This window comes from Triticum urartu, chromosome 6 (genome assembly GCF_003073215.2).
Source record: "Triticum urartu cultivar G1812 chromosome 6, Tu2.1, whole genome shotgun sequence".
NCBI classification, from domain to species: domain Eukaryota; kingdom Viridiplantae; phylum Streptophyta; class Magnoliopsida; order Poales; family Poaceae; genus Triticum; species Triticum urartu.
The window spans coordinates 540,995,326-541,067,414 of record NC_053027.1 but is presented as its reverse complement, the minus strand read 5'-3'; the positions used below and the strand labels follow the sequence as shown (position 1 = coordinate 541,067,414).

At 45.5% G+C, this 72,089-nt stretch overlaps 1 protein-coding gene and 2 pseudogenes across 1 annotated transcript; 1 reads left to right on the top strand and 2 right to left on the bottom strand.

Moving 5' to 3' along the window:
* LOC125516945 overlaps nucleotides 1-71 on the bottom strand; it is a 4,906-nt pseudogene extending 4,835 nt beyond the window's left edge.
* A 1,275-nt stretch (nucleotides 72-1,346) lies between these two features.
* On the bottom strand, nucleotides 1,347-2,490 carry LOC125512792 (annotated as a pseudogene).
* A 39,228-nt stretch (nucleotides 2,491-41,718) lies between these two features.
* LOC125512791 (protein PELOTA 1-like) lies at nucleotides 41,719-42,861 on the top strand. The gene has a single exon (XM_048677874.1). It carries the CDS (start codon nucleotides 41,719-41,721, stop codon nucleotides 42,859-42,861), a length of 1,143 nt encoding a protein of 380 aa, XP_048533831.1.
* Nucleotides 42,862-72,089: the final 29,228 nt, after the last annotated feature.

Below are 72,089 nucleotides of genomic sequence, written 5' to 3'. Positions count from 1 at the left end.
AGAACAACAGTAGGAAATCATACCAACAAAGAAAACAGAAAGGTCTTCGTCTCCCTGCATCCATCGCCCATCTGAGGACCCAAACGGCCAGTGCAGATGGACCTCCAGCCACCATAGCCCGCGACCTCGACGAGGTCCGAGGATCCCCAACCCTGCTGGCTCCTAGACGAAGGCAAAAGCCTCGCCTGACCGCGAACGGAACCCGGAGAAACTTATTTTGACGCGACACCACCGCAACGGCCGCGGCAGCGTCTCCCTCAACCCTAACCCTACCACACACCCACCTAGCGAACAGACCCGAGGTTTCCCCTCCCTCCCGCCGCCGGAGCGGTCGACGGAGAGAGAGGGAACCGACGACGTCACCGGCGGCGCGCAAGGGAACCCTCGCCGCCTCCCTTAATCGTCTGGAGCGATCCTACTTTTCCGCCAGATGTGGAGGTTTGTTGTTGGAGGCAGGAACCGGTCTTGACTTGAACGCTGCATGCAACAAACTCTCTCAGCAAGGACCAAGTATAAGCCGTGGTCGCACACACCACGTCAAGCTACTCGATGCCGTGCTACCCCACTAATTGCATGGCCAAGGGAGCACCGATGTGCGGGCACCACTTCATCATCTTGCTCTCCTCTACTCACGACGAGAGCACGGACTCCTCGGCATGAGGCGTACTGCCGACGCGCGGCCCGGGTCCTGGCATGGACTGGAGCAGCGCACGACGTTGTTTGCAACGGTGGGCACGAGGCGCACGGCACCGGCACAGACGCGTCTGTGTTGATTTCAGGAGAGAGAGAGAGAGAGAGAGAGAGAGAGAGAGGGGCACTAGGGAGAGAGGATGGATTGGCACGTGGGTTAACGATGTAAGTAAGGATAGACTCTGATCCTGGGCGGGATGGAATGTTTCCCGGTGTGCCAAACAGTTTCGGGGTCGGGATCAAACTAGGATCATGAGTACATGTACAAACTTCAGGGATTTTAAGGTAAGGGTTCATTTCAAACAGGCTCTACAACTTCAAGGTTTAAAATAGATTTCACTCCGTCATGCAACGATACTCACACTTTCAACCGGGCCCCATCATTACCTTATAAAAACCACAAGCCACCACGTGCTAGCAATTCCACGGAGCTTAGTAACTTAGATTTTCGCATTGATATTTTCAATGAAAAAGACATCTCCACAATGTATAAACTTTGCTTGGTTACATAAATAACACATCGTATATTTGAAATAAATGATCAAAGTTGTGTATTCGAGACATCTAAAACCATAGTTCAAGTAAAAGTGAAACAGAGAGCGTAGTACACCCTAGTAGTAGTAGAAGAAAAATATAAGCATAGCCCTTAATTATCATCACATCTCGATGTCGTCGAGATCAGGCATGGGAAAACGAAGAACTGCGGCTATCCCCGTGAGCTGCTCGAGCTGATTGCCGGAGACATGCATGGACGAAAAGACGCACACCTTGCCACCGACCTTCTTCACGGATTCGGCCAAATCGACGCACTTGCGCCTAGCAACAACGTCAGGGTTGCGGAACCAAGTGTCCGTGAGCAGGAGTGTCTGGATGGCGAGACGTTCATGCGCGACCTCGACGTGCTTGGGCCCGTAGCAAGCCCTCGCCGAGTCCTTGGCGATCATGGCATAGAACTCCTGCAGCGCCGGCACCTCCAGCGCGGCCCTCGTGTCCTTTATCAGCGACAGGACGCTCGGGGCGGCCAGGACGTCCTTGAGGCTGTGCGGGTAGCCCGAGGGCGCGGGTGCGAGCACGATGCGCGCCTTGTGCTCCGTGATGGCGCGCAGCTCCCCTCGCCGGGCGGCCTCCAGGAGCATGTGGTCGCGGAACTGGTCCTTGGTGAAGCCGGGGCTGGCGATCACCACGCACTGGACGAGGTCGAAGTCGACGTGGTGCACGAAGGCGGCCAGGACGCGCTGGAAGAAGTCCTTGAGGGCGGTGTCGTAGGCGGCGACGGCGCCGGCGCTGGAGCCGTGCTTCCTGGGGATGGGCACCTCGACGCGCGCCCTGGTGGCCGTGACGCTCCGGCCGACGAGGAAGAGGTGGGCGAGGCCTTCCTGCATGAGGAGCACGGCGAGGTCGGCGTTGGCGGCGGTCTCGTCGCAGGATTTGCGGATGGTGTCGAGCGCCGGCCAGTCCCAGGCCTCCTTGCGGAGGACGAAGGGCCTCCGTAGCTCGATCTCCAGAGTGTGGTACTGGCCGATCTGGACGTGCTCGTTCTTGGTGAGGTTCTTGCCGCGGACGCGCAGGACGGAGCCGTCCTTGTCGTAGTCCGTGGACTCCACCGCGACCTCTAGCGTCAGCTTGATGCGCTCCGCGTCGCGGCCTCCGGACCTCGTGATCTTCCGGACAGGTGACGGCCTCGACGGCGTCGCCGGCGGCGATGAGGTTGTAGGCGTCCCACAGGTCGTCATCCACCTCCGGCAATAGCTTGACGGAGCCGGGCCCGTCGCGGGCGAGGCTTTTTCCGACGAGCTTCATCGTTCAGGATCAAAGTGCGCGGCGGTCTCGTTGTTGTCGAGAGAGACGGGAGACCTGTCTTGACGGTGTCGACGGCGGTGAGCGATGGATGCGAAAGCGGCGACCGGAGCATATACCAATCTGAGCTTGCGGTTGTTTTCGTGAGTTGCGAGCGGAGCGAACGTGTTGGATCAATGGACAGACGGAGGGTGGTGGCTATTTATAACGTTGGTTTCGATCAGCGGAGGCCCGATCGACTCCGAGTTCAGATCGAGCAGGGAAGATAGAGTTGGTTTCCCTAACCGACATGCGCACGTAATTAGCGGCGACCCAGCTGCACACGGATGCACGACGCCCATAGCAATTTTCTTTCTTTTCTTTTTGAGGGAAGGTGTCCATAACAATTTGCCTCTACTACAAGTCCGTCTACAACATTTAAATTGTGCCCGGCCACGACAGAGAGGCCCACGATGAGGTCTAGCAGAAATTCATAGCAGTAGTACGTTGACGAGCATGATACACATACAATACTTAAAGTATGGTTTTTGTACAACCATTCTGATATCAATAAAAGGGTTATAGTAAATGTGTTTTAGGCCATCTCTAAACAAATTGTCTACGCCTAAGCGAAACGACCCTAGTTCATAGCAATTTCTTTTCATTTCTTTTTTGCGGGAAGGTGTCCATGGCAATTTGCCTCCACTACAAGTCCGTCTATAAATCAACGAAGAATCTAATATAACTTTAGCTTGCACTTCCTTCTTTATCATTTTTGTTTTATTTTTGGGAAACACTTCAGATATTTTATTTTCTTTACCTTTTCCCCTATAATATATATTTATTTTTTCAAAAAGTATTAAATTCTCAAAAGTTAAACTTATAAAATGTTAATCGTGTGATTAAAAAAAGAGCAGTGCATATTTCAAAAAACTTCATCACATAGTTAAAAAGAAGTTCAGCATATATTTTAGAATCTATCAGCTTGTATTACAATCATTTTGATAATATTAAAAAATGTTCACCATGTATTTTTTATAAAACTTTTATACAAACTAGTTGAATACCCGTGCGTTGCTACGGGTCTTAAAAATGTATACACCGGTCATTGTTCTAATTCAAAAGTGTATGTCAAACATGATGGATATTCATCCATATAACGGCAACTTCCAATTCTTTCTCCCACTTCTTTCTCTATCATGTCTCTTTTTTAACGTGAAATAGTAGGGGAGACCCCTAATGTATATTTTACAAAATTAGAAGTGTCCTTAACTCCCTATGTCATCGTCTCTTTCAGTACCTTCCCTGCATCTAGAAAAAGCGGTTTTCTCCCCGTCGTTCCTCCTTCCACATCCATGGAATTCATCCATCTTTGCTCTATCATTGTCGTCAATTTAAATGTTGGTCATTTTACCCTAACTATCACTTGGCCACTTCTTCAAAACATTAGAAGATCTATGAAATAGTGCATACGTATCGACAGAAATAATGAGTAGGGACGATGACGTACCGACAAAGGGACATACAATCACCAACTCCCCTAGTATATCTCGTATGGGGTAGTCAATATGAAAATACCATGTCTAGTGTTGGACATTTACACGGAAATTTTGTAGGGATATCCATTCTAATAAAATTTGACTTAGATCACTGACTACCAGTTACATGAAAGCCAATGCATGCCCTTTTAAATTACTCACCGCCAACTCCTAAGCAGCAATGGAGTTTCTTCCTTCCAACCAAAGAAGTGATTTATGATCTGAAAAATAGAACCGGAAAACAGTTAGTAAAGATTAACCTAATTTGGAAGAATACAGATTTTTGTCCTTTTTAGTAAAGTATGATTACTAAAGTAGTAGCGCATGGCAAGAGCATACAGGTCCAGGTCTCTCCTTTTTCCTTCAATTTATCTTACCTCTTTTGATCTTCATTCAACATCTGAGATCTATTGGAACAAAATACATTGCCGGATTGTGTTTGTCTCCAATATAGTTACAGTGAAATAATTGGAAGCACTCATCTGATGGGAAATAAGCTAAGCTTGCAAGGCATGAGACGTATTTATAATGAATATAAATAAAATAATAATGAAGTAGCACTAAGACCTTTGTGCTAGTATTTTACATCTTGGGAAAAGCTTATCTGAACACAAGGCACATCTGATACTTGCAAGTGGCACTACCTCATTGTAAAATGCAACAATTAGGCATACACCAATCGGCATGGACAAAAAGTACTTAGTGTTATTGGATTCAACACATATACTTTTTAGAACCCTTAAAATACTCTCTAGGCAATTTTACGATCAACTACATTTATGAAGATCATTCTGAAATACACTTACAATTTTCCAGAACTAACTTTTAATATAAATTTGAGAGCAACATCTTCCAGATGGAATTAACAATAAGGCACGTACTACATCCAGCATCATCTTAATTAAGTAGCAACACACAGATATTTAGCTAGTCTAACTGTTAGGTAGGTGTGTATAGAAAGCTCTCGACTGCAGCATTTTAGTACATCATAGTGGCTAATTTCAGGATATATGAATAGTCAGAAGACGTAAACAGAGCAAAGAAAGGGTCACCAAAAGGTTCAGCGACGTGGAGCTTACAAAGTCTTCCACCTTAGTTTATCCTACATTGCCACAGCCTACATGTATTGCTACAGCCTACATGTATTTACTTGCAAGAGTCCTAACCTTGGTATTGAATTGTTGTTACAGCAAAAAAATATGGATATAGAAGAAAAACGAAAAGCAAGTTGCATTCTCTGCAAAACCCCGGCAATATGACCTGTCGTAGGAATATTTTCAGCAACAACTATGATGTACTACCACTCCTAATTTCAGTAAACAAATAAGATAGATGCAGCACTAACACGATGTGGGATACTAAGCAAAAGCAAAACCATTGTCAGCGAGAAATAGGAAGTTAACTCTGATGTGCTGCTACAGCCGTCCGTGTGACCTCGTCGTTCTCCACCCCATCCGACCCGGTCTCCTCCGATGGCAGCCCCCGCGCATATCCATCAGAACAGGACTATTCCACATTCAGAATAGCGTAATAAACACAACAAGACTATCAAAGTTCAGTTACAAATCAAGCAAAACTCTCACAGGGTTTACAGAACTAAAAAGTATAATTTCTCCTAGACTACATCTCAGCAATGACAGATTTACTTTCTTTTTTTGAGAAAGTGTCAAAAGATTTCAAACATATACAGCAATATTAGAAGTCCATGCTCATACCTCTTCTTTATCCTGGAACTATTATGCCATCTCCATTAGAAGTTGCTGGAAGAATCTCACCAAAAATAATAGTGCATGTCATAGCCAAGAAATCAAGATCAAGCACAAGTTTTCTATTAGGAATCAGACTAAGAAGAGAACCGTATAAATTTTGAGAGAATATGCATCTGTACTATTAGTGCAGATCATAACTAAGAAACCAAGATGAATATTTTTACTCGAGTTCTCTTTTAGGAATCACACCTTTTCGCTCAGAATATCCATGCAAGAGAGCATTGTGAGCTGGCTAGTGGGCCCTGAGACCATCTGTAACTGTGTGTGCGTGCCGTGTAGGAGGAGTATATGCGACGGTTAGTCTCTGAATTCTCTGTCTCGTTCTCTGAACCTCACAAACTCTCCTGTATGGCTTCCTCCTCGTATGAGTCGTATCTTCAATTCGCCGTCCCCAAACTCTCCTGTATGGCTGATGAAATAGATGATTCAGGACATTACAAAAATTTAAGAGAGAAGGAAGAGAAACTTATTGGGTGGTTGTACGTCTTTTATCCAGATCAGGTCAAAGCAGGCGGGGCTGTGGACTCAGTCGCAGAAGGCCTCCAGGGCAAGCGGGAAATCTCGAGGTCGGTGTTGAGCAATGGCAGGGTGGAGATGTTGCCGTGCTCCATGCGCAGTCGCCGGACGAACTCCTCGAACACATCCGCTGCAGCGTGTTGCCGCTCGAAGTTGTCGTAGGTAGGAGGAGGTCAGCGACGGCGATAGAGCCACGAGATCGAGAGCAATTTTTTTTTTGAGCTAAAGATCGAGAGCAATTGAATTGGGGGGAAGGGGCGCGTGGGCCTTGGAGGTGGGACTACATGCATAGGTGGGCTGTTTTATTTTATTTTTTATTTTTCTTTCGTGCGAGGAGTTTCTTTTTTTCATGTACGAGAGGGAGGGGTATCGAACCAGGTGAGGGTATCGAACGAGGTCAAACCATCACGACGTTCGATCCTCCTTTAATAGTAGAGATTCCAAAACGATGATCATCATTTAAAAACGTGTTTATCATATATTTAGAAAAAAATTCTTCTTATATTTAAAAAAATATTCATCGGGTATTTACATAAAGTTTGCAGGTGACTTACATGATGTTCATGTACAATATGAAAAGAAAAAGGAAAACATGCTATACAAATCCGATAAAGTGTTCACGTATTTTTAAAGAAACTAGCAAACATGCCTGTGTGTTGCAACGAGAGAAAAAATCACACCTCATACACGCACTCGACGACATCAGCAAATTCATTGAAAACCGTTGACGATGCCACACAACCAACAACATGATAAGTGGTGTTGCGTGTGTACTTAAGGTGTTTCCAAATATCTTTATGGGCGCTATTATGAAAAACATAAGGTTAAAAGTGATGTAAAATGGACTCATCAATTGTCATATACTATTTGGTGCCATGAGCGCCTTGGCATCCACTCAAATGGCAGGTCACGAGCAGCACAGTGGTGGCTCATGGGTTCGTTCAGACGATCCTAACATCCGAGAAGTCTCTCTGGAAGTTCTCATTTGTGAGGTGTACATTCCTTTTTCATGAAAGAATGGGTGTGTTGTAGGGTGGAACCCTAGTTCATGATATTTTCACACTTGGAGGGGGAAAGGGAAGAACAACAAGAACACAAAGAGGAAATCACTCAAACAAACTCATGTCACACGTCCACTAGAATAGCATACATGAGATCCATAAGCATAACATGAAGAATCAAGGGGAAAAACACAAATGTAAGATTCTTCTCAAATCCAAAGGAGATAAGGTCTTGACGATAGTCTTCTCCACAAAGGAGGTCTTGATCTCCAAGAAGAGTGGTAGATGAGAAAAGCCCTCTAGATAATCTCAATATATTTTGCTAACCCTAGCTAGGAGGAGGAGGGGTCATACATATAGAGTTTCACGGAATAAGTGAGGAGGAGATGGGATACATGGGCCTCTGGTCCGGTTAGGCACACGCAGGTGCCCTGGGGCTGGATGTCCTGGGCTTCCCATGACACCAGATGTAGTCCGGGGCTGGTGCCGGATGTCCGGCCTGGGACTGGTCCCTGTTTCTGTAGGCCTTGGGTGTCGTAGGGCTGGATTTTCGGGGCGCGACCGGATGTCCTGCTCCTAGAGCTCTTCCAGTGTTGTTCTGCAATGGTTGCTGCTGGACTGGGCGCCAGACATCCGGTCAGGGGCCAGATGTCCGGCCACTGTGGACTTTGCAAGATGCCCTTGTCGTGATCCTTCGTCTGTATCCATGCTAGCTTGATGTTCATTCCGATCATCTCTGAGGTGGTCTTATTCGTACCTAAGCACACATAGCATTCCCAGTTGAGGTTGTAGTCACGTCTCACGTGGTTCATTTGGAAGCTCATTAAGGAGAGAGGTTACTTTGGTCTCGGTAGCTCTTGCACATGCTCTTGTCATCGGTCCACTTGGCATTTGGGAAGACGAAGGTAGATCCATGGCGATAACCGTAGGATGCTCCGCATAAGGGTGTCTGAGGCACGTATGATATTCGAACATTCTATCCACCAACTGGTCTGAAGGTCAGCGACGAAGGAAGCAGAGGGGTGAGATTATCAAGGATGGCCAAGGAGTACTAACCAACATAGACAGTCATTCTTGCGTCCAGTTTTGTTCCCTTGGTGGAGTTGTTTGCAAAGGTTTTGCAACGTTTAGTGTACTTGTTTTCAACGAGAAAACATGTAAGGCACTCGACAAAGGGTATGTTTGGACGGTGATCAAAACCAACCATATCAACCTTTTGGTCATAGCCAAAATTTTGAATCTTGTTTGGATGGTTACCAATATTTTGGCATGCCCATGCATTTTAGCTAACTCTAATTCACTTTTCTTCCAGCATTGGCCAAAATGTAGACAGCCAAAGGGTATGTTTGGATTGTGGCAGAGTGTACCCTACCAAAATTCATGATAAAAAAGTTGATCTTTGTTTGGATAGTTCCCAACTTTTGGCATGTCAATGCACTCTAGCCTACTCTAGCTCATTTTTTCTTGCTGATGTTGGTCAAATCACAATGAATAGCGTAAAACTACCACTTTTCGGGTTAGGATTCCAAAAAACTATAAGATTTTTTTGTCACTAACACCTACCAAAAGTGTGGCCGGCTGTTTCAGAAAACCCAAATGTCTGAGTGCTTTACAATTGATCACGACTATGACATTTGGGGCCCGCACATAAGAAAACCCTTTGTTTGACCGTTCTTTTGACCGTTAGTAGACAAGTGGGGCCAACATGCCAGTCTCTCTTCCATAGTTCTTTCGACTCCCTTGCCGGGACGTATTCGTCGACTCCCTTGCCGGGAGTTGGCCGACTCGGTCCTGGGCCTCGGAAAGGCCCACGACTTTCTTCCTTACGGACTATATAAGAAGGCTCTGGCCAGTGAAGTAACCTAGTTCGGTTCACTCACTCCCTCTCACGTGACCTAGTCGTCATCTACTATTCCTCACTCTGTGCTGCCTCCATCGATCCCATCCCGACGACCGCATGCACGGCTGCTCGGGAGAGCAGGTGCCTCCGGAACCCTGTCGTTCGAGATCCTACCCGGGAGAACGGCAATAAGGTTTTTGGGGAGCGTCTCGATGCGACTGCTCCCGATCCGTCCCCAACTCTGTTCGCCTCTGCTTCCACTACTTCCCCTGCATCGACACCATGGCCGACGACGCCGCCTCCAAGATGAAGGCCACGGACGACGCCGAGGCTGCTGCTGCAGCCGCCGCGTTGGCCTGGCCAACCGGAGGGTATGATATGTTCATCCCTCGTTTACTCGTACTTATGCTAGCCGTATATGTGCTGCCCATAGAAGGTTCGGTTCTATGTTCTGCACGCGCTAGTATGCTTAGGTATCGCTATGAAATGCATACCTTTTATGCCATGCTTACTGTTTACTCGTGGAAGTCTAATCGGAAAAGTGCTAATATTTCCAACAATCCAAAAACCTTATTTTAGGCACTTTTCGATTCAAGGCTTTGCTGCTACTCTGAAACCGGAAAAGTTTACCGGGACGCATTTTAAGCGTTGGCAGACTAGGACCACCTTGTGGCTCACAGCGATGAACATGTTCTGGGTTGGTGGTGTGTTCCTCACAGAAACGATTGCTCCTGAACAGGAGAAGGCGTTTAGGGAGGCAACCACAATATTTCTGGGAGCAGTTCTGAGTGTGATTGGAGACAAGTTGGTTGACGCCTATATTCATATGGGTGTTGCCAAAAACTTGTGGGATGCGCTCGAAGTCAAATTCGGCGCAACTGATGCTGGTAGTGAGTTGTATGCCAGGGAGCAGTTCCATGATTACAGGATGGTTGATAACCGTTCTGTATTGGACCAGGCTCATGAGATACAGTGCGTTGCTAAGGAGCTAGAGCTCCTGGAGTGTGAGTTACCGGACAAGTTTGTTGCGGGTTGCATTATTGCAAAACTCCCTCCTACTTGGAGGAACTTTGCTACTTCTCTCAAGCACTTGAGACGTGAATTCTCTGTTGAGGATGTCATTGGTCATCTCGGTGTTGAGCAAAACTCGAGAGCAAAGGACTCGCACATGAAAGGGGCAGAGGGTTCTTCTAGCGCCAATGTGGTGCAGAAGAACTTCCACAAGTTCAAGGGAAAGAACTCTGTCCAGCAGAATACTACCTTTAAGAAGAAGGGTAAGAAGAAAGACAAAAAGAGAGATGGTTGCTTTACTTGTGGTTCAGATGAACATTGGGAAAACAAGTGCCCAAACAAGTATAAGAAGCCAGCACAGGACTCCAAGTCTGTGAATGTCACTCTGAGAAACCATGATGCGGCATCTGGGTATGGTAATCTGTTTACCATACTTTCAGTCTGTCAGTCCACCGATTGGTGGATTGACACTGGGGCCAATATTCATGTGTGTGCTGATGTGTCTTTGTTTTCTTCATACCAGGTCGCACGAGATTGTTCCGTGCTGATGGGGAATGGCTCGCATGCTTCTGTTCATGGTGTTGACATGGTAGATCTGAAGTTTACTTCGGGAAAGATCATGCAACTGAAGAACGTGCAGCATGTCCCCGCCATAAAGAAGAATCTCGTTAGTGGCTCCCTTCTATGTAAAGAAGGGTTTAAGTTAGTATTTGAGTCTAACAAAGTAGTCATATCTCGGTATGGACTATTTGTTGGAAAAGGATATGATTGTGGTGGTTTGTTCCGCCTTTCCCTGGAGGATTTCTGTAATAAAGTTGTGAACCAAATTTATTCTAATGTGAACGAATCTGAGGTTTGGCATTCACATCTTTGTCACATAAATTTCGGTTGTATGACGCGGCTAGCTAAGATGGATTTAATCCTGAGTTTCACTTTAGCCAAAGGCTCTAAGTGCCATGCATGTGTGCAAGCTAAGCAACCTCGTAAGCCTCACAAGCCTGCGAAGGAGAGACACCTGGCACCTCTAGAGCTCATACATTCAGATCTCTGTGAGATGAATGGTGTGTTGACTAAAGGTGGAAAGAAATACTTCATAACTCTGATTGATGATTCCACTAGATTCTGCTATGTGTATTTGTTAAATACTAAGGATGAGGCTCTACACTACTTCAAAGTCTATAAGGCTGAAGTTGAGAACCAACTTGAGAAGAAAATAAAATGAGTCCGGTCTGATCGTGGTGGAGAGTACTTTTCTAATGAGTTCGATTTATTCTGTGCGGAACATGGTATTATTCATGAGAGGACGCCTCCCTACTCGCCCCACTCAAACGGGGTTGCCGAACGGAAAAACCATACTCTAACTGATTTGGTTAACGACATGTTAGATACATCGGGTTTATCCAAGGCATGGTGGGGGGAGGCTGTATTGACATCTTGTCATGTCCTGAATAAAGTTCCCACAAAGGATAATGAGACTACTCCCTATGAGCAATGGGAAAAGAAAAGAACTACACTCTCTTACTTGTGCACTTGGCGCTGTTTGGCGAAAGTCAATGTGCCGATAATCAAAAAGCGCAAGTTGGGACCAAAGACCATGGACTGTGTTTTTCTTGGCTATGCCAAGCATAGCGTTGTCTATAGATTTCTAGTGGTGAAATCTGAGGTACCTGACCAGAAGGTCGGTACAATTATAGAGTCTAGGGATGCTACATTCTTTGAGGATATTTTCCCCATGAGAGATATGCAAAGCAATTCTAGACTGGAATCTGATGGACTCCTGAACCTGCTATTCCGATGGAATATTATGAACATAAAAGTGATAAGAGTTCCACGGAGGATGACGAGGAAGCTCCTATTAGGAGCAAGAGACAGAGGACTGCAAAGTCCTTTGGTGATGATTTCCTCGTGTACCTCATGGATGATGATACTCCCAGCTCCATTTCAGAAGCTTATGCATCTCCGGATGCTGACTACTGGAAGGATGCGGTCCGTAGTGAGATGGATTCCATTTTGGCTGACGGGGCATGGGAGATCACTGATCTTCCTTATGGTTGTCGACCATTAGGATGTAAGTGGGTGTTCAAAAGGAAGCTTAGGCCTGATGGTACTGTTGAGAAGTACAAGGCTAGGCTTGTGGCCAAGGGTTATACCCAGAAAGAAGAAGAGGATTTCTTTGATACTTATTCACCTGTGGCTAGACTGACAACCATTCGAGTGTTACTCGCTTTGGCTGCCTCGCATGGTCTTCTCGTTCATCAGATGGACGTTAAGACGACTTTCCTTAACGGAGAGCTAGACGAGGAAATTTACATGCAACAGCCGGATGGCTTTGTAGTAAATGGTCAGGAAGGAAAGGTGTGTAAGCTAGTGAAATCTTTGTATGGCCTGAAACAAGCACCTAAGCAATGGCATGAGAAGTTCAACACTACTCTGACATCTGCTGGCTTTGTTGTGAACGAAGCTGACAAATATGTATACTATCGCTATGGTGGGGGCGAAGGAGTTATACTGTGTCTGTATGTCGATGACATACTGATATTTGGGACCCACCTCAAGGTCATTGAGGAGGTCAAGTCTTTTCTATCTCACAACTTTGAGATGAAGGACCTGGGTGTGGCTGATGTTATCCTGAACATCAAGCTACTGAGAAATTCTGAGGGTGGAATTACACTTTTGCAATCCCACTATGTTGAGAAGATTTTGAGCCGTTTTGGATATTCGGACTGCAAACCTTTTGCAAAACCATATGATCCTAGCGTGCGGATTTGAAAGTTCGAAAGCACAGCTGTAGATCAATTGAGATATTCTCAAGTGGTTGGTTCACTGATGTACCTAGCATGTGCTACTCGTCCTGACATCTCATTTTCTGTGTGCAAACTGAGCCGGTTTGTTTCCAATCCGGGAGATGTGCACTGGCATGCTGTTGAGCGAGTGATGCGTTATTTGCAAGGTACTGCGAACTATGGAATTCACTATTCTAGGTACCCGGCGGTACTTGAGGGGTATAGTGATTCGAATTGGATATCTGATGCTGATGAGATGAAAGCCACAAGTGGACATGTCTTCACACTTGGTGGTGGTGCTGTTTTCTGGAAGTCTTGCAAGCAGATGATCTTAACCAGATCGACTATGGAAGCAGAACTCACAGCATTAGACACATCATGCGTCGAAGCAGAATGGCTTCGAGAGCTTTTGATGGATTTGCCGGTGGTTGATAAACCAGTGCCGACTGTCCTTATGAATTGTGACAATCAAACAGTGATTGCCAAGGCTAAGAGTTCAAAGGACAACATGAAATCCACAAAGCACATAAGAAGAAGATTGAAATCTGTCAGAAAATCAAGAAACTCTGGAGTAATAGTGTTGGATTATATCTAGACGGCTAAGAATCTGGCAGACCCTTTTACGAAAGGTCTATCACGGATTGTGATAGAAAATGAATCGAGGGAGATGGGTATGAGACCCACGTAAGTTGCCATGGGGGTAACCCAACCTATGTGATCGGAGATCCCATGAATTATGATGTAACGCCCTGAGACCGATGTGCCAGGTGTCCTCTAGTTATTCGATGTTGTTTGCCTTGTCTTTGCTTGCGTGTCATGCATTGCATGTCATGTCATCACGTGCATTTCATTTGGATACGTGATCGTCTCATGCATCCGAGCATTTTCCCCGTTGTCCGTTTTGCATTCCGGCGCTCCGTTCTCCTCCGGTGGTCATTTCTACCTTTCTCTCGTGTGTGGGGATTAAACATTTCTGGACTGGACCGAGACTTGCCAAGCGGTCTTGGTTTACTACCGGTAGACCGCCTGTCAAGTTTCGTACCATTTGGACTTTGTTTGATGCTCCAACGGTTAACCGAGGGATCGAAAAGGCCTCGTGTGTGTTGCAGCCCAACACCCTTCCAAAGTGGCTCCAAACCCACATAAATCTCCTCCGTCATCTCGGTCGTTCGATCACGATCGCGTGGCCGAAAACCGCACCTCATTTGGACTCTCCTAGCTCCCTCTACCTATATATATGTGGCCATCCCTGAAATTTTCGCGGATGAACCCTAGCCCCGCTCCTCTCGCATCGCCGGACATGTCCGCGCCGCCGCCACCTCACCCGGGCCAATCGGGAGCCGCCACCTCAGCACCGCCGCCTCCCTCCTCCACTCGCGCGCCGCCATGTGTCGCAGCCTCCCTCCTCCACCGCGCGGCCCGCGGAGCCCATCGCGGGCCCGTGCGAGCCCGACCGCGTCCGCCGCTGCGCCCTGCGGGCCTGAGCGCTCCGCCGGCGCCGCTCGGGTTCCCCGCCACCGTTTGCCGCCGGCGAGCTCCACCGCCGCCTCCATGGCAGCGCCATCCCTCACGTCGCCACCTACCACGCGCCAAGACGACGCCGGGTTCGCCCCGCAGCTCCCCGTCGCCCTCTCTCATGGATCCGCTCCGCCACCGCTCGTCCTCGACTGCCGGAGCCGCTGTCAACCTCCGTCGCCGCCGCGTCCAAGCTCTGTCGTCGCCGGCGTCGCCATGGACCGCCTCCACCAGGGACCGAAGCCCTCCGCCCGGATCTGGCTTGTCCCCGCTCGGATCCGGTCTCCCTCGTCCTTCCCCGCTGCCCACGGCCCGGTCCAACGCCTTCACAACCTCTCCGGCCAACTCCGGTGGGATTCCGGCGAGATCCACCGCCCGCGTTGACTTTCTGCGAAGGTCCATTTCTGCCAAGTCCTCGAAATTCCCAGATCCACATGCCCATGTTCATTGCGTCGTAACTTTGCATCTGTAGATCCGATTTGCGCATATAGCATATCAAAGTGTTCGTCTCAGAGAGCACATCATTTCATCTCATTGCATCATTTTCATTTGAGTTCATGTTGATGCCTGAAATGCTGTTGGAAGAGTGCTACTTGAGATATTTGTCAGATCTGCTGCTCCATTTAGATATTTGTCATTTTTGCCATGATTATTGTGTGCATGATATGCCCATGAGCTCGACATATGTTTTGTTAAGGGTTTTGCCATCTTTCCAGAGGTGCAACCCATGTATTTTTGTGATGTGCGTGGTGACTAGCACAAGCTTGCAAAGTGAGGCACTTGGTAATGCTGATTTCAGGGACTTAGCAATTCCACTAAGTCCTTGACCTGTTTATCTCATATTGCCATACGTTCATGTTGTTTCCTAGTGATCCGAGCCTCTTTTGAGGATGTTTAGTAAGGATGTTTTGTTAATATTGTAGTGCTCTATCCATCTATGTCTTTGTTTGCAATTATGGAGCACCCTAGCTTGAGTCAATCGAGCTCTACTTTTGCTACTTCGTGAATCCGGGCAGATTGTCTACTTGTTAGCGATTTTGCCGAGGATGTTGTAGTTGATCCGTGCATCCTATGTTATTGTTCTTGCCATGTCTAGTTTGTATTTTGTGTATTCTTGATGGGTGTATGCTTAGATTATCATGACTTGCTCTATAATGAGTGCATCGAGCTCGTAAACATGCCTACTTGATATCTGATTTGCATGCTCCAGTTTTTCTCTAAGTCTGTGATCTGATTATGTTTTTGCCATGTTCACATGCTTGCAATTGTATTTTCTGATCCCTTTTGGCTCAAGGTCACTAAGGGACTTTTGTTAAGCTCTTTGAGTAGTTCCATGCCATGCTTTACTTTGCCATGTTCAGGTCCTATAGTATATAGTTTTCATGCTCTGAAGTGTGCTACCTGATCTGAAATTCCAGAGAAGTGTTAATTTCACTAAGTCTGAAATCTGTTTACCAAATGCATTTTTGCCATGCTTGTTTGAACCTGTTAATGGATGAATTGGCCGTAGCTCAGTGTTCATATTTTGTTAAGCATCTTGAGTGGATCCCTGCCATGTATTTTGTTGCCATGTTTGAGTGCTGTAGCATGTTCATCTTGTTGCATTTAGTTGGCTACTTGCTGTAAATCGCAGACCGGTGCCATATTTGAATTGCTCGCCATTTCCAAACCGTAACTCCAATTCCGGTGATCTTTATATCGTTTTCAAGCGATTTCACCTCACCTTTCCAGTGGCACACTTGGGTTTCCAAGTTGAGGCCAGGTTCAATCATTCCTTGTCAAATCATGCATATGCATCGCATACCGCATCTCGCATATCATACCATGTTCTTGTGTTGGTTGTTTACTATGTTGTGTGCTTCTTTCCGGTGTTTGCTTCTTCGGGTTGGTTCCGGTAACGGCGTTGTGAGGACCCGTTCGTCTACGTCCATTTGTATTCTTCATGGACTCGCTCTTCTTCCTTGCGGGATTTCAGGCAGATGATCATACCCTCGAAATCACTTCTATCTTTGCTTGCTAGATGCTCGCTCTTTTGCTATGTCTATGCTGCGATACCTACCACTTGCTTATCATGCCACCCATATTGTTGAACCAAGCCTCTAACCCACCTTGTCCTAGCAAACCGTTGTTTGGCTATGTTACCGCTTTGCTCAGCCCCTCTTATAGCGTTGTTAGTTGCAGGTGAAGATCGAAGTTTTGTTCCTTGTTGGAACATGGCAATGTTGTTCCTTGTTGGAACATGGTTACTTGTTGGGATATCACAATATATCTTATTTAATTAATGCATCTATATACTTGGTAAAGGGTGGAAGGCTCGGCCTTATGCCTGGTGTTTTATTCCACTCTTGCCGCCCTAGTTTCCGTCATATTAGTGTTATGTTCCCGGATTTTGCGTTCCTTACGCGGTTGGGTTATAATGGGAACCCCTTGACAGTTCGCTTTGAATAAAACTCCTCCAGTAAGGCCCAACCTTGGTTTTACCATTCGCCACCTAGCCTTTTTTCCCTTGGGAGTCGCGCATCCTGAGGGTCATCTTATTTTAACCCCCCCGGGCCAGTGCTTGTCTAAGTGTTGGTCCGAACTAGAGTCCTTTGCAGCGCCACCTCGGGGAAACTTGAGGGCTGGTTTTAGTTGTACGGAGCGCTCATCCGGTGTTGCCCTGAGAACGAGATATGTGCAGCTCCTATCAGGATGTCGGCGCATCGGGCGGTCTTGCTGGACTTGTTTTACCATTGTCGAGGATGTCTTGAAGAACCGGGATACCGAGTCTGATCGGAATGTCTCGGGAGGAGGTCTATTCCTTCGTTGACCGTGAGAGCTTGTCATGGGCTAAGTTGGGACACCCCTGCAGGGATTTGAACTTTCGAAAGCCGTGCCCGCGGTTATGGGAAGATGGGAATTTGTTAACGTCCGGTTGTAGAAAACCTGAAGTCGACCTTAATTAAAATGAATCAACAGCGTGTGTTACCATGATGGTCTCTTTCCGGCGGAGTCCGGGAAGTGAACACGGTGTTGGAGTTATGCTTGACGTAGGTTGTTCTAGGATCACTTCTTGATCATAGTTTCTCGATCGTGCTTTGCTTTCTCTTCTCGCTCTCATTTGCGTATGTTAGCCACCATATATGCTAGTCGCTTGCTGCAGCTCCACCTCATACCTTTACCTTACCCATAAGCTTAAATAGTCTTGATCGCGAGGGTGCGAGATTGCTGATTCCCCGTGGCTCACAAATACGTCCAAAACCAGCTTGCAGGTGCCGATGAGTCCGTGCAGATGACGCAACCAAGATCAGGAGGAGCTCGATGAAGATCTTGTCCTTTGTGTCATTTCGTTCTAGTTGATCAGTAGTGGAGCCCAGTTGGGGTCGATTGGGGCCTTTGTCGCATTTGGGGTTCTTCTTTTATTTTGGTTCCGTAGTCGGACCTTGATTGTATCTGGTTGATGTAATGCTTTATTCATGTATTTGTGTGAAGTGGCGATTGTAAGCCAACTATGTATCTCTTTCCCTTAAGTATTACATGGGTTGTGTGAAGATTACCTCACTTGCGACATTGCTTTCAATGCGGTTATGCCTCTAAGTCGTGCTTCGACACGTGGGAGATATAGCCGCATCGAGGGCGTTACATAGGACCTGGAAAAACAATCCAGCGGTCAACTGAGGAGAGTATCCTTAATTAACCCACTCCGTTGGAGATGCACAATACTCTCAATTCTGTAAGGCAAGCTGACTTTTGTCTTAATGTGTTCCAAAGCTTGTGTAAGCAAGATGCTAACCTACAGAGCATTCTTTGGAGGAACACACCTCTGTGAGCCCGACTGCTGGTCACAGTCTATGAGATTGGGCAATCTCTAGTAAGCTCATGAGAAGGTACGGAGTATGACTAATAGGCTCCACCCGTGGGGTTTAGCCTTCGGCAGCCACGTATCAGCTGACAATAGGCAAAACTTCTGCACGCCAAACTGATAATTCAAGGCATAGTCCATTGTTCAGTTGTGAAGAAGTCTAATCATGTTGCTCTAGGTGGAAGTTCAACTTAACAGTCTTCACTGAAAATTCTGGTATATCAAACATTGTTTGGAACAGTTGACAAACTTATGTGCCTCGAGATCTGGTGGGGGATTGTTGGATTATGGATGGGCTTAGGCCCATATAAGACACTAATCCCTGGTTAATCTTGAGGCCCATGTATGAGATGGCAGGTGGTGGCAAGTTTAGTCACACCTTGCTAGTTGAGGAGAGTTGAGACCCCTTTATAAGGGCTGCTCTACCACTTGCCATTGAGAGCTTGGGAAGAGGAGTGATACATGCGCGCTCCTCCTCCTCCGCTGGTCGCCTCGCCATGCCTCGCCTTGCCTTGTCACGACGCGCGTGCGCCGTGGGTTGCGGGTTGCGGGAATGAGCCGAGCCGAAGCTTATTTTTGCCGCTCAGGAATGAATTAATTAATCAGGTATTAATTAACGATTCGCTAACATGTGGGCCATTGTCCAAGACATTGGACTGTGAGCTGACTTGTGTTGCCGGGATTCGTCGACTCCCTTGCCCGGACGTATTCGTCGACTCCCTTGCCGGGAACAACGACTCCCTTGCCGGGAGTGGGCCGACTCGGTCGTGGGCCTCGGAAAGGCCCACGACTTTCTTCCTTACGGACTATATAAGAAGGCTCTAGCCAGTGAAGTAACCTAGTTCGGTTCACTCACTCCCTCTCGTGTGACCTAGCCGTCATCTACTGTTCCTCACTCTGTGCTGCCTCCGGCGATCCCATCCCGACGACCGCGTGCACGGCTGGTTGGGAGAGCAGGTGCCTCTGGTGTTGGAAATATGCCCTAGAGGCAATAATAAAAGTATTATTATTATATTTCTTTGTTCATGATAATTGTCTTTATTCATGCTATAACTGTATTATCCGGAAATCGTAATACACGTGTGAATACATAGACCATAATATGTCCCTAGTAAGCCTCTAGTTGACTAGCTCGTTGATCAACAGATAGTCATGGTTTCCTGGCTATGGACATTGGATGTCATTGATAACGGGATCACATCATTAGGAGAATGATGTGATGGACAAGACCCAATCCTAAGCATAGCACAAAGATCGTGTAGTTCGTTTGCTAGAGCTTTTCCAATGTCAAGTATCTTTTCCTTTGACCATGAGATCGTGTAACTCCCGGATACCGTAGGAGTGCTTTGGGTGTATCAAACGTCACAACATAACTGGGTGACTATAAAGGTGCATTACAGGTATCTCCAAAAGTGTCTGTTGGGTTGACACGGATCGAGACTGGGATTTGTCACTCCATATAACGGAGAGGTATCACTAGGCCCACTCGGTAATGCATCATCATTATGAGCTCAAGGTGACCAAGTGGTTGGTCACGGGATCATGCGTTACGGTACGAGTAAAGTGACTTGCCGGTAACGAGATTGAACAAGGTATTGGGATACCGACGATCGAGTCTCGGGCAAGTAACATACCGATTGACAAAGGGAATTGTATACGGGGTTGATTAATCCTCGACATCGTGGTTCATCCGATGAGATCATCGTGGAGCATGTGGGAGCCATCATGGGTATCCAGATCCCGCTGTTGGTTATTGACCGGAGAGTCGTCTCGGTCATGTCTGCTTGTCTCCCGAACCCGTAGGGTCTACACACTTAAGGTTCGGTGACGCTAGGGTTATGAAGATATGTATATGCAGTAATCCGAATGTTGTTCGGAGTCCCGGATGAGATCCCGGACGTCATGAGGAGTTCCGGAATGGTCCGGAGGTAAAGAATTATATATAGGAAGTGCTGTTTCGGCCATCGGGACAAGTTTCGGGGTTATCGGTATTGTACCGGGACCACCGGAGGGGTCCCGGGGGCCCACCGGGTGGGGCCACCTGTCCCGGGGGGCCACATGGGCTGTAGGGGGTGCGCCTTGGCTTTCATGGGCCAAGGGCACCAGCCCTACTAGGCCCATGCGCCTAGGGTTTCCACCACGGAGGAGTCCAAGTGGTGGAAGGCACCCCGAGGTGCCTTGGGGGGGAGGGAAACCCTCCCCTAGCCGCCGCACCTAGGAGATCAGATCTCCTAGGCTGCGCACCACCCCCCTTGGCCCTCCTATATATAGTGGGGGAGAGGAGGGATTTCATACCTCAGCCTTTGGTGCTTCCTCTCTCCCCGTTACGTCTCTCTCTCGTAGTATAGGCGAAGCCCTGCTACTGTGACGCCCTGCATCCACCACCACGCCGTCGTGCTGCTGGATCTTCATCAACCTGTCTTCCCCCCTTGCTGGATCAAGAAAGGAGGAGACGTCATCCGTTCCGTACGTGTGTTGAACGCGGAGGCACCGTCCGTTCGGTGCTAAGATCATCGGTGATTTGAATCACGTCGTGTTCGACTACATCATCCCCGTTCTTTGAACGCTTCCGCTCGCGATCTACAAGGTACGTAGATGCATCTAATCACTCGTTGCTAGATGAACTCCTAGATGGATCTTGGTGAAACGAGTAGGAAAATTTTTGTTTTCTGCAACGTTCCCCAACATCTGGAACCCTGTCGTTCGAGATCCTGTCCGGGAGAACGGCAATAAGGTTTTTGGGGAGCGTCTCGACGCGACTGCTCCCGATCCGTCCCCAACTCTGTTCGCCTCTGGTTCCACTACTTCCCCTGCATCGACACCATGGCCGACACCGCCGCCTCCAAAAAAAGGCCACGGACGACGCCGAGGCTGCTGCTACAGCCGCCGCGTTGGCCTGGCCAACCGGAGGGTATGATCTGTTCATCCCTCATTTACTCGTACTTATGCTAGCCGTATATGTGCTGCTCATAGAAGGTTCGGTTCTATGTTCTGCACGCGCTAGTATGCTTAGGTATCACTATGAAATTCATACCTTTTATGCCATGCTTATTGTTTACTCGTGAATAAGTCTAATCGGAAAAGTGCTAATATTTCCAACATTCGGTAACAACAAACCAAAGAACCGGTAGGTACGAAGGACAAACAAATTTTTGTTACTTTTTTGGAACCCTAGCCTGAAAAATGGTAGTTTTATATGCTATTCACTTGTCAAACCACGGGCAACCAAAAAACAGAAAAGCTCAACCAAAATTTTGCCTTACCAATGCTTTGGTGGGGGCAACCTCGTGCATAAACCAAACATACCCAAAACCTTGACCAAATTCGCACAGCAAACCAAATTTTGGTAGGACTGGCTTGTGTACAAACCAAACACAACCAAAGGGTCATCCCTAACCATGAGAAACACGCTACCTTATGATTTTTCACGTTTTGTGAACTATTGGAGTTAAACACGCCATGAGTCCTTGAGCCCTACGTGTGCATCCAATACATATACATGTAGTATTGCTCTAGCTCACCCGCAAAAAAAGTATTGCTCTAGCTAAGGTATATCTTGTGCGACATGCCCATGTGGCGATCCAATAGTTTTGCATCCGTGCGTGTTGAAGCTTTGCACGTTATTATATCGATCAAAAAGGAACATATATCGTGCCAGTTTGGGGCCGGGCAGAAACCGTGTCAGCTTCGTCGTCGTTCAATCAACTAGGGAAAATCTCCGGCGACCGGCCGCCAGATCATGGCCAAACCATCTACCGTCGAGGGTCTCAACGGATCCGACCGCTGGTCATCCATGGAGCCGGAAGACGACCGAGAGGATCGGCTGAGCAGCCTGCCCGACGACGTGCTGCTCAACGTGGTGGAGCGGCTCGGCATCGCCGGCGCCACAAGAACCGGCATCCTCTCCGGCCGATGGAGGCGGATCCCCGCGATGATCTCCAGGCTCCGTCTGGCGGTCGGCTCGTCTGACCCCGAGCGTGACAGGTCGAAGCTAAGCTGCGTCGATGATGTGGTTCGGGCTAACGCCACCATAGCTGAAGCAGTTAGGAGCATGATGGAAAGCAGGAGCACAGGTCCATATGCGGTCCGCCTCCTGTGCCTGCAGTTCTTCCTAGGACATGAAAACATTGGCGTTGGCCAGGCCGTCGCCGACACCATGGCAACGGAAAACATTGGGCTGGCCGAGCTGACTCTATTGACAAGGAAGGACGGCCGGCGGTGCACCGATCAAGATTTGGTCAACTACGGCGGGTAGATGAGGTTGTTCCTCTACGCGTGCCCAAACACATTGTTCACCGGCCTCGCACGGCTCAAGCTAGAGAATTTGAGGCTGCCCGAATCCGAATCCGATTTCCCCAAGATTCTAGGTATATGTGAGCGCCTGGAGTTCCTCCGCCTCTACAACTGCGACGCCGGGATCAAGTCGTCGCTGCAGGTGGAGCACCAGAAGCTCCGCGAGCTTGAGATCATCAGGAGTGGTTTCGAGAGGGTTGATCTGAACTGGCTCCTAGAGCTCAGGACGCTCAATTTTTCCTCTTGGAAGTCTCATCATGATGATCCCATGGCATTCCGTCACGTCCCGCTGCTCCACACCGTAACCATGAGTAATACGGCCGCTTCATGTCACAAGATGCTAAGCTTGAGCGAGTTTCTCGGCACGGCCACCATAAACAACCTGCATTTAAACTTTGAAAGCGAAAAGGTTAGTCAAGGTTACACTCTTGTTTGTTGATGATGCACGTAATTTTTCCATGGCTATGTCACTAGTTGTGAGGTTTTTGTAACGCCCCGAGACTTATATGCCAGGTGTCCTCCAGTTATTCGTTGTTGTTACCTTATCATTGCTTGTGTGTCATGCATTACATATCATGTCATCATGTGCATTTCATTTGCATACATGTTCGTCTCATGCATCCGAACTTTTTCTTTGTTGTCCGTTTTGCAATCCGGCGCTTCTATGTCATCCGGTGTCCCTTTCTACCTCTTTTCATGTGCGCATGTTAAACGTTTTCGGATTGGACCGAGACTTGTCATGCGACCTTGGTTTACTACCGGTAGACCGCCTGTCAAGTTTCGTGCCATTTTGACTTCGTTCGATACTCCAACGTTTAACCGAGGGACCGAAAAGGTCTCGTGTGTGTTGCAGCCCAACACCCCTCCAAAGTGGCCCAAAATCCACCTAAACCTCCTCCATCATTTCGGTCGTTCGATCATGATCGCGTGGCCAAAAACCACACCTCATTTGAACTCTCCTAGCTCCCTCTATCAATAAATATGTGCACCTCGTTCATTTTCACGGACGAAACCCTAGTCTACCACCTCCCCGCGCCGCCGGACACGTCCACCGACGGCCGAACATGTCCACCGCCAGCAGCCACGCGTTCCGGCCAATGAGAGGCCGACACGTCGTCACCGCCGCCTCCCCCGTCCAATCCTGCGCCGCCACGTCACCGCCGCCATCTCCTCTCTCCTCTGGCCCGACAAGCCAGCGGGAGGCCCTCCCGGGCCCGAGGCGGCCGCCGCCTACCTCCGCCCGGGCCCGCGCGTGAGGAGCCGCTTCTCCGCCCGCGCCGGCTTGTCTCACCGCCCAGCGCCGCCGCGTCGCCATCGCCGCGCCTCTCGCCGGGAGCCGGCCGCGCCGTCGCGCTTCTCCGGCGTTGGGAGCCCGCCGCGCCCTTCTCCACCCGCGGCGACTGCGCCTCGCTCCGGCCATCGCGTCTTCAGCTCTGGCGACGACTTCCGGACATCCTCGTTTTGCGTGCCACTACAGTACCGGATCTGGATCCAGATCCAGATCGGGTTGACTTCCCCTCCAAACCCTAATTATTTTGACATCTTCATCGCATCATAACTTCATCACCGTTGCTCCGATTCGTGCGTGTAGCATATCAAAATGTTCGTCTCGACGAGTACATCATTTCATCTCATTGCATCATTTTGATTTAAGCTCATCTTGGTGCCCGAAATGCTGTTGGAAGAGGGCTATGTGATGATTATGTCGGATCTGTTTCAGCAAATGGCTTGTTGTCATTTTTGCCATGATTAATGTGTGCATGATATAATCCTGAGCTCTACATGTGTTTTGTTGAATGCCATGCCATCTTTACAGGGGTGTATGCCATGTATTTTTGTGATATTGGTGGTGACTAGCACAAGCATGCAAATTAGCTTACTCAATGATGTTGATTTCAGGGACTTAGGATTATTCTAAGTCCTTGTCCTGTTTTCGTCTTTATGCCATATGTTCATGTTGTTTCCTAGTGATCCGTGCCTCTTTTGAGGATGACCAGTAAGGATGTTTTGTTAATATTGTGGTGCTCTATCCATCCATGTCTTTGTTTGCATTTATGGAGCACCCTAACTTGAGTCAATCGAGCTCTACTTTTGCTATAAAATGATCCTGGCAGATTGTTGACATGTTCAGCGATTTTGCCGAGCTTATTGTTGTTGATCCGTGCATGCTATGATGTTGTTCTTGCCATGTCTAGCTTCTATGACATGTCTACTTGATGGGTGTATGCTTAGTTTGTAATGCCATACTTTGTGGTGAGTGCATCGAGCTCGTAAACATGCCTACTTGTTAACAGTTTTGCCATGCTCCGGTTTTTCACTAAGTCTGAATCTGTTTATATTTTTGCAATGTTCACATGCTTGCAATTGTATTTTCTGATCCCTTTTGTCTCATGGTCACTAAGGGACTTTTGTTATATGCTTAGAGTAGCTTCATGCCATGCCTTTCCTTGCCATGATATGTTCCTGTAGCATGTAGTTTTCATGCTCTAAAGATTACTTCCTGATGATAAATTCCTGACATGCTGTTAATTCCACTAAGTCTAAAACCTGTTATCTTTTGCACTTTTGCAATGCTTGTTTGAACCTGTTAATGAGTGAATTAGCCGTACCTCAGTGTTCATCTTTTGTCAAGCTTCATGAGTGGATCCCTTCCGTGTATTTTGTTGCCATGTTTGAGTGCTGTAGTATATTTATCTTGATGCATTTAGATGGCTACTTGCTGTTTATCGCTGACCGATGCCATATTTGCTTTGCTTGTCATTTCCAAACCGTGCATCCGATTCCGGTGATCTTTATATCGATCTCAACCGAAATCATCTCACCTTTCGAGAGGCACTCTTGGATTTCCAAGTTGAGGCCAGGTTTATGAAGGAAATATGACCTAGAGGCAATAATAAAGTTATTATTTATTTCCTTATATCATGATAAATGTTTATTATTCATGCTAGAATTGTATTAACCGGAAACATAATACATGTGTGAATACATAGACAAACAGAGTGTCACTAGTATGCCTCTACTTGACTAGCTCGTTGATAAAAAATGGTTATGTTTCCTAACCATAGATATGAGTTGTCATTTGATTAACGGGATCACATCATTAGGAGAATGACGTGATTGACTTGACCCATTTCGTTAGCATAACACTTGATCGTTTAGTTTGTTGCTATTGCTTTCTTCATGACTTATACCTGTTCCGATGACTATGAGATTATGCAACTCCCGTTTACCAGAGGAACACTTTGTGTGCTTCCAAACGTCACAACGTAACTGGGTGATTATAAAGGTGCTCTACAGGTGTCTCCAAAGGTACTTGTTGGGTTGGCGTATTTCGAGATTAGGATTTGTCACTCCGATTGTCCGAGAGGTATCTCTGGACCCACTCGGTAATGCACATCACTATAAGCCTTGCAAGCATTGCAACTAATGAGTTAGTTGCGGGATGATGTATTACGGAACGAGTAAAGAGACTTGCCGGTAACAAGATTGAACTAGGTATTGAGATACCGACGATCGAATCTCGGGCAAGTAACATACCGATGACAAAGAGAACAACGTATGTTGTTATGCGGTTTGACCGATAAAGATCTTCGTAGAATATGTAGGAGCCAATATGAGCATCCAGGTTCCGCTATTGGTTATTGACCGGAGACGTGTCTCGGTCATGTCTACATAGTTCTCGAACCCGTAGGGTCCGCACGCTTAAAGTTCGATGACAGTTATATTATGAGTTTATGTGTTTTGATGTACCGAAGGAGTTCTGAGTCCCGGATGAGATCGCGGACATTATGAGGAGTCTCGAAATAGTCAAAACGTAAAGATCGATATATTGGACGACTATATTCGGACATCGGAAAGGTTTCGAATGATTCGGGTATTATCGGGAGTACCGGGGAGTTACGGGAATTCGTATTGGGTCTTAATGGGCCATACGGGAAAGGAGAGAAAGGCCTCAAAGGGTGGCCGCACCCCTCCCCATGGGCTGGTCCGAATTGGACTAGGGAGGGGGGGCGCCCCCTTCCTTCCTTCTCCTTTTCCCTTCCCTTTCCATCCCTCCTACTCCTCCTACTTGGAAGGGTTCCTAGTTCTACTAGGAAAGGGGGAATCCTACTCCCGGTGGGAGTAGGACTCCCCTAGGGCGCGCCATAGAGAGGGCCGGCCCTCCCCCTCCTCCACTCCTTTATATACGGGGGAAGGGGGCACCCCAAAGACACAACAATTGATCTCTTGATATCTTAGCCGTGTGCGGTGCCCCCTTTCACCATAATCCACCTCGATCATATCGTAGTGGTGCTTAGGCAAAGCCCTGTGTCGGTAGAACATCATCATCGTCACCACGCCGTCGTGCTGACGAAACTCTCCCTCAACACTCAGCTGGATCGGAGTTCGAGGGACGTCATCGAGTTGAACGTGTGCAGAAATCGGAGGTGTCGTGCGTTCAGTACTTGATCAGTCGGATCGTGAAGACGTACGACTACATCAACCGCGTTGTGCTAATGCTTCCGCTTTCGGTCTACGAGGGTACGTGGACAACACTCTCCCCTCTCGTTGCTACGCATCACCATGATCTTGCGTGTGCGTAGGAAATTTTTGAAATTACTATGTTCCCCAACAGTTCAATCATTCCTTTCCAAATCATGCATATGCACTGCATACCGCATCCCGCATATCATGCCATGTTCATGTGTTGGTTGTTTACTATGTTGTGTGATTCTTTCCGGTGTTGCTTCTTCGGGTTGGTTCCGATAACTTCGCGTTTGTGAGGATCCGTTGGCTACATCCGTTTGTCTTCTTCATGGACTCGTTCTTCTTCCTTGCGGGATCCGAGACAAGATGACCATACCCTCGAAATCACTTCTATCTTTGTTTGCTAGTTGCTCGCTCTTTTGCTATGCCTATGTTGCGATACCTACCACTTGCTTATCATGCCTTCCATATTGTTAAGCCAAGCCTCTAACCCACCTTGTCCTAGCAAACCGTTGTTTGGCTATGTTACCGCTTTGCTCAGCCCCTCTTATAGCGTTGTTAGTTGCAGGTGAAGATTGGAGTTTGTTCCTTGTTGGAACATGGATATTTTGTTGGGATATCACAATATCTTTATTTAATTAATGCATCTATATATTTGGTAAAGGGTCGAAGGTTCGGCCTTATGCCTGGTGTTTTGTTCCACTCTTGCCGCCCTAGTTTCCGTCATATCGGTGTTATGTTCCCGGATTTTGCGTTCCTTACACTGTTGGGTTATAATGGGAACCCCTTGACAGTTCGCCTTGAATAAAATGAAGGAAATATGCCCTAGAGGCAATAATAAAGTTATTATTTATTTCCTTATATCATGATAAATGTTTATTATTCATGCTAGAATTGTATTAACCGGAAACATAATACATGTGTGAATACATAGACAAACAAAGTGTCACTAGTATGCCTCTACTTGACTAGCTCGTTAATCAAAGATGGTTATGTTTCCTAACCATGAACAAAGAGTTGTTATTTGATTAACGGGATCACATCATTAGTTGAATGATCTGATTGACATGACCCATTCCATTAGCTTAGCACCCGATCGTTTAGTATGTTGCTATTGCTTTCTTCATGACTTATACATGTTCCAATGACTATGAGATTATGCAACTCCCGTTTGCCGGAGGAACACTTTGTGTGCTACCAAACGTCACAACGTAACTGGGTGATTATAAAGGTGCTCTACAGGTGTCTCCAAAGGTACATGTTGGGTTGGCGTATTTCGAGATTAGAATTTGTCACTCTAATTGTCGGAGAGGTATCTCTGGGCCCTCTCGGTAATGCACATCACATAAGCCTTGCAAGCATTGCAACTAATGAGTTAGTTGTGAGATGATGTATTACGGAACGAGTAAAGAGACTTGCCGGTGACGAGATTGAACTAGGTATTGAGATACCGACGATCGAATCTCGGGCAAGTAACATACCGATGAAAAAGGGAACAACATATGTTGTTATGCGGTCTCACCGATAAAGATCTTCGTAGAATATGTAGGAACCAATATGAGCATCCAGGTTCTGCTATTGGTTATTGACCAGAGACGTGTCTCGGTCATGTCTACATTGTTCTCGAACCGTAGGGTCCGCACGCTTAACGTTACGATGACAGTTTCATTATGAGTTTATGTATTTTGATGTACCGAAGGTTGTTCGGAGTCCCGGATGTGATCACGGACATGACGAGGAGTCTCGAAATGGTCGAGACATAAAGATCGATATATTGGACGACTATATTCAGACACCGGAAGTGTTCTGGGTGATTTCGGAGAAAACCGGAGTGCCGGAGGGGTTACCGGAACCCCCCGGGGAAGTATTGGGCCTTAGTGGGCCTGAGGGGAGAGAGAGGGCAGCAGCCCAGGAGGTGGCGCCCTCCCCCCATGGGGAGTCCGAATTGGACTAGGGAGGGGGGGCGCGGCCCCTCTTTCCCTCTCACTCTCCCTCTCTTTCCTTCCCCCTCTTTCTTCCTAGTTGGACTAGGAAAGGGGAGTCCTACTCCCACTAGGAGGAGGACTCCCCCCTCCCTTTGGCGCGCCCCATAGGGCCGGCCGGCCTCCCCCCTTGCTCCTTTATATACGGGGGCAGGGGGGCACCCTAGGACACACAAGTTGATCTTCGTGATCGTTCCTTAGCCGTGTGCGGTGCCCCCCTCCACGATATTACACCTCGATCATATTGTAGCGGTGCTTAGGCGAAGCCCTGCGATGGTTGAACATCAAGATCGTCACCACGCCGTCGTGCTGACGAAACTCCTCCCCGAAGCTTTGCTGGATCGGAGCCCGGGGAGCGTCATCGAGCTGAACGTGTGCCAAGAACTCGGAGGTGCCGGAGTAACGGTGCTTGGATCGGTTGAACCGGGAAGACGTACGACTACTTCCTCTACGTTGTGTCAACGCTTCCGCTTCGGTCTACGAGGGTACGTAGACAACACTCTCCCATCTCGTTGCTATGCATCACCATGATCTTGCGTGTGCGTAGGAATTTTTTTGAAATTACTACGTTCCCCAACAGTGGCATCCGAGCCTAGGTTTTATGGTTTGATGTTATATGCACGAGTAGAACACAAGTGAGTTGTGGGCGATATAAGTCATACTGCTTACCAGCATGCCATACTTTGGTTCGGCGGTATTGTTGGATGAAGCGGCCCGGACCGACATTACGCGTACGCTTACGCGAGACTGGTTCTACCGCCGTGCTTTGCACACAAGTGGCTGGCGGGTGTCAGTTTCTCCAACTTTAGTTGAACCGAGTGTGGCTACGCCCGGTCCTTGCGAAGGTTAAAACAGCACCAACTTGACAAATTATCGTTGTGGTTTTGATGCGTAGGTAAGGTTGGTTCTTGCTTAAGCCCGTAGCAGCCACGTAAAACTTGCAACAACAAAGTAGAGGACGTCTAACTTGTTTTTGCAGGGCATCATGTGATGTGATATGGTCAAGACATGATGCTAAATTTTATTGTATGAGATGATCATGTTTTGTAACCGAGTTATCGGCAACTGGCAGGAGCCATATGGTTGTCGCTTTATTGTATGCAATGCAATCGCGCTGTAATGCTTTACTTTATCACTAAGCGGTAGCGATAGTCGTGGAAGCATAAGATTGGCGAGACGACAACGATGCTACGATGGAGATCAAGGTGTCGCGCCGGTGACGATGGTGATCACGACGGTGCTTCGGAGATGGAGATCACAAGCACAAGATGATGATGGCCATATCATATCACTTATATTGATTGCATGTGATGTTTATCTTTTATGCATCTTATATTGCTTTGATTGACGGTAGCATTATAAGATGATCTCTCTCTAAATTATCAAGAAGTGTTCTCCCTGAGTATGCACCGTTGCGAAAGTTCTTCGTGCTGAGACACCACGTGATGATCGGGTGTGATGGGCTCTACGTTCAAATACAACGGGTGCAAAACAGTTGCACACGCGGAATACTCAGGTTATACTTGACGAGCCAAGCATATACAGATATGGCCTCGGAACACGGAGACCGAAAGGTCGAGCGTGAATCATATAGTAGATATGATCAACATAGTGATGTTCACCAATGAAACTACTCCATCTCTCGTGATGATCGGACATGGTTTAGTTAATTTGGATCACGTAATCACTTAGAGGATTAGAGGGATATCTATCTAAGTGGGAGTTCTTAAGTAATATGATTAATTGAACCTAAATTTATCATGAACTTAGTACCTGATAGTATCTTGCTTATGTATGTTTGATTGTAGATAGATGGCCCGTGCTGTTGTTCCGTTGAATTTTAATGCGTTCCTTGAGAAAGCAAAGTTGAAAGATGATGGTAGCAATTACACGGACTGGGTCCGTAACTTGAGGATTATCCTCATTGCTGCACAGAAGAATTACGTCCTGGAAGCACCGCTGGGTGCCAGGCCTGCTGCTGGAGCAACACCAGATGTTATGAACGTCTGGCAGAGCAAAGCTGATGACTACTCGATAGTTCAATGTGCCATGCTTTACGGCTTAGAACCGGGACTTCAACGACGTTTTGAACGTCATGGGGCATATGAGATATTCCAAGAGTTGAAGATTAATATTTCAAGCAAATGCCCGGATTGAGAGATATGAAGTCTCCAATAAGTTCTATAGCTGCAAGATGGAGGAGAACAGTTCTGTCAGTGAGCATATACTCAAGATGTCTGGGTATTGTAATCACTTGATTCAACTGGGAGTTAATCTTCCGGATGATAGCGTCATTGACAGAATTCTCCAATCACTTCCACCAAGCTACAAGAGCTTCGTGATGAACTATAATATGCAAGGGATGAATAAGACTATTTCCGAGCTCTTCGCGATGCTGAAAGCTGCGGAGGTAGAAATCAAGAAGGAGCATCAAGTGTTGATGGTCAACAAGACCACTAGTTTCAAGAAAAAGGGCAAAGGGAAGAAGAAGGGGAACTTCAAGAAGAACAGCAAGCAAGTTGCTGCTCAAGAGAAGAAACCCAAGTCTGGACCTAAGCCTGAAACTGAGTGCTTCTACTGCAAGCAGACTGGTCACTGGAAGCGGAACTGCCCCAAGTATTTGGCGGATAAGAAGGATGGCAAGGTGAACAAAGGTATATGTGATATACATGTTATTGATGTGTACCTTACTAATGCTCGCAGTAGCACCTGGGTATTTGATATTGGTTCTGTTGCTAATATTTGCAACTCGAAACAGGGACTACAGATTAAGCGAAGATTGGCTAAGGACGAGGTGACGATGCGCGTGGGAAATGGTTCCAAAGTCGATGTGATCGCAGTCGGCACGCTACCTCTACATCTACCTTCGGGATTAATATTAGACCGAAATAATTGTTATTTGGTGCCAGCGTTAAGCATGAACATTATATCTGGATCTTGTTTGATGCGAGACGGTTATTCATTTAAATCAGAGAATAATGGTTGTTCTATTTATATGAGTAATATCTTTTATGGTCATGCACCCTTGAAGAATGGTCTATTCTTATTGAATCTCGATAGTAGTGACACACATATTCATAATGTTGAAGCCAAAATATGCAGAGTTGATAATGATAGTGCAACTTATTTGTGGCACTGCCGTTTAGGTCATATCGGTGTAAAGCGCATGAAGAAACTCCATATTGATGGACTTTTGGAACCACTTGAGTATGAATCACTTGGTATTTGCGAACCGTGCCTTATGGGCAAGATGACTAAAACACCGTTCTCTGGTACTATGGAGAGAGCAACAGATTTATTGGAAATCATACATACGGATGTATGTGGTCCGATGAATATTGAGGCTCGTGGCGGATATCGTTATTTTCTCACCTTCACAGATGACTTAAGTAGATATGGGTATATCTACTTAATGAAACATAAGTCTGAAACGTTTGAAAAGTTCAAAGAATTTCAGAGTGAAGTTGAAATTCATCGTAACAAGAAAATAAAATTCCTACGATCTGATCGTGGAGGAGAATATTTGAGTTACGAGTTTGGTGTACATTTGAAACAATGTGGAATAGTTTCGCAACTCACGCCACCCGGAACACCACAGCGTAATGGTGTGTCCGAACGTCGTAATCGTACTTTACTTGATATGGTGCGATCTATGATGTCTCTTACAGATTTACCGCTATCGTTTTGGGGTTATGCTTTAGAGACGGCCGCATTCACGTTAAATAGGGCACCATCAAGATCTGTTGAGACGACGCCTTATGAACTATGGTTTGGCAAGAAACCAAAGTTGTCGTTTCTGAAAGTTTGGGGCTGCGATGCTTATGTGAAAAAGCTTCAACCTGATAAGCTCGAACCCAAATCGGAGAAATGTGTCTTCATAGGATATCCAAAGGAGACTATTGGATACACCTTCTATCACAGATCCGAAGGCAAGACTTTTGTTGCTAAGTTCGGAAACTTTCTGGAGAAGGAGTTTCTCTCGAAAGAAGTGAGTGGGAGGAAAGTAGAACTTGACGAGGTAACTGTACCTGCTCCCTTGTTGGAGAGTAATGCATCACAGAAACCTGTTTCTGTGACACCTACACCAATAAGTGAGGAAGCTAATGATAATGATCATGAAACTTCAGAACAAGATACTACTGAACCTCGTAGATCAACCAGAGTGAGATCCACATCAGAGTGGTACGGTAATCCTGTTCTGGAAGTCATGCTACTAGATCATGATGAACCTATGAACTATGAAGAAGCGATGGTGAGCCCAGATTCCGCAAAATGGCTTGAAGCCATGAAATCTGAGATGGGATCCATGTATGAGAACAAAGTGTGGACTTTGGTTGACTTGCCCGATGATCGGCAAGCGATTGAGAATAAATGGATCTTCAAGAAGAAGACTGACGCTGACGGTAATATTATTGTCTACAAAGCTCGACTTGTCGCAAAAGGGTTTCGGCAAGTTCAAGGGATTGACTATGATGAGACCTTCTCACCCGTAGCGATGCTTAAGTCTGTCCGAATCATGTTAGCAATTGCCGCATTTTATGATTATGAAATTTGGCAGATGGGTGTCAAAACTGCATTCCTGAATGGGTTTCTGGAAGAAGAGTTGTATATGATGCAACCAGAAGGTTTTGTCGATCCAAAGGGAGCTAACAAAGTATGCAAGCTCCAGCGATCCATCTATGGACTGGTGCAAGCCTCTCGGAGTTGGAATAAATGCTTTGATAGTGTGATCAAAGCATTTGGTTTTATACAGACTTTTGGAGAAGCCTGTATTTACAAGAAAGTGAGTGGGAGCTCTGTAGCATTTCTGATATTATATGTGGATGAAATATTACTGATTGGAAATGATATAGAATTTCTGGATAGCATAAAGGGATACCTGAATAAGAGTTTTTCAATGAAAGACCTCGGTGAAGCTGCTTACATATTAGGCATTAAGATCTATAGAGATAGATCGAGACTCTTAATTGGACTTTCACAAAGCACATACCTTGACAAGATTTTGAAGAAGTTCAAAATGGATCAAGCAAAGAAAGGGTTCTTGCCTGTGTTACAAGGTGTGAAATTGAGTCAGACTCAATGCCCGACCACTGCAGAAGATAGAGAGAAAATGAAAGATGTTCCCTATGCTTCAGCCATAGGCTCTATCATGTATGCAATGCTGTGTACCAGACCTGATGTGTGCCTTGCTATAAGTCTAGCAGGGAGGTACCAAAGTAATCCAGGAGTGGATCACTGGACAGCGGTCAAGAACATCCTGAAGTACCTGAGAAGGACTAAGGATATGTTTCTCGTATACGGAGGTGACAAAGAGCTCATCGTGAATGGTTACGTTGATGCAAGCTTTGACACTGATCCGGATGATTCTAAATCGCAAACCGGATACATGTTTACATTAAACGGTGGAGCTATCAGTTGGTGCAGTTCTAAACAAAGCGTCGTGGCGGGATCTACGTGTGAAGCAGAATACATAGCTGCTTCGGAAGCAGCAAATGAAGGAGTCTGGATGAAGGAGTTCATATCCGATCTAGGTGTCATACCTAGTGCATCGGGTCCAATGAAAATCTTTTGTGACAATACTGGTGCAATTGCCTTGGCAAAGGAATCCAGATTTCACAAGAGAACCAAGCACATCAAGAGACGCTTCAATTCCATCCGGAATCTAGTCCAGGTGGGAGACATAGAGATTTGCAAGATACATACGGATCTGAATGTAGCAGACCCATTGACTAAGCCTCTTCCACGAGCAAAGCATGATCAGCACCAAGGCTCCATGGGTGTTAGAATCATTAACTGTGTAATCTAGATTATTGACTCTAGTGCAAGTGGGAGACTGAAGGAAATATGCCCTAGAGGCAATAATAAAGTTATTATTTATTTCCTTATATCATGATAAATATTTATTATTCATGCTAGAATTGTATTAACCGGAAACATAATACATGTGTGAATACATAGACAAACAGAGTGTTACTAGTATGCCTCTACTTGACTAGCTCGTTAATCAAAGATGGTTATGTTTCCTAACCATGAAGAAAGAGTTGTTATTTGATTAACGGGATCACATCATTAGTTGAATGATCTGATTGACATGACCCATTCCATTAGCTTAGCACCCGATCGTTTAGTATGTTGCTATTGCTTTCTTCATGACTTATACATGTTCCTATGACTATGAGATTATGCAACTCCCGTTTGCCGGAGGAACACTTTGTGTGCTACCAAACGTCACAACGTAACTGGGTGATTATAAAGGTGCTCTATAGGTGTCTCCAAAGGTACATGTTGGGTTGGCGTATTTCGAGATTAGGATTTTTCACTCCGATTGTCGGAGAGGTATCTCTGGACCCTCTCGGTAATGCACATCACATAAGCCTTGCAAGCATTGCAACTAATGAGTTAGTTGTGAGATTATGTATTACGGAACGAGTAAAGAGACTTGCCGGTGAGGAGATTGAACTAGGTATTGAGATACCGACGATCGAATCTCGGGCAAGTAACATACCGATGACAAAGGGAACAACGTATGTTGTTATGCGGTCTGACCGATAAAGATCTTCGTAGAATATGTAGGAACCAATACGAGCATCCAGGTTCCGCTATTGGTTATTGACTAGAGACGTGTCTCGGTCATGTCTACATTGTTCTTGAACCGTAGGGTCCGCACGCTTAACGTTACGATGACATTTTCATTATGAGTTTATGTATTTTTATGTACCGAAGGTTGTTCGGAGTCCCGGATGTGATCACGGACATGACGAGGAGTCTCGAAATGGTCGAGACATAAAGATCGATATATTGGATGACTATATTCGGACACCGGAAGTGTTCCGGGTGATTTTGGAGAAAACCGGAGTGCCGGAGGGGTTACCGGAACCCCCCGGGGAAGTATTGGGCCTTAGTGGGCCTGAGGGGAGAGAGAGGGCAGCAGCCCAGGAGGTGGCGCCCCCCCCCCCCCATGGGGAGTCCGAATTGGACTAGGGAGGGGGACGCGGCCCCTCTTTCCCTCTCCCTCTCCCTCTCTTTCCTTCCCCCTCTTTCTTCCTAGTTGGACTAGGAAAGGGGAGTCCTACTCCCACTAGGAGGAGGACTCCCCCCTCCCTTTGGCGCGCCCCATAGGGCCGGCCGGCCTTCCCCCTTGCTCCTTTATATACGGGGGCAGGGGGCACCCTAGGACACACAAGTTGATCTTCGTGATCGTTCCTTAGCCGTGTGCGGTGCCCCCCTCCACGATATTACACCTCGATCATATTGTAGCGGTGCTTAGGCGAAGCCCTGCGACGGTTGAACATCAAGATCGTCACCACGCTGTCGTGCTGACGGAACTCCTCCCCGAAGCTTTGCTGGATTGGAGCCCGAGGAGCATCATCGAGCTGAACGTGTGCCAAGAACTCGGAGGTGCCAGAGTAACGGTGGTTGGATCGGTTGAACCGGGAAGACGTACGACTACTTCCTCTATGTTGTGTCAACGTTCCGCTTCGGTCTACGAGGGTACGTAGACAACACTCTCCCATCTCGTTGCTATGCATCACCATGATCTTGCGTGTGCGTAGGAAATTTTTTGAAATTACTACGTTCCCCAACATAAAACTCCTCCAGCAAGGCCCAACCTTGGTTTTACCATTCGCAACCTAGCCTTTTTTTCCCTTGGGAGTCGCGCTCTCGAGGCTCATCATTATTTTTAACCCCCTCCCCCCCCCCGGGCCAGTGCTCCTCTGAGTGTTGGTCCAACTTGTCAGCCGCCGGTGGCCACCAGGGGCAACTCTGGGTTGGCCTACCGGAAGTTTGGACAATCTAAGTGTGCCCTGAGAACGAGATATGTGCAGCTCCTATCGGGATTTGTCGGCACATTCGGGCGGCTTTGCTGGACTTGTTTTACCATTGTCGAGGATGTCTTGTAACCGGGATGACGAGCCTGATCGGATTGTCTTGGGAGAAGGAATATCCTTCGTTGACCATGAGAGCTTGTGATGGGCTAAGTTGGGACACCCCTGCAGGGATTTGAACTTTCGAAAGCCGTGCCCGCGGTTATGGGCAGATGGTAATTTGTTAATGTCCGGTTGTAGAAAACCTGAAGTTGATCTTAACTAAAATACATCAACCGCGTTTGTAACCGTGATGGTCTCTTTCCGGCGGAGTCCGGGAAGTGAACACGGTGTTGGAGTTATGCTTGACGTAGGTTGTTCTAGGATCACTTCTTGATCATAGTTTCTCGACCGTGCTTTGCTCTCTCTCTTCTCGCTCTCATTTGCGTATGTTTAGCCACCATATATGCTAGTCGCTTGCTGCAGCTCCACATCATACCTTTTACCCTACCTATAAGCTTAAATAGTCTTGATCGCGAGGGTGTAAGATTGCTGAGTCCCCGTGACTCACAGATACTTGCAAAATCAGTTTGCAGGTGTCGACGATGCCGTGCAGGTGACGCAACCGAGCTCAAGGAGGAGCTCGATGAAGATCTTGTCCTTTGTGTTGTTTCGTTCTGGTTGATCAGTAGTGGAGCCCAGTTGGGATCGATCGGGGATCTATGTAGCATTTGGGGTAGTCTTCTTTTATTTTGATTCCGTAGTCGGACCTTGATTGTATCTGGATGATATAATGCTTTAGTCATGCAATTGTGTGAAGTGGCGATTGTAAGCCAACTATGTAACTCTTTCCCTTATGTATTACATAGGTTGTGTGAAGATTACCTCACTTGCGACATTCCTTTCAATGCGGTTATGCCTCTAAGTCGTGCTTCGACACGTGGGAGATATAGCCGCATCGAGGGCGTTATAGTTTTAGTCTTAATCTGTCATTCTCTTTACCTTTTCCCAGGTCGATCATGTAATCATTGTCAGGTTCTAGTATTTAACCTGGATAATATATTTGTCATTGTCTTGGCCTTTTAATTTGCAGATTTGGGTCAAACCTGAAGGTCCAATAGAATTATCACAAGTGTTTGACAAGCTAAAGTTTGTGAATTTGGCCGACATTTCAGAAGAATGTGATCTGACTTGGACATTGTTTATCCTGCGAGGCGCGCCTAGCCTCGAGGAGGTATGCGTAAGCATGTGGAATAGATGCGACTTGGTAAGGGGTCACAAGGATAGGAAGAAGCTTCAGCTTAGCGAGGAGAAGAAGGACGCGGGCACGGAGTGGGAATCATCTTCCGCACCAGATTTCAAGCACCACAACCTGGCTGTGCTCAGGATCTTTGGGTTTCAGTTGCAAGACAAGTTTGTGAATTATGTCAATGGCATCATGGAATCGGCGGTTGATCTCAAGGGAGTGTACCTGCATAAGAGGCCGGGGTGTGGGGCTTGTGTGTGCAGAATTTGGAAGGATGGATACCCATGGACGGAGAAGCAGAAGGTCTCGCTTTTGAATAGTTTCAACATGGATGCATGCCCGCTCTTAACGATTTACTTCCCGAGCTCAAGAACCTGAAGGATCGATGTGTTTCGTTGACCTCGAATGCTGCTCGTGTATCATGTTTTGAGATTCCTTGAGATGGTAACTAAATTCAACATAGTGAGCAGTGAAATAATAGCCGCGGGTGTTTTTATTAGCTAATGGTAAGTGCTGATAATTCTTCTGGTTATGTAAACAACTTACCAATATTTGTGTTGCATAATATAAGGTGGTGTTATCATGCCTTGCAAATTCTATGAGTAGTGAAATATTGCTAAGGATCTACGAATAAAATTGTGCTTCGAGTTTATTTTTCATGTGCTACTCATCGTATTCCCCTTGAGAAAATGCTCGTGATCCACCAATGAAATCATGTTCTTCTCCAAAAAAACAAGGAAGCAGTTAACAGTGGTAGCAGTACTGCTACTACCGATCCTGATAGTCGCACTGCTAATGCGGCGCCATCATTAGTACTATGTTGATTCTCTGACAAGCAAGCATAAGAAAGTGATGTGATCATGGTGCAAGAATTTAAATATTATATTTTTACTAGGTCAGAGGAGAAAGAACAGAAGCGGGTTGTAGTTTAAGAGCACAAGTATAATGTATATCTATATCTATACCTATTACTCGTCATATGTTTTACAAAAAAGCACCTGAATTTTTCTTTAAGTAACCCGTGGCATTAAGTGCCCTTTCTCTGTTGGGCTTTAGCTCAACTGCTGCAGCAACTATCTCACGCGTCTGGGCACCGGTTAGTTTTCTGTGTTCAGCTGCAATAGGCCCAGTACGGCTTGGGGGCGGACTTGGGCTTAGATGGAGCAGCCCCAGTCCTTATGGCATCCCCCATAAGCTTATGTGTCTTAGGTGGAGGTGCAACTGGCTCTTCCTCCTCCTCATCTTCTTCATCACTCCTTGTCATAGAAGGATGACCAAGCACTCTGGCAGTGGTCTTTCTGACTCTCTCCTTCCTCTTCTTTCCACCTGCAGCCTCTTCCTCTCTTGGTTCAAGAGTGAATTTCATGGTTTCTTGAGTTGAGGCTCTGGCCTTCGACATTGAAGCTCTCTTGGCAGGAGCCTTCTACTGCATTCCAGGCTTGGTAGCAGCAGCAACATACTCTTTGTTGAGTACTTTCTTGGAGGTCATCTCCTCCTCAATAACAAAATCCTCATCCTTAGATTCAGATGGTCTCTTCTTCCTTTGCCTAGTTGTTGCCTTAGGCAAATTGCTGGGAGTCATTCTACTCCCCTCATCATAGCTGCTAGAGGGACTAGTGCCCTCACTGAGGTTGAGCTGCTCTTCAGACTTGTTCCGGCTTTCACTGCCCTCTGACATTGCTGAAACTGGCCCTGTGAATAGTTGGGTATAGATAGAGTAGATGAGCATCACAAAGTGCAGCTTATTTTGCAAAAAATATTGAGACAAAAACTTAATTTTAGTTTTCTATAGAAAGCATTTTGGAACTATAGATTTGACAAACTCGGTGACACCGAAGCGCACATAGAGTCTAAACATGCAGTTTCGGTCAGACCGAAATGCAGTTAGGTAACTCCGAGATGCTAGGGTTTCACAGAGAAAGTGATTTCGGTCTCACCGATCAGTGCACTTCGGTTAGACCGAGTTGTAGTTGTGCAATGGCCAGGGCCAATCATTGTGACCAAGATCCTCAGATCGGTCGGCCCGAGATGGGTTTGGCGGAAACCTAACCCCAAGTTTTTGCATCAAATCTATTCTATGGAATTCGTTTGGTGGATAGATCAATCTCATACGTGGGAAGAACATATGCATTATACTTTGTGCAAGATTTGGAGTAATGAAAAGCACAAAGGGTCAAGTCAGTACCCTAACTTGGCGACGGACTCGCTATGACGGCAACGACGGTGAGGATTCCGTTGACGGCGGCGGAGACCAGCGAAGGAGGTCACTGCCGACGACGGCGACGATCCGAAGACCAAGGGGCAGCAGTGCTGGGAGGCGCGATTGAGTGGTTTGAAGGAGTTTCCAAAATTTCAATGCGCGGTATATATACCCGGTCACTGTCGGTGTGACCGAGTGGAACGACTCGGTGTGACCGGATTGTTCTAATCGGTTGCGTCGAGAAAGCACCGCATGTGCCGCTTCCTGGCACAGGCGACTGCTCCGCGTTCAAACGACACAAGGACCGTCCGTCCGTCTGCCGCCCTGCTACTTGTGAGCTGTGTTGTGATTTTCCCCGAAGAGGAGGAGAGATGCAGTACAATAGAGATAACTATTTCCCTCAGTCGTACTCAAAATCATTGTTTACATGAACTTTTTTCCACATGATGATTTTTTACATTGGTGTTGATTTTTTCCAAAAGAAGTACTATGATGAACATTTTGCAAATAACATTGTGTGCTCTTTAAATACACGATGGACATTTTTTCAAATACACGTTGAACGTATTTTAGATACATGATAACATTCACGTTGTACACTTTTTAAATTGACGATGAAATTTTAAAGTGCAATGATGGATATTGTTCTAAACATGGGATGCTTTTAAAAATGTGAACATTTCTCTAAAACTACGTAAACATTTTAATGGGTCTGTATAGCAGGTTTTCCTTTTCCTTTACAGTTTTATACACGAACATTTATGTGCTTTAAAAAAAGTAACCAACGAACTTTTTTGAAACACCCAATGAACATTTTTCTGATATGCCTGATGAATATGTCTTTAGTTTTATGATGAGAATTTTGTAAATATAAGATGAACATTTTTTAAATACATGGTGAAAATTTGTTGAAATAAGTGATGATCATCGTTTCGAAATTAGTATAAAAGTTTTATAAAAGAATACACAATGACCATTTTTTTTAATACCATATGATAAGAAACAATTGTAATTCATGCCGAATATTGGATTCTCATCAGTTTACTTAGACGGACTTGTTTTACCTGGTCCAATTGGTACCGTGTGTGGAGTGGACACCTTGCCAAAGCCGTGTCCAGCTGTGGGTCGGCCGCTAATTACGTGCGCATGTAGCTTAGCTTAGGGTTAGGGAAACCAACTCTATCTTCCCTGCTCGATCTGAACTCGGAGTCGATCGGGCCTCCGCTGATCGAAACCAACGTTATAAATAGCCACCACCCTCCGTCTGTCCATTGATCCAACACGTTCGCTCCGCTCGCAACTCACGAAAACAACCGCAAGCTCAGATTGGTATATGCTCCGGTCGCCGCTTTCGCATCCATCGCTCACCGCCGTCGACACCGTCAAGACAGGTCTCCCGTCTCTCTCGACAACAACGAGACCGCCGCGCACTTTGATCCTGAACGATGAAGCTCGTCGGAAAAAGCCTCGCCCGCGACGGGCCCGGCTCCGTCAAGCTATTGCCGGAGGTGGATGACGACCTGTGGGACGCCTACAACCTCATCGCCGCCGGCGACGCCGTCGAGGCCGTCACGGTCCGGAAGATCACGAGGTCCGGAGGCCGCGACGCGGAGCGCATCAAGCTGACGCTGGAGGTCGCGGTGGAGTCCACGGACTACGACAAGGACGGCTCCGTCCTGCGCGTCCGCGGCAAGAACCTCACCAAGAACGAGCACGTCCAGATCGGCCAGTACCACACTCTGGAGATCGAGCTACGGAGGCCCTTCGTCCTCCGCAAGGAGGCCTGGGACTGGCCGGCGCTCGACACCATCCGCAAATCCTGCGACGAGACCGCCGCCAACGCCGACCTAGCCGTGCTCCTCATGCAGGAAGGCCTCGCCCACCTCTTCCTCGTCGGGAGGAGCGTCACGACCACCAGAGCGCGCGTGGAGGTGCCCATCCCCAGGAAGCACGGCTCCAGCTCCGGCGCCGTCGCCGCCTACGACACCGCCCTCAAGGACTTCTTCCAGCGCGTCCTGGCCGCCTTCGTGCACCACGTCGACTTCGACCTCGTCCAGTGCGTGGTGATCGCCAGCCCCGGCTTCACCAAGGACCAGTTCCGCGACCACATGCTCCTGGAGGCCGCCCGGCGAGGGGAGCTGCGCGCCATCACGGAGCACAAGGCGCGCATCGTGCTCGCACCCGCGCCCTCGGGCTACCCGCACAGCCTCAAGGACGTCCTGGCCGCCCCGAGCGTCCTGTCGCTGATAAAGGACACGAGGGCCGCGCTGGAGGTGCCGGCGCTGCAGGAGTTCTATGCCATGATCGCCAAGGACTCGGCGAGGGCTTGCTACGGGCCCAAGCACGTCGAGGTCGCGCATGAACGTCTCGCCATCCAGACACTCCTGCTCACGGACACTTGGTTCCGCAACCCTGACGTTGTTGCTAGGCGCAAGTGCGTCGATTTGGCCGAATCCGTGAAGAAGGTCGGTGGCAAGGTGTGCGTCTTTTCGTCCATGCATGTCTCCGGCAATCAGCTCGAGCAGCTCACGGGGATAGCCGCAGTTCTTCGTTTTCCCATGCCTGATCTCGACGACATCGAGATGTGATGATAATTAAGGGCTATGCTTATATTTTTCTTCTACTACTACTAGGGTGTACTACGCTCTCTGTTTCACTTTTACTTGAACTATGGTTTTAGATGTCTCAATACACAACTTTGATCACTTATTTCTATTATACGATGTGTTATTTATGTAACCAAGCAAAGTTTATACATTGTGGAGTTGTCTTTTTCATTGAAAATATCAATGCGAAAATCTAAGTTACTAAGCTCCGTGGAATTGCTAGCACGTGGTGGCTTGTGGCTTTTATAAGGTAATGATGGGGCCTGGTTGAAAGTGTGAGTATCGTTACGTGACGGAGTGAAGTCTATTTTAAACTTTAAAAGTTATAGAGCCCGTCCAAAATAAACCCTCACCTCAAAATCCCTGAAGTTTGTACATGTACTCATGATCCTAGTCTGATCCCGCCCCCGAAACTGTTTGGCACACCGGGAAACATTCCATCCCGCCCAGGATCAGAATCTACCCTCACTTACATCGTTACCCCACATGCCAATCCATCCTCTCTCTCTCTCTCTCTCTCTCTCTCTCTCCTGAAATCAACGCAGACGTGTCTGTGCCGCATCGTCGGTGCCTTGCGCTGCTCCAGTCCATGCTAGGACCCGGGCTGCGCGTCGGCAGTACGCCTCATGCCGAGGAGTCCATGCTCTCGTCGTGAGTAGAGGAGAGCAAGATGATGAAGTGGTGCCCGCACATCGGTGCTCCCCTGGCCATGCAATTAGTGGGGTAGCACGGCATCGAGTAGCTTGATGTGGTGTGTGCGACCATGGCTTCTGCTTGGTCCTTGTTGAGAGAGTTTGTTGCATGCAACGTTCAAGTCAAGACTGGTTCCTTACGTGTTGTTCCACGTCTCCTAATCTCTTCGCAATATACACTCATGTATATGTAATGTAACGTGTTTGATGTAAATAGTGAATGTAAGTAGCATCCTAAAGCTTTCCAGCCTTTTACAATCTGCACCGAGCAGTTCAGAGTTGCCTGCCACCACAAGTTCTCCCGGCTTTGCCTCGACAACTAGAGCCCGTACATGGGTTGCAACCGATACCGAACAACAGCAGAACACAACAGAACGCACACGCACGAACAACACAACAAGTTGCTTGATCGATTCTGGCCGCCGGCTAGACGTGTATATGTACGCATGCACAGGAGCGCTTCTGATCCGTTCCCACCGCGGAGATGGATATGACGTGTGGGTCCATTTAACCAGTGAGAGTACAAAACTATCCCAGCGGGATTGTGTTTTTCCTGGTGTATCAAATTGGTCTAAACTGATTGAGAGGGTCAGGATCAGACCAGGATTGTGAATGCAAGATACAAACTTTAGGGATTTTAAGCTGAGGGTTCATTTTGGATGAGCTCTACAACCTCAAGGTTTAAAACAACTTCACTCTGCGTGACGAGGATAAGTGCATGCATGTTAGCATTGCCGGTGTATGGACCGTGTTTCTTTAAACCTAGTGACGCACGGCAACATCACATGCCAGGAAAAAGCACGCGCGCGCGCGCACACACACACCTGCAAATGAATGCGCATACCCGCCATCGGTCCACAACAAAAACACAACATGTAAACGCACCATAAAGATACACAGAATAAAAAATGCTAATCCACAATTCCTCTAGTACCCAATAAAACTACTAGTAAAACCAAAAAGAAATGGACGAAGTCGATAGATATATAGCAATGCCCTATTAGAGGCTCCTATTTCCCGCTTAGGTCGAGGAATAGTGCACACTGCCCCCTTCGCGTATACATGTGCCGCCCTCCCACCGGTTTTGGGAAGGTTCTAGAACCTTCCTTGAGCTGAATTTGTGTTTTTATTTTGTTAGTTTTTCTTTTCCTTTCCTTTTCATTTATGGTTTTCCCATTCTAAAATTTGGAATAATATTTTAAATTCATGAGCTTATTTTGAAATTTATGAGTATTTTTTATAATATTTCTTAAATTCGTGGACACTTTTTTGGTATCACGAACATTTTTTTGAACCAATGGACATTTTATGAAATTTGCAAATACTCTTCTGACTTTTACGAAAATAATTTGATTCGACAAACATTTTTTGTATTGACGATCATTTTCTGAATTTGGGACTATTTTAAAATTTGTGAACAGTTTTTAAATTTGGAACATTTTTTCGGATCATGATGTATTTTAAAATTCGTGAAGATTTTTTAACAATAAGATTTTTTATTTAAAAAGAGCATGAATTGCTTTTGAAATACAGGAACATTTTTCTAATTCGTAAACACTTTTTGAAATTTGGATATTTTTCTAAACTCAAGAACATTTAAAAAATTATTCCAAATTTTAGAATGGGAAAACCATAAATGAAAAGGAAAAGAAGATCCACGCAGCGCCCGCCGCAGCACGTCCGGCAATGCTTGCATGCTTTGTTGCAGCAGCCGCAGTGTCGGACGCCGGCGACAGTATCCACGCACCGGCCGCTGCAGCACGCCGTCCCGTCGCTAGGCGTTCTTCATTTTCCCATGCCTGATCTCGACGACATCGAGATGTGATGATAATTAAGGGCTTTGCTTATTTTTCTTCTACTACAACTAGGGTGTACTATGCTCTCTGTTTCACTTTTATATAGTACTTGAACTATCGTTTTTTATGTCTCGAATACACAACTTTTATATATCATATTTTTTTATGTAATCAGGCAAAGTTTATACAATGTCGGAGGTGATTTTTCATTGAAAATATAAATGTGTAAATCTACAAGTTACTAAACTCCCTAGAATTGCTAGCCCCTGTGGCTTCGGCTTTGTAAGCCATTGATGGGCCCGGTTGACAGTGTGCATATCGATGCCTGGCGAGAAAACACGCGTGCACCCGCCGCCGGTTGACCACAAAGACACAATGTGTAGACGCACCATAAAGACACACAAAATAGCTGCACAGTCTCAGAACGATCCCAAAGAAGGATAACACAAGACAACCGCGGCCTTCATGAACGGGCTAGACAAATTAAACGATCATAAATTCATAATAGCCCACTAACAAAAGAACATGCTAATCCAGAAGGTGATAAACGCCGTGCACGTTATCCTCTAGTACCCAATGAAACTACTAGTAAGACAAAGAAAACAGAGACAATGACAAATGATGAAATGGGTCTGCCAATTGCAAAGTGTTGTGGGCAATGTGGTGGTATTGTTTGAGGTGCAAAAGTTCCTAGGCCGACCCAGTGGCAGGCCCCTGATGCAGGTTGTGTAAAGATCAATGTTGATGCTGCGGTTCCAAGGCACGCTAGATTTGGGGCCGTTGGGGCGATTTGCAGAAGTTCAGAGGGCCTATTCTTGGGTGCATCGGTGCTGCCTGTGAGATATATTGCGGATCCGCAGATTCTTGAGGCTATTGCGATCAGGGAAGGGTTGGCACAAGCGGAGGACCTCTATCAAAGGCGAATTCATGTTGCATCTGATTGCAAACAGTGTTGGGGAACGTAGTAATTTCAAAATTTTCCTACGCACACGCAACATCATGGTGATGCACAACAACGAGAGGGGAGAGTATTGTCCACGTACCCTCGTAGACCGAAAGCGGAAGCGTTAGCACAACGTGGTTGATGTAGTCGTACATCTTCAGGATCCGGCCGATCAAGTACCGAACGCACGTCACCTCCGAGTTCAGCACACGTTCAGCCCGATGACGTCCCTCAAACTCCGATCCAGCCGAGTGTTGAGGAAGAATTTCGTCAGCACGGCGGCGTGATGACGATGATGATGTTCTACCGACGCAGGGCTTCGCCTAAGCACCGCTACAGTATTATCGAGGTGGACTATGATGGAGGGGGACACCGCACACGGCTAAAAGATCAACTGATCAATTGTTGTGTCCCTAGGGTGCCCCCTGCCCCCGTATATAAAGGAGCAAGGGGGGTGCGGCCGGCCAGGAGAGGGGGCGCGCCAGGAGGAGTCCTACTCCAACCGGGAGTATGACTCCCTCCCTTTTCCTAGTTGGATTAGGACTTGGGGGGAAAGTGGAGGAGAAGAAGGAAAGGGGGGGCGTGGCCCTTGCCCTGGCCGCCTCTCCTCTCTCCCACTAAGGCCCACTATGGCCCATTAACTTCCCGGGGGGTTCCGGTAACGTCCCGGTACTCCGGTAAAATCCCGATTTCACCCGAAACACTTCGGATATCCAAACATAGGCTTCCAATATATCAATCTTCATGTCTCGACCATTTCGAGACTCCTCGTGATGTCCGTGATCACATCCGGGACTCCGAACAACCTTCGGCACATCAAAACATATAAACTCATAATATAACTGGCATCGAAACGTTAAGCATGCGGACCCTACGGGTTCAAGAACTATGTAGACATGACCGAGACACGTCTTCGGTCAATAACCAATAGCGGAACCTGGATGCTCATATTGGCTCCCACATATTCTACGAAGATCTTTATCGGTCAGACCGCATAACAACATACGTTGTTCCCTTTGTCATCGGTATGTTACTTGCCCGAGATTCGATCGTCAGTATCTCAATACCTAGTTCAATCTCGTTACCGGCAAGTCTCTTTACTCGTTCCGTAATACATCATCCCGCAACTAACTCATTAGTTGCAATGCTTGCAAGGCTTAAGTGATGTGCATTACCTAGAGGGCCCAGAGATACCTCTCCGACAATCGGAGTGACAAATCCTAATCTCGAAATACGCCAACCCAACAAGTACCTTCGGAGACACCTGTAGACCACCTTTATAATCACCCAGTTACGTTGTGACGTTTGGTAGCACACAAAGTGTTCCTCCGGTAAACGGGAGTTGCATAATCTCATAGTCATAGGAACATGTATAAGTTATGAAGAAAGCAATAGCAACATACTAAACGATCGGGTGCTAAGCTAACGGAATGGGTGAAGTCAATCACATCATTCTCCTAATGATGTGACCTCGTTAATCAAATGACAACCCATGTCAATGGTTAGGAAACTTAACCATCTTTGATCAACGAGCTAGTCTAGTAGAGGCATACTAGTGACACTCTGTTTGTCTATGTATTCACACATGTATCATGTTTCCGGTTAATACAATTCTAGCATGAATAATAAACATTTATCATGATATAAGGAAATAAATAATAACTTTATTATTGCCTCTAGGGCATATTTCCTTCAGTCTCCCACTTGCACTAGAGTCAATAATCTAGATTACACAGTAATGATTCTAACACCCATGGAGCCTGGGTGCTGATCATGTTTTGCTCGTGGAAGAGGCTTAGTCAACGGGTCTGCAACATTCAGATCTGTATGTATCTTGCAAATTTCTATGTCTCCCACCTGGACTAAATCCCGGATGGAATTGAAGCGTCTCTTGATGTGTTTGGTTCTCTTGTGAAATCTGGATTCCTTTGCCAAGGCAATTGCACCAGTATTGTCACAAAAGATTTTCATTGGACCCGATGCACTATGTATGACACCTAGATCGGATATGAACTCCTTCATCCAGACTCCTTCATTTGCTGCTTCCGAAGGAGCTATGTACTCCGCTTCACATGTAGATCCCGCCACGACGCTTTGTTTAGGACTGCACCAACAGACAACTCCACCATTCAATGTAAACATGTATCTGGTTTACGATTTAGAATCGTCCGGATCAGTGTTAAAGCTTGCATCAACGTAACCATTTACGATGAGCTCTTTGTCACCTCCATAAACGAGAAACATATCCTTAGTCCTTTTCAGGTATTTCAGGATGTTCTTGACCGTTGTCCAGTGATCCACTCCTGGATTACTTTGGTACCTCCCTGCTAGACTTATAGCAAGGCACACATCAGGTCTGGTACACAACATTGCATACATGATAGAGCCTATGGCTGAAGCACAAGGAACATCTTTCATTTTCTCTCTATCTTCTGCAGTGGTCGGGCATTGAGTCTTACTCAACTTCACACCTTGTAACACAGGCAAGAACCCTTTCTTTGCTTGATCCATTTTGAACTTCTTCAAAACTTTGTCAAGGTATGTGCTTTGTGAAAGTCCAATTAAGCGTCTTGATATATCTCTATAGATCTTGATGCCCAATATATAAGCAGCTTCACCGAGGTCTTTCATTGAAAAACTCTTATTCAAGTATCCCTTTATGCTATCCAAAAATTCTACATCATTTCCAATCAACAATATGTCATCCACATATAATATTAGAAATGCTACAGAGCTCCCACTCACTTTCTTGTAAATACAGACTTCTCTAAAAGTCTGTACAAAACCAAATGCTTTGATCACACTATCAAAGCGTTCATTCCAACTCCGAGAGGCTTGCACTAGTCCATAAATGGATCGCTGGAGCTTGCACACTTTATTTGCTCCCTTTGGATCGACAAAACCTTCCGGTTGCATCATATACAACTCTTCTTTCAGAAATCCATTAAGGAATGCAGTTTTGACATCCATTTGCCAAATTTCATAATCATAAAATGCGGCAATTGCTAACATGATTCGGACAGACTTAAGCATCGCTACGGGTGAGAAGGTCTCATCGTATTCAATCCCTTGAACTTGTCAAAAACCTTTTGCAACAAGTCGAGCTTTATAGACAGTAACATTACCGTCAGCGTCAGTCTTCTTCTTGAAGATCCATTTATTCTCAATTGCTTGCCGATCACCGGGCAAGTCAACCAAAGTCCACATTTTGTTCTCATACATGGATCCCATCTCAGATTTCATGGCCTCAAGCCATTTTGCGGAATCTGGGCTCACCATCGCTTCTTCATAGTTTGTAGGTTCGTCATGGTCTAGTAACATAACTTCCAGAACAGGATTACCGTACCACTCTGGTGCGGATCTTACTCTGGTTGACCTACGAGGTTCAGCAACAACTTGATCTGAAGTTTCATGATCATCATCATTAACTTCTTCACTAATTGGTGTAGATGTCGCAGAAACCGGTTTCTGTGATGAACTACTTTCCAATAAGGGAGCAGGTACAGTTACCTCATCAAGTTCTACTTTCCTCTCACTCACTTCTTTCGAGAGAAATTCCTTCTCTAGAAAGTTTCTGAATTTAGCAACAAAAGTCTTGCCTTCGGATCTGTGATAGAAGATGTATCCAATAGTTTCCTTTGGATATCCTATGAAGACACATTTCTCCGATTTGGGTTCGAGCTTATCAGGTTGAAGCTTTTTCACATAAGCATCGCAGCCCCAAACTTTCAGAAACGACAACTTTGGTTTCTTGCCAAACCACAGTTCATAAGGCGTCGTCTCGACGGATTTTGATGGTGCCCTATTTAACGTGAATGCGGCCGTCTCTAGAGCATAACCCCAAAACGATAGCGGTAAATCAGTAAGAGACATCATAGATCGCACCATATCAAGTAAGGTACGATTACGATGTTCGGACACACCATTACGCTGTGGTGTTCCGGGTGGCGTGAGTTGCGAAACTATTCCGCATTGTTTCAAATGTACACCAAACTCGTAACTCAAATATTCTCCTCCACGATCAGATCGTAGGAATTTTATTTTCTTGTTACGATGATTTTCAACTTCACTCTGAAATTCTTTGAACTTTTCAAACGTTTCAGACTTGTGTTTCATTAAGTAGATATACCTATATCTGCTTAAGTCATCTGTGAAGGTAAGAAAATAACGATATCCGCCACGAGCCTCAACATTCATCGGACCACATACATCTGTATGTATGATTTCCAACAAATCTGTTGCTCTCTCCATAGTACTGGAGAACGGTGTTTTTGTCATCTTACCCATAAGGCACGGTTCGCAAGTACCAAGTGATTCATAATCAAGTGGTTCCAAAAGTCCATCAGTATGGAGTTTCTTCATGCGCTTTATACCGATATGACCTAAACGGCAGTGCCACAAATAAGTTGCACTATCATTATCAACTCTGCATCTTTTGGCTTCAACACTATGAATATGTGTGTCACTACTATCGAGATTCAAAAAAATAGACCATTCTTCAAGGGTGCATGACCATAAAAGATATTACTCATATAAATAGAACAACCATTATTCTCTGATTTAAATGAATAACCGTCTCGCATCAAACAAGATCTAGATATAATATTCATGCTCAACGCTGGCACCAAACAACAATTATTTAGGTCTAATACTAATCCCAAAGGTAGATGTAGAGGTAGCATGCCGACTGCGATCACATCGACTTTGGAACCATTTCCCACGCGCATCGTCACCTCGTCCTGAGCCAATCTTCGCTTAATCCGTAGCCCCTGTTTCGAGTTGCAAATATTAGCAACAGAACCAGTATCAAATACCCAGGTGCTTGATATCCCACAAGTATAGGGGATCGCAACAGCTTTCGAGCGTAGAGCATTCAACCCAAATTTATTGATTCGACACAAGGGGAGCCACAGAATATTCTCAAGTATTAGCAGCTGAGTTGTCAATTCAACCACACTTGCAAACTTAGTATCTGCAGCAGAGTGTTTAGTACCAAAGTAATATGATAGTGGTGGTAGCAGCAACAAAAGTAAAGACAGCAAAAGTAATGTTTTTGGTATTTTGTAGTGATTGTAACAGTAGCAGCGGGAAAGAAAATAAGCGTAAAACAGTATATGGAAAACTCGTAGGCACCGGATCAGTGATGGATAATTATGCCAGATGCGGTTCATCATGTAACAGTCATAACATAGGGCGACACAGAACTAGCTCCAATTCATCAATGTAATGTAGGCATGTATTCCGTATATAGTCATACATGCTTATGGAAAAGAACTTGCATGACATCTTTTGTCCTATCCTCCCGTGGCAGCGGGGTCCTATTGGAAACTAAAGGATATTAAGGCCTCCTTTTAATAGAGAACCGGAACAAAGCATTAGCACATAGTGAATACATGAACTCCTCAAACTATGGTCATCACCGGGAGTGGTCCCGATTATTGTCACTTCGGGGTTGCCGGATCATAACACATAGTAGGTGACTATAGACTTGCAAGATAGGATCAAGAACTCACATATATTCATGAAAACATAATAGGTTCAGATCTGAAATCATGGCACTCGGGCCCTAGTGACAAACATTAAGCATAGCAAAGTCATAGCAACATCAATCTCAGAACATAATGGATACTAGGGATCAAACCCTAACAAAACTAACTCGATTACATGATAAATCTCATCCAACCCATCACCGTCCATCAAGCCTACAATGCAATTACTCACGCACGGCGGTGAGCATCATGAAATTGGTGATGGAGGATGGTTGATGATGACGACGGCGACGAATCCCCCTCTCTGGAGCCCCGAACGGACTCCAGATCAGCCCTCCCGAGAGGTTTTAGGGCTTGGCGGCGGCTCCGTATCGTAAAACGTGATGATTTCTTCTCTCTGATTTTTTTCTCATCGAAACTCAATATATGGAGGTGGAGTTGGAGTCGGAGACGCAACAGGGGGCCCACGAGGTAGGGGGGCGCCCCCCCCACCCTCGTGAGAAGGGTGTGGGCCCCCGGTCTTCATCTTTGACGAGGATTTTTTATTGTTTTTTCTAAGATGTTCCGTGGAGTTTCAGGTCATTCCGAGAATATTTGTTTTCTGCACATAAAACAACACCATGGTAATTCTGCTGAAAACAGCGTCACTCCGGGTTAGTTCCATTCAAATCATACAAGCTAGAGTCCAAAACAAGGGCAAAAGTGTTTGGAAAAGTAGATACGACGGAGACGTATCAACTCCCCCAAGCTTAAACCCTTGCTTGTCCTCAAGCAATTCAGTTGACAAACTGAAAGAAAGAAAGAAAAACTTTTACAAACTTTGTTTGCTCTTGTTGTTGTAACTATGTCAAGCCAGCATTCAAGTTTTCAGCATAGATCATAACTAACCATATTTGCAATAATTCTCAGGTCTCATCATTACTCATATCAATAGCATAATCAACTAGCAAGTCATAATAATAAATCTCGGATGACAACACTTTCTCAAAACAATCATAATATGATATAACAAGGTGGTATCTCGCTAGCCCTTTCTGAGACCGCAAAACATAAATGCAGATCACCTTTAAAGATCAAGGACTGACTAGACATTGTAATTCATGGTAAAAGAGATCCAATCGTAGTCATACCCAAATAAATTAACAGTGATGGATGCAAATGACGGTTGTGCTCTCCAGCTAGTGCTTTTTAATAAGAGGGTGATGACTCAACATAAAAGTAAATGGATAGGCCCTTCGCAGAGGGAAGCAGGGATTTGTAGAGGTGCCAGAGCTCCATTTTGAAATAGAGATAAATTTTATTTTGAGCGGTATACTTTCATTGTCAACATAACAACTAAGAGATGGCGATATCTTCCATGCTAAACATTATAGTCGGTTCCCAAACAGAATGGTAAAGTTTATACTCCCCCTCCACCAACAAGCATCAATCCATGGCTTGCTCGAAACAACGAGTGCCTCCAACATACATCAGGTCCCAGGGGGAGTTTTGTTTGCAATTAATTTTGATTTAGTTTGCATAAAGCATGGGACTGGGCATCCCGGTGACCAACCATTTTCTCGTGAGTGAGGAGCGGAGTCCACTCCTCTTGAGAATAACCCGCCTAACACGGAAGATAAGGACAACCTTTGTTGATACATGAGCTATTCGAGCATACAAAATAGAATGTTTATTTGAAGGTTTAGAGTTTGACACATACAAATTTACTTGGAACGGCAGGTAGATACCGCATATAGGAAGGTATAGTGGACTCATCTGGAATAACTTTGGGGTTTAAGGGATTGGATGCACAAGCAGTATTCCTGCTTAGTACAAGTGAAGGCTAGCAAAAGACTGTGAAGCGACCAATAGAGAGTGACAACAGCCATGTACATGCATTAAAATTAATAAACATTGGGTGCAAGCATGAGTAGGATATAATCCACCATGAACATAAATATCGTGAAGGCTATGTTGATTTTGTTTCAACTACATGCGTGAACATGTGCCAAGTCAAGTCACTTAAATCATTCAAAAGAGGATACCACCCCATCATACCACATCATAATCATCTCAATAGCATGTTGGCATACAAGGTAAATCATTATAACTCATAGCTAATCAAGCATGGCACCAGCAACTATGATCTCTAATTGTCATTGCAAACATGTTTATTCATAATAAGCTGAATCAAGAACGAGGGACTCATCATATTTACAAAAACAAAAGAGATCGAGTTCATACCAGCTTTTCTCATCTCAATCAGTCCATCATATATCATCATAATTGCCTTTCACTTGCACGACCGAACGGTGTGAATAATAATAAGAGTGTACGTGCATTGGACTAAGCTGGAATCTGCGAGCATTCAATAAGCAAGAGAAGACAAGGCAATATGGGCTCTTGGTTAAATCAACAATAATGCATATAGGAGCCACTTCAACAATTTAATTATGGTCTTCTCCTACTGACCCTCAAAGAAAACAAAAGAAATAAAACTATTTACACGGGAAAGCTCCCAACAAGCAAAAGAAGAACGGGAAATATTTTTGGGTTTTATTTTTTTATTATTACTACTACAGCAGAAAAATAAACTACTACTAATTTTTTTGGTTTTTCTTAAGGTTTAACAAACACACAAGAAGAAAGCAGGAAAAGAAAAATAAACTAGCATGGATATTACAGTGAAAAAGTATGAGCACCGACATCTAGCAATGATTGTGTGTGAACATAAATTTAATGTCGGTGAGAAATACGTACTCCCCCAAGCTTAGGCTTTTGGCCTAAGTTGGTCTATGGCCACGGCTGGCCTGGCGGATATCCATAATAATAGTTGTTGGGGTCGTACTGTGATGAAGAATAGTTGGGATCATGCTGTGATGAAGAAGAAGACTCTGACTGCCACTGGCTGACAGTCATCTCTGGGTCCCAAGAATAAACAGATTGTCGTGGAGGCTCATCTTATGGTTCCTGTTCTGGCTCCTCGACTGGTGCAGGATTCCGGTAGGCGTGAATAGCCGTCAACGGAACAAGGTACGTGCCTGCAGTCAAATCAAACAAAGAAGGAGCAGGCAAGGTAATAGTCTCAGGATGATGCTTCTTAAAGAACAATTGATATTTAAGTTCCCCTGCCCTATTTTTAATAATAAAATCATGTGCCACCATACTTTTATGATCTAGATAAACACGGGGCAGCACCTTTTCTTCCTTCTCAGCATGCCTAATAGGTATGTTAAAATGTGCGGCTAGGCGTGTGGCATAGATGCCTCCAAAGATGGGGCCCTTAGTACGGTTCATATTTAACCGTCTAGCAATAATACCGCCCAAACTAAAAGTGTTATCAATGTATAAACCTTGGAGCAGAATAATTAAATCAGGGATACTAAGGTTTCCAGAATTTCCGCGTCCAATTAAACAACGACTAGCAAATAATGCAAAGTAACGCAAAACAGGAAAATGTATGCTAGTGATTCGTGCGTCGGAAACCTTCCTGGTTTCTCCTACAGTGATATTATCAATAAACCCAGCCACATCATCATGATGTGGTTCTTCTGTCTTGCCATCAAAAGGGACTAAACAAATCCGACAGAAATCATAAAGTGACATCTCCATATGCTCATCATATAAATGAAACTCCACCGTAGGTGGTGAGTTCCTAGAATGAAAATGAAAGTTTTGCACAAAGGTATTTGTGAGTAAGAGATACTGATTGCATTGGTCGTGGAGGAAAGCGGTGAGGCTTGCATTGTGAGCCAATTCATGAAAATCTTCATAGATACCGGTTGCTCTCAAGAAATCTTCTGAAGGCCATTCACATGCCCGAATCTCCGCAGTGCGCGGCAAATTATACTTAGGCTTCGGTGCCTTTTCCTTCGAGCTTTGGCTCGATGAGCCCCTCAATAATCTCCTCATCATTTTCTGAAAAATTCTGAAATTTTTAGTAACTTCAAACAAAAGTGAACCAACTTCAATAATATTGATAGCAACTACTCCTACAAGTGCCTAGAGCCTATATCAAGCATTAGAACTACTTAGAACCATATAAATTTGACATGCAAGCTCAAGAACATGGTCACCTATGCAGCACAAAATTTCAAAGAATAAAGCACTAGAACAAAAACTAATTGGACCAATGGAGGAGTCACATACCAAGGAACAATCTCCCCAAGCAGTTTTGAGAGAGGTGCTTTGAGCAAGGAGATCGAAAATCGCAGCAAAAGTGGCTGGAACTCGTGCTTGAGTTGGTTTTTCGGGTTTGTGTGAGATAGAGGAAGAAGATGGGTGCTGAGATAAGTGGAGGAGGGCCACCGTGGACCCACGAGGCAGGGGGCGCGCCTTATAGGGGGGGCGCCCACCACCCTCGTGGCCAGGTGGCAGCTCCTCCTGCGGTAATTTTTGCACAGTAAATCCTCAAATATTCCCGAAAAAATCATATTAAATTGACATGGCATTCTAAGGACTTTTATTTTCGGGATATTTTTATATTGCACAGATAAGTCAGGAAACAGACAGAAAATACTATTTTTACTTTATTTAATATAAATAACAGAAAGTATAGAGAGGGTACACAAGATTTTGTGCTTCTAGTTTCATCCATCTCATGCTCATCAAAAAGAATCCACTAACAAGGTTGATCAAGTCTTGTTAACAAACTCATTCCGATAATCATGAAACCGGAGAAATTTCGAATGACACTAAGTTACCTCAACGGGGATATGCACATCCCCAATAATAAGTATATCATATTTCTTTTTGACACAATGACAGTAGGAAGAGGAAATTCAAAACCTCCAAATATAATCGATGGAATTTTTCCAATAGAGTTGATACTATGAACTTGAGGTTGTTTCCTCGGAAAGTGTACCGTATGCTCATTACCATTAACATGAAAAGAGACATTGCCTTTGTTGCAATCAATAACAGCCCCTGCAGTATTAAGAAAAGGTCTTCCAGGAATAATAGACATACTATCATCCTCGGGAATATCAAGAATAACAAAGTCCGTTAAAATAGTAACGTTCGCAACCACAACGGGCACATCCTCACAAATACCGACAGGTATAGCAGTTGATTTATCAGCCATTTGCAAAGATATTTCAGTAGGTGTCAGCTTATTCAAGTCAAGTCTACGATATAAAGAGAGAGGCATAACACTAACACCGGCTCCAAGATCACATAAAGCAGTTTTTATATAATTTCTTTTAATGGAGCAAGGTATAGTAGGTACTCCGGGGTCTCCAAGTTTCGTTGGTATTCCACCCTTAAAAGTGTAATTAGCAAGCATGGTGGAAATTTTAGCTTCCGGTATCTTTCTTTTATTAGTAATGATATCCTTCATATATTTGGCATAAGGATTTGTTTTGAGCACAACAGTTAATCTCATACGCAAAAAGATAGGCCTAATCATTTCAGCAAAGCGCTCAAAATCCTCATCATCCTTTTTCTTGGATGGTTTCGGAGGAAAAGGCATGGGTTTCTGAACCCAAGGTTCCCTTTCTTTACCATGTTTCCTAGCAACAAAGTCTCTTTTATCATAACGTTGATTCTTTGATTGTGGGTTATCAAGATCAACAACAGGTTGAATTTGATGGGGAACGTAGCAGAATTTTAAAATTTTCTACGCATCACCAATATCAATCTATGGAGTCATCTAGCAACGAGGGAGAGGGGAGTGCATCTACATACCCTTGTAGATCGCTAAGCGGAAGCGTTCAAGTGAACGGGGTTGATGGAGTCGTACTCATCGTGATCCAAATCACCGATGATCCTAGTGCCGAATGGACGGCACCTCCGCGTTCAACACACATGCAGCCCGGGGACGTCTCCTCCTTCTTGATCCAGCAAGGGGAGAGGAGAAGTTGAGGGAAAACTCCGACAGCACGACGGCATGGTGGTGATGGAGCTCGTGGTTCTTCGGCAGGGCTTCGCCAAGCACTATGGTGGAGGACGAGGTGTTGGAGGAGGGAGAGGGCTGCGCCAGGGGAAGGGTGCGGCTGCCCTCTCTCTCCCTCACTATATATAGGGGAAAGGGAGGAGGGGGAGGCGCCCTAGGGTTCCCTAGGGGAGGGGCGGCGGCCACAGGGGAAACCCTAGATGGGTTTGGGCGCCCCCACCCCCTAGGAAACTTGCCCCCCAAGCCGGGAGGGGCGGCTGCCCTAGGGGTGGCGCCCCCACCTCTCCTGGTTACGTGAGATGGGGTGGGAGGGGCACTCAGCCCCTTAGTGGGCTGATGTTCCCTCTCCCCATGGCCCATTGGGCCCCCCAACGCTTGTCGGGGCCTCCGGAACCCCTTTCGGACACGCTGGTCATCACCTGGTACCCTTAGGATTGGGTCTTGTCCATCACATCATTCTCCTAATGATGTGATCCCGTTATCAACGACATCCAATGTCCATGGTCAGGAAACCGTAACCATCTATTGATCAACGAGCTAGTCAACTAGAGGCTTACTAGGGACATGGTGTTGTCTATGTACCCACACATGTATCTGAGTTTCCTATCAATACAATTCTAGCATGGATAATAAATGATTATCATGAACAAGGAAATATAATAATAACTAATTTGTTATTGCCTCTAGGGCATATTTCCAATAGTCTCCCACTTGCACTAGAGTCAATAATCTAGTTCACATCGCCATGTGATTAACACTCACAGGTTACATCGCCATGTGACCAACATCCAAAGAGTTTACTAGAGTCAATAATCTAGTTCACATCACTATGTGATTAACACTCAATGAGTTCTGGGTTTGATCATGTTACTTGTGAGAGAGGTTGTAGTCTACGGGTCTGTCACATTCAGATCCGTATGTACTTTGCAAATCTCTACGCTATATTTGGAGCCATTTCAAATAACGGTTCTACTTGGAGCTATTCTAAATTGTTGCTCCATTATACGTATCCGGTATCTCTACTCAGAGCTATCCGGATAGGTGTTAAGCTTGCATCGACGTAACTCTTTACGTCAAACTCTTTATCACCTCCATAACCGAGAAACATATCCTTATTCCTCTAAGGATAATTTTGACCGCTATCTGGTGATCTACTCCTAGATCACCTTTGTACCCTCTTGCCAGACATGTGGCAAGGCACACATCAGGTGTGGTACTCAGCATGGCATACCGTATAGAGCCTATGACAAAAGCATAGGGGACGACCTTCGTCCTTCCTCTTTCTTCTGCCGTGGTCGAGCTTTAAGTCTTAACTTCATACCTTACAACTCAGGCAAGAACTCCTTCTTTGGCTGATCCATCTTGAACACCTTCAAGATCATGTCAAGGTATGTGCTCATTTGAAAGTACCATTAAGCGTTTTTTATCTATCCTTATACATCTTGATGCTCAATGTTCAAGTAGCTTAATCCAGGTTTTCCATTGAAAAACACCTTTCAAATAACCCTATATGCTTTCCAGAAATTCTACATCATTTCGGATTAACAATATGTCATCCACATATACTTATCAGAAATGTTGTAGTGCTCCCACTCACTTTATTGTAAATACAAGTTTCTAACAAACTTTGTATAAACCCATAAACTTTGATTACTCCATCAAAGTATATATTCCGACTCCAAGATGCTTGCTCTAGTCCATGGAAGGATCGCTGGAGCTAGCATACCTTTTAGCATCCTTAGGATCGTCAAAACCTTTTATTGTATCACATACAACTTTCTTACGAAAACTGGTAAGAAAACTTGTTTTGACATCCATTTGTAAGATTTCATAATCAAAAAATACAGCTAATGCTAACATGATTCTGACGGATTTTAAGCATCGCTATGGGCGAGAAATTCTCATCGTAGTCAACCCCTTGAACTTGTGAAAAGACTCTTTCCCACAAGTCGAGCTTCATAGACGGTAACAGTACCGTCCACGTCCGTCTTCTTCTTAAAGATCCATTTATCTCAATGGCTTTGCCGATCAACGGGCAAGTCCACCAAAGTCCATACTTTGTTATGATATATGGCTCCTATCTCGGATTTCATGGCTTCTAACCATTTGTCGGAATACAGGCCCACCATCGCTTCTCCATACCTCGTAGGTTCATTGTTGTCTAACAACATGATATCTAAGACAGGATTACCGTACCACTCAGGAGCAGTACATATCCTTGTCGACCTACGAGGTTCGATAGCAACTTGATCCGAAGCTTTATGATCATCATCATTAGCTTTCTCTTCAACTGAGGTAGGTGCCACATAAACATTTTTCCTGTGCTGCGCTACTCTCTGGTTGAAGTAAAGGTTCAACAACCCTATCAAGTTCTATCTTCCTCCCACTCAATTCTTTCGAGAGAAACTTTTCCTCGAGAAAGCACCCGATTCGAGAAACAATCCCTATTGCTTTCGGATCTGAGACAGGAGGTATACCCAACTGTTTTGGGTGTTCTATGAAGATGCATTTATCCGCTTTGGGTTCGAGCTTATCAGCCTGAAACTTTTTCACATAAGCGTCGCAGCCCCAAACTTTTAAGAAACGACAGCTTAGGTTTGTCTAAACCATAGTTCATACGGTGTCGACTCAAACGGAATTGCGTGGTGCCCTATTTAAAGTGAATGTGGTTGTCTCTAATGCCTAACCCATTAACTATAGTGGTGATTCGATAAGAGACATCATGGTATGCATCATATCCAATAGGGTGCAGTTATGATGTTCGGACACACCATCACACTATGGTGTTCCAGACTGTATCAGTTGTGAAACTATTTCCACAATGTCTTAATTCTGTGCCAAACTCGTAATTCAGATATTCATAGATATTTCATCCTCTTGTCACGACGATCTTTCAACTTCACCCTGAAATTACTTGAACCTTTCAATATTTCAGGCTCGTGATTCATCAAGTAAATGTACTCAGCATCTACTCAAATCATCTGTGAAGTAAGAACATAATGATATCCACTACATGCCTCAGCACTCATTGGACTGTACACATCAAGATGTATTACTTCCAACAAGTTGCTTTCTTGTTCCATCTTACTGAAAACGAGGCCTTTCAGTCATCTTGCCCATGTGGTATGATTTGCATGTCTTAAGTGATTCAAAATCAAGTGAGTCCAAAGATCCATCAACATGGAGCTTTTTCATGCGTTTTATACCAATATGACTCAAATTGCAGTGCCACAAGTATGTGGTAATATCATTACTATCTTATATCTTTTGGCATGAACATGTGTATCACTACGATCGGGATTCAATAAACCATTCATTTTAGGTGCAAGACCATTGAAGGTATTATTCAAATAAACAGAGTAACCATTATTCTCCTTAAATGAATAACCGTATTGCGATGAACATAATCTAATCATGTCCATGCTCAACGCAAACACCAAATAACAATTATTTAGGTTTAACACCAATCCCGATGGTAGACGGAGCGTGCGATGTTTGATCACATCATCCTTGGAAACTCTTCCAACACATATCGTCGTCTCACCTTTGGCTAGTCTCCGTTTATTCTGTAGCCTTTTATTTCGAGTTACTAACACTTAGCGACCGAACCGGTATCTAATACCCTGCTTCTACTAGGAGTACTAGTGAAGTACACATTTAATATAATATATGTCCAATACATACTTCTGTCAACCTTGCCAGCCTTCTCATCTACCAAGTATCTAGGGTGGTTCCGCTTCAGTGACCGTTCCCCTTATTACAGAAGCACTTAGTCTCGGGCTTGGGTTCAACTTTGGGTTTCTTTACTAGAACGGCAACTGATTTGTTGTTTCATGAAGTATCCCTTTCTTGCCCTTGCTCTTCTTGACACTAGTGGTTTTACTAACCATCAACAATTGATGCTCCTATTTGATTTCTACTTTCGCGGTGTTGCGAATAGCTCAAGGATCATATCTATCCCTGATATGTTATAGTTCATCACGAAGCTCCAGTAGCTTGGTGACAGTGACTTTGGAGAACCATCACTATCTCATCTGGAAGATCAACTCCCACTCGATTCAAGCGATTGTTGTACTCATACAATCTGAGCACATGCTCAACGATTGAGATTTTCTCCTTAGTTTGTAGGCTTAAGAAACTTGTCAAAGGTCTCACACCTCTTGACGTGGGCACTAGCCTGAAATCCCAATTTCAGTCCTTGGAACATCTCATATGTTCTGCGATGTTTCAAAAACGTCTTTGGTGCCTCAATTCTAAACCATTTAGCATTACGCACTGAACTATCATGTAGTCATCAAAACGTGTATGTCAGATGTTCGCAACATCTACAACTGACGCTTGAGGTTCAGCTCACTGAGCGGTGCATTAAGGACATAATCCTTCTGCGCAGCAATGAGGACAATCCTCTGTTTACGGATCCAGTCCGCATAATTGCTACTATCAACTTTCAACTAAATTTTCTCTAGGAACATATCTAAAACAGTAGAACTAAAGCGTGAGCTACGACATAATTTGCAAAGTCCTTTTGACTATGTTCATGATAATTGAGTTCATCTGATTGTTTCATGAACTCCCACTCAGATAGACATCCCTCTAGTCATATAAGTGATACATGATCCGAATCGACTAGGCCGTGTCCGATCATCACGTGAGACGGACTAGTCATCATCGGTGAACATCTCATGTTGATCGCATCTTCTATACGACTCATGTTCGACCTTTCGGTCCTCCGTGTTCCGAGGCCATGTCTGTACATGCTAGGCTCGTCAAGTTAACCTAAGTGTTTCGCATGTGTTCCGAGGCCATGTCTGTACATGCTAGGCTCATCAACACCCGTTGTATTCGAACGTAAGAATCTATCACACCCGATCATCACGTGGTGCTTCGAAACGACGAACCTTCGCAACGGTGCACAGTTAGGGAGAACACTTTTCTTGAAATTTTAGTGAGGGATCATCTTATTTAAGCTACCGTCGTTCTAAGCAAATAAGATGTAAAAACATGATAAACATCACATGCAATCAAATAGTGACATGATATGGCCATCATCACTTTGCTCCTTTTGATCTCCATCTTCGGGGCTCCATGATCATCATCGTCACCGGCATGACACCATGATCTCCATCATCATGATCTCCATCATCGTGTCTTCATGAAGTTGTCTCGCCAACTATTACTTCTACTACCACAGCTAACGGTTAGCAATAAAGTAAAGTAATTACATGACGTTTATGTTGACACGCAGGTCATAAATAAATTAAGACAACTCCTATGGCTCCTGCCGGTTGTCATACTCATCGACATGCAAGTCGTGATTCCTATTACAAGAACATGATCATCTCATACATCACATATATCATTCATCACATCCTTTGGCCACATCACATCACAAAACACTTGCTGCAAAAACAAGTTAGACGTCCTCTAATTGTTGTTGCAAGTTTTTTTTACGTGGCTGCTATAGGTTGCTAGCAAGAACGTTTCTTACCTACGCCAAAACCACAACGTGAATTGCCAATTTATATTTACCCTTCATAAGGACCCTGTTCATCGAATCCGATCCGACTAAAGTGGGAGAGACAGACACTCGCCAGCCACCTTATGCAACTAGTGCATGTCAGTCGGTGGAACCGGTCTCACGTAAGCGTACGTGTAAGGTTGGTCCGGGCTGCTTCATCCCACAATGCCGCCGAATCAAGATAAGACTAGTAACGGCAAGTAAATTGACAAAATCGACACCCACAACTACTTTGTGTTCTACTCGTGCAAAGAAACTACGCATAGACCTAGCTCATGATGCCACTTATGGGGAACGTAGCAGAATTTTAAAATTTTCTACGCATCACCAAGATCAATCTATGGAGTCATCTAGCAACGAGGGAGAGGGGAGTGCATCTACATACCCTTGTAGATCGCTAAGCGGAAGCGCTCAAGTGAACGGGGTTGATGGAGTCGTACTCGTCGTGATCCAAATCACCGATGATCCTAGTGCCGAACGGACGGCACCTCCGCGTTCAACACACGTACAGCCCGGGGACGTCTCCTCCTTCTTGATCCAGCAAGGGGAGAGGAGAAGTTGAGGGAAAACTCCGACAGCACGATGGCATGGTGGTGATGGAGCGCGTGGTTCCCCGGCAGGGCTTCGCCAAGCACTACGGTGGAGGACGAGGTGTTGGAGGAGGGAGAGGGCTGCGCCAGGGGAAGGGTGCGGCTGCCCTCTCTCTCGCTCACTATATATAGGGGAAAGGGAGGAGGGGGAGGCGCCCTAGGGTTCCCTAGGGGAGGGGCGGCGTGTTGGAAATATGCCCTAGAGGCAATAATAAATTAGTTATTATTATATTTCCGTGTTCATGATAATCGTTTATTATCCATGCTATAATTGTATTGATAGGAAACTCAGATACATGTGTGGATACATAGACAACACCATGTCCCTAGTAAGCCTCTAGTTGACTAGCTCGTTGATCAATAGATGGTTACGGTTTCCTGACCATGGACATTGGAAGTCGTTGATAACGGGATCACATCATTAGGAGAATGATGTGATGGACAAGACCCAATCCTAAGCATAGCACTAGATCGTGTAGTTCGTATGCTAAAGCTTGCATGCCTGCAGGTCGACTCTAGAGGATCCCCGGGTACCGAGCTCGAATTCGCCCTATAGTGAGTCGTATTACAATTCACTGGCCGTCGTTTTACAACGTACACTACAGGTATCTCCGAAAGTGTCTGTTGGGTTGGCACGAATCGAGACTGGGATTTGTCACTCTGTGTAAACGGAGAGGTATCTCTGGGCCCACTCGGTAGGACATCATCATAATGTGCACAATGTGATCAAGGAGTTGATCACGGGATGATGTGTTACGGAACGAGTAAAGAGACTTGCCGGTAACGAGGTTGAACAAGGTATCGGGATACCGACGATCGAATCTCGGGCAAGTATCGTACCGCTAGACAAAGGAAATTGTATACGGGATTGATTAAGTCCTTGACATCGTGGTTCATCCGATGAGATCATCGTGGAACATGTGGGAGCCAACATGGGTATCCAGATCCCGCTGTTGGTTATTGACCGGAGAGTCATCTCGGTCATGTCTGCATGTCTCCCGAACCCGTAGGGTCTACACACTTAAGGTTCGGTGATGCTAGGGTTATAGAGATATTAGTATGCGGTAACCTGAAAGTTGTTCGGAGTCCCGGATGAGATCCCGGACGTCACGAGGAGTTCTGGAATGGTCCGGAGGTAAAGAATTATATATAGGAAGTGCTATTTCGGCCATCGGGACAAGTTTCGGGGTCACCAATATTGTACCGGGACCACCGGAAGGGTCCCGGGGGTCCACCGGGTGGGGCCACCTGCCCCGGGGGGCCACATGGGCTGTAGGGGGTGCGCCTTGGCCCATATGGGCCAAGGGCACCAGCCCCAAGAGGCCCATGCGCCAAGAGAAGAGGGGAAAGGAAGAGTCCTAAAGGGGGAAGGCACCTCCGAGGTGCCTTGGGGAGGATGGACTCCTCCCCCCCTTGGCCGCACCCTTCCTTGGAGGAAGGGGCAAGGCTGCGCCCTTCCCCTCTCCCTTGGCCCTATATATAGTGGGGGAAAGGGAGGGCAATCCAATCTAAGGCCTGGCGCCTCCCTCTCCCTCCCATGACACATCTCCCTCCTCCCGCAGCGCTTGGCGAAGCCCTGTTGGAATCCTGCTACTTCCACCACCACGCCGTCGTGCTGTTGGATCTCCATCAACCTCTCCTCCCCCCTCGCTGGATCAAGGAGGAGGAGACGTCGCTGCTCCGTACGTGTGTTGAACGCGGAGGTGCCGTCCGTTCGGTGCTAGGATCATCGGTGATTTGGATCACGACGAGTACGACTCCATCAACCCCGTTCTCTTGAACGCTTCCGCGCGCGATCTACAAGGGTATGTAGATCCACTCCTCCCTCGTTGCTAGATGACTCCATAGATAGATCTTGGTGACACGTAGGAAAATTTTGAATTTATGCTACGTTCCCCAACAGTGGTATCAGAGCTAGGTCTATGCGTAGTTTTTATGCACGAGTAGAACACAAAGTAGTTGTGGGCGTTGATTTTGTTCAATATGCTTGCCGTTACTAGTCTTATCTTGATTCGGCGGCATCGTGGGATGAAGCGGCCCGGACCGACCTTACACGTACTCTTACGTGGGACTGGTTCCACCGACTGACATGCACTAGATGCATAAGGTGGCTAGCGGGTGTCTGTCTCTCCTACTTTAGTCGGATCGGATTCGATGAAAAGGGTCCTTATGAAGGGTAAATAGCAATTGGCATATCACGTTGTGGTTTTTGCGTAGGTAAGAAACGTTCTTGCTAGAAACCCATAGCAGCCACGTAAAACATGCAAACAACAATTAGAGGACGTCTAACTTGTTTTTGCAGGGTATGCTATGTGATGTGATATGGCCAAAGGATGTGATGAATGATATATGTGATGTATGAGATGATCATGTTCTTGTAATAGGAATCACGACTTGCATGTCGATGAGTATGACAACCGGCAGGAGCCATAGGAGTTGTCTTGATTTATTTATGACCTACATGTCAACTTAAACGTCATGTAATTACTTTACTTTATTGCTAACCGTTAGCTGTGGTAGTAGAAGTAATAGTTGGCGAGACAACTTCATGAAGACACGATGATGGAGATCATGATGATGGAGATCATGGTGTCATGCCGGTGACAAGATGATCATGGAGCCCCAAGATGGAGATCAAAGGAGCTATATGATATTGGCCATATCATGTCACTACTATTTGATTGCATGTGATGTTTATCATGTTTTTGCATCTTGTTTACTTAGAACGATGGTAGTAAATAAGATGATCCCTCATTACAATTTCAAGAATGTGTTCTCCCCTAACTGTGCACCGTTGCTAAAGTTCGTCGTTTCGAAGCACCACGTGATGATCAGGTGTGATAGATCCTTACGTTCACATACAACGGGTGTAAGACAGTTTTACACATGCAAAACACTTAGGGTTAACTTGACGAGCCTAGCATGTACAGACATGGCCTCGGAACACAAGAGACCGAAAGGTCGAGCATGAGTCGTATGGTAGATACGATCAACATGAAGATGTTCACCGATGATGACTAGTCCGTCTCACGTGATGATCAGACACGGCCTAGTTGACTCGGATCATGTAATCACTTAGATGACTAGAGGGATGTCTATCTGAGTGGGAGTTCATAAGATGAACTTAATTATGCTGAACATAGTCAAAAGGTCTTCGCAAATTATGCCGTAGCTCGCGCTTCAGTTCTACTATTTTGATATGTTCATAGAGAAAATTTAGTTGAAAGTTGATAGTAGCAATTATGCGGACTAGGTCCGTAAACTGAGGATTGTCCTCATTGCGTCATAGAAGGCTTATGTCCTTAATGCACCGCTCAGTGTGCTAAACCTCGAATGTTGTCTGTGGATGTTGCGAACATCTGACATACACATTTTGATAACTACATGATAGTTCAGTGCGTAATGCTAAATGGTTTAGAATTGAGGCGCCAAAGATGTTTTTTGAAACATCGCGGAACATATGAGATGTTTCGAGAGCTGAAATTGGGATTTCAGGCTCGTGCCCACGTCAAGAGGTATAAGACCTCCGACGATTTTCTTAGCCTGCAAACTAAGGGAGAAAAGCTCAATTGTTGAGCTTGTGCTCAGATTGTCTGAGTACAAAAATCATTTGAATCGAGTGGGAGTTGATCTCCCAGATAAGATAGTGATGTTTCTCCGAAGTCATTACCACCAAGCTGCTAGAGCTTCGTGATGAACTATAATATATCAGGGACATATATGATGATCCTTGAGATATGCGCGATGTTTGACACCACAAAAGTAGAAATCAAGAAGGAGCATCAATCGTTGATGGTTGGTGAAACCACTAGTTTCAAGAAGGGCAAGGGAACAAAGAGATACTTCATGAAACGGCAATTCAGCTGCTGCTCTAGTGAAGAAACCCAAGGTTGAACCCAAACCCGAGACTGAGTGCTTCTGTAATAAGGGGAACAGCCACTGGAGCAGAATTACCCTAGATACTTGGTAGATGAGAAGGCTGGCAAGGTCGATAGAAGTATATTGGATATACATTGTGTTGATGTGTACTTTACTAGTACTCCTAGTAGCACCAGGGTATTAGATACCGGTTCGGTTGCTAAGTGTTAGTAATTCGAAACAAAAGGCTACGGAATAAACGGAGACTAGCTAAAGGTGAGCTGACGATAAGTGTTGGAAGTGTTTCCAATGTTGATATGATCAAGCATCGCACGCTCCCTCTACCATCGAGATTGGTGTTTGCATTGAGCATAGACATGATTGGATTATGTCTATCGCAATACGTTTATTCATTTAAGGAGAATAATGGTTACTCTGTTTATTTGAATAATACCTTCAATGGTCTTGCACCTAAAATGAATGGTTTATTGAATCTCGATCGTAGTGATACGCATGTTCATGCCAAAAGATATAAGATAGTAATGATAGTACCACCTACTTGTGGCACTGCCACATAAGTCATATCGGTATAAAACGCATGAAGAAGCTCCATGTTGATGGATCTTTGGACTCACTCATTTTTGAAAAGTTTGAGACATGCGAACCATGTTTGTTGGTAGATATGCATGAAGAAACTCTATACAGATGGATCGTTTGGACTCACTTGATTTTGAATCACTTGAGACATGAAAATCATACCACATGGGCAAGATGACTGAAAGCCTCGTTTTTAGTAAAATGGAAATAGAAAGCAACTTGTTGGAAGTAATACATTTTGATGTGTGCAGTCCAATGAGTGCTGAGGCGTGTAGTGGATATCGTTATGTTCTTACTTCACAGATGATTTGAGTAGATGTTGAGTATATTTACTTGATGAATCACGAGTCTGAATTATTGAAAGGTTCAAGTAATTTCAGGGTGAAGTTGAAAGATCGTCGTGACAAGAGGATAAAATATCTATGATATGATCATAGAGATGAATATCTGAATTACGAGTTTGGCGCAGAATTAAGACATTGTGGAAATTGTTTCACAACTAATACAGCCTGGAACACCATAGTGTGATGGTGTGTCCGAACATCATAACTGCACCCTATTGGATATGATGCATACCATGATGTCTCTTATCGAATTACCACGATAGTTTATGGGTTAGGCATTAGAGACAACCACATTCACTTTAAATAGGGCACCATGTAATTCTGATGAGATGACACCATATGAACTATGGTTTAGAGAAACCTAAGCTGTCATTTCTTAAAAGTTTGGGGCTGCGACGCTTATGTGAAAAGGTTTCAGGCTGATAAGCTCAAACCCAAAGCGGATAAATGCATCTTCATAGGACACCCAAAACAGTTGGGTATACCTCCTGTCTCAGATTCGAAAGCAATAAGGGATTGTTTCTAGAATCGGGTCCTTTCTCGAGGAAAAGTTTCTCTCGAAAGAATTGAGTGGGAGGATGGTGGAGACTTGATGAGGTTATTAAACCGTCTCTTCAACTAGTGTGTGGCAGGGCACAGGAAGTTGTTCCTGTGGCACCTACACCAATTGAAGTGGAAGCTTGTGATAGTGATCATGAAACTTCATATCAAGTCACTACCAAACCTCGTAGGATGACAAGGATGCGTACTACTTCAGAGTGGTACGTAATCCTGTCTTGGAAGTCATGTTGCTAGACAACAATGAACCTACGAGCTATGGAGAAGCGATGGTGGGCCTGGATTCCAAAATGGCTCGAGGCCATATAATCCGAGAGAGGATCCATATATGAAAACAAAGTGTAGACTTTGGCAGAACAGCTCGATGGTCGTAAGGCTGTTGAGTGCAGATGGATTTTAAAAGGAAGACGGACAATGATGGTAAGTATTACCATTAAGAAAGCTCGACTTGTCGTTAAGATGTTTTCCGACAAGTTCAAGGAGTTGACTACGATGAGACTTTCTCACTCGTAGCGATGCTAAGAGTCTGTTGGAAATTACTGCATTATTTATGAAATCTTGCAGATAGGATGTCAAAACATTGTTTCCTCGACGATTTTCTTGAGGAAAGGTTGTATGTGATACAACCGGAAGGTTTTGTCAATCCTGAGAGATGCTAATAAGTATGCAAAGCTCCAGCAATCCTTCTAAGGACTGGAGTAGGCATCTCGGAGTTGGAATGTATGCTTTGATGAGATGATCAAAGATTTTGGGTGTATACAAAGTTTATGAGAAACTTGTATTTCTAAAGAAGTGAGTGGGAGCACTATAGAATTTCTGATGAGTACATGTTGTTGACATATTATGGATCAGAAATGACGTAGAATTTCTGGAAAGCATATAGGGTTATTTGGAAAGTGTTTTTCAATGGAAAGCCTGGATTAAGCTACTTGAACATTGAGCATCAAGATCTATAAGGATAGATCAAAACGCTTAATGGTACTTTCAAATGAGCACATACCTTGAAATGATCTTGAAGGTGTTCAAGATGGATCAGTCAAAGAAGGAGTTCTTGCCTGAGTTGTAAGGTATGAAGTTAAGACTTAAAGCTCGACCACGGCAGAATAGAGAGAAAGGACGAAGGTCGTCCCCTATGCTTAAGACATAGGCTCTACAGTATGCTATGCTGTGTACCGCACCTGAAGTGTGCCTTGCCATGAGTCAGTCAAGGGGTACAAGAGTGATCCAAGAATGGATCACAGTACAACGGTCAAAGTTATCCTTAGTAACTAGTGGACTAAGGAATTTTCTCGGTTATGGAGGTGATGAAGAGTTCGACGTAAAGAGTTACGACGATGCAAGCTTAACACCTATCCGGATAGCTCTGAGTAGAGATACCGGATACGTATAACGGAGCAACAATTTAGAATAACTCCAAGTAGAACAGTTATTTGAAATGGCTCCAAATAGAGCGTGGTAGCTGCATCTAGGAGATGACATAAAGATTTGTAAAGCACACACGGATCTGAAAGGTTCAAACCCGTTGACTAAAACCTCTCTCACAAGCAACATGATCAAACCCAGAACTCATTGAGTGTTAATCACATAGTGATGTGAACTAGATTATTGACTCTAGTAAACTCTTTGGATGTTGGTTACATGGCGATGTGACCTGTGAGTGTTAATCACATGGCGATGTGAACTAGATTATTGACTCTAGTGCAAGTGGGAGACTGTTGGAAATATGCCCTAGAGGCAATAATAAATTAGTTATTATTATATTTCCTTGTTCATGATAATCATTTATTATCCATGCTATAATTGTATTGATAGGAAACTCAGATACATGTGTGGATACATAGACAACACCATGTCCCTAGTAAGCCTCTAGTTGACTAGCTCGTTGATCAATAGATGGTTACGGTTTCCTGACCATGGACATTGGATGTCGTTGATAACGGGATCACATCATTAGGAGAATGATGTGATGGACAAGACCCAATCCTAAGCATAGCAGTAGATCGTGTAGTTCGTATGCTAAAGCTTTTCTAATGTCAAGTATCATTTCCTTAGACCATGAGATTGTGCAACTCCCGGATACCATAGGAATGCTTTGCGTGTGCCAAACGTCACAACGTAACTGGGTGGCTATAAAGGTACACTACAGGTATCTCCGAAAGTGTCTGTTGGGTTGGCACGAATCGAGACTGGGATTTGTCACTCCGTGTAAACGGAGAGGTATCTCTGGGCCCACTCGGTAGGACATCATCATAATGTGCACAATGTGATCAAGGAGTTGATCACGGGATGATGTGTTACGGAACGAGTAAAGAGACTTGCCGGTAACGAGGTTGAACAAGGTATTGGGATACCGACGATCGAATCTCGGGCAAGTATCGTACCGCTAGACAAAGGGAATTGTATACGGGATTGATTAAGTCCTTGACATCGTGGTTCATCCGATGAGATCATCGTGGAACATGTGGGAGCCAACATGGGTATCCAGATCCCGCTGTTGGTTATTGACCGGAGAGTCATCTCGGTCATGTCTGCATGTCTCCCGAACCCGTAGGGTCTACACACTTAAGGTTCGGTGACGCTAGGGTTATAGAGATATTAGTATGCGGTAACCCGAAAGTTGTTCGGAGTCCCGGATGAGATCCCGGACGTCACGAGGAGTTCCAGAATGGTCCGGAGGTAAATAATTATAGGAAGTGCTATTTCGGCCATCGGGACAAGTTTCGGGGTCACCGGTATTGTACCGGGACCACCGGAAGGGTCCCGGGGGTCCACCGGGTGGGGTCACCTGCCCCGGGGGGCCACATGGGCTGTAGGGGTGCGCCTTGGCCCATATGGGCCAAGGGCACCAGCCCCAAGAGGCCCATGCGCCAAGAGAAGAGGGGAAAGGAAGAGTCCTAAAGGGGGAAGGCACCTCCGAGGTGCCTTGGGGAGGATGGACTCCTCCCCCCCCTGG

Excerpts from the sequence above, each read along its gene's own strand:
- LOC125512791 (XM_048677874.1), top strand. The coding sequence starts at position 41,719 with ATGAAGCTCGTCGGAAAAAGCCTCGCCCGCGACGGGCCCGGCTCCGTC.